This window comes from Micropterus salmoides, unplaced genomic scaffold, assembly GCF_014851395.1.
Source record: "Micropterus salmoides isolate LMB-PRFRI ecotype aquatic unplaced genomic scaffold, ASM1485139v1 Ms_hic_scaffold_3, whole genome shotgun sequence".
Taxonomy (NCBI): Eukaryota; Metazoa; Chordata; class Actinopteri; order Centrarchiformes; family Centrarchidae; genus Micropterus; species Micropterus salmoides.
The window spans coordinates 22,952,495-23,013,442 of NW_024042261.1; the positions used below are offsets into that span (position 1 = coordinate 22,952,495).

Consider the following 60,948-nt stretch of genomic DNA (forward strand, 5'->3'; position numbering starts at 1 on the left):
AGAAAAGCGTAATTGCGATGTAACTCAATTCCCCTCTGTATAGTTCTCTGGGTCTTGTTCCGCGCCTCCCTCTACCGCTGGGCAGATAAAAATGCGTTACCGATAAGATCAACAGCAGTCCAGTTAAATGTGATCTTTAGGTGACCAAATCAGTCCTCGTTTCGTGGGGGGCATTAGCGCGCCCGGTAAATAAAAAACATCCACATCCCAAATAGTTGGAAAAATATTCCACAAGAAAGGCAGCCCCGTTTTCCACACCGGCGAGAGTTTTATTTTCCCTATTTAGTCTTCACCACTTACGTTGCCTTGAAATCTGATAGGCCTACTGAACTGGAATCTATTTGGCTTATTCTAACGGTGCCGGTGATGCTGCGTCTCCTGCATCCCGCTTACCAGTAAGGTGAAGAGCGCAAAGGGAAAAAAAGCCAGGCAGTGATTTCGCTTTGTGCTGTGCTCCTTCAAACAAACGGACCCGTGAAACACGCTCTGTGCCAAATCACCTCCTTCACATCTTGTGCTGTGGATGTAGTCCCGCACAGTCACTCGGCTGTATCCAATGCGGTCCGGTGGAAAGATGCAGAGCAGACGGAGGGTGCAGGCGAAGTCTCGTCCCTGCCTCTTGCGCGCAAACACTCACTCACAGTAAAGAGGGGATTTGTTTTTTTTTTTTGGTGATGCTTTCCTCTCACCGCGGCTGACTAGACGTGAAAGGCAAGACGCTCCGGACTCTTGATGCATTTATAGGAACGTTGAGAACTCCGAAGCTTGTCAGAGATGCGTTTGTTAAACACGAGAAAGCAGCCTGCAGCGACGGAAAGCTCATCTGACGCGAAATCAAACGGACATATTAGCGGGGATAAGTCCATCTTTTTAAATGTGGCTGTGTACTGGAAGGTTCAGTAGTGGTTAAAATATATAATTTATCATGAGGCAATAAAACCACCCAAACAACAAACAAAAAAATGCACAATAGGTGCAGAGAGGACTTGTGACATTGAGGCAAATGTAAAAACATCATTTTGATGCAACTTGCTATAAATAAATGTATTCCTACCAGGTTTACTGCACCCTGGGGCACATTAAAATGTAAACACATTTTTCACTATCTTTAACCAAATCCACTGGGAATGCAGCAGCAACATTTGGAGGGCACAGACAGAGTAGCAACAAGGTGTTCTCCCTTCTGAACAAAAGTACAATATAACCCCTACAGAAGACTTCCTACTGACCTTATTGCAACAAACAGCCTTGGCTTGCACTTTTACATCTGTCATGGCCTGTGGAGATTAAGTGGGTGAGAAATAAGGTCATGCTGCTGCTCCATCTTGCCCTTTGACTGGCTGTCGGTTAAGTATTTTCTTCATACAATCTTCTGCACTCATCAAGACTCCAGAGTGGTCACCAGCTCATTGTCCAGTGGGAGAAATGGTGAGCTGCAGCTACAGAGGGTTGTCCATTCTGTGCAACATGCAGATGATTCGCACACTCAGTAGCAGTGGACTTAAAAGTCTGCTTTAGCACCAAACACTTTCGTTGATGAAGGTTGATGGAACTGCTTCTGAGAGCTGTGAGGGAACATCTGAGAATAATGTCTTCTAATATTTTCACCAAAGCCCACCACCCCACCCTCAATGTACCCGCTGGTCATAGCATATGTGTCGTTGCAGTGGAGGGGCCTATAGAGAGATACTGAAGAGCAGCCTGTCCACATGCAAACGTATTTCTCAAAAAAGAATTGCTTGGAGAATCGAAGAATCGTGTCACGTACAAGCCGACTGGGGATGCTTTCTTGTTGCATTGCTCTTTATAACTAGGGGCTTTATTCTTTAGAAATCACCTACAGTTGCAACATATCAACAGGCCTGTTTAGATATAATAATAATAATAATAATAATTTTTATTTGTAGAGCACTTTTCAAAAACAAGTTACAAAGTGCTTTAACAAGTGTAAAGACAATAATACACAAAAGACAATAATACAAAAACAATACAAGATAAAAGCATGAAAATATTGAAAAGACTAAAATACACGTTTAAGATAAATATAAACTTAGTAAAATAGAATTTAAAAAAAGGGATAAAATAAGTCAAATACGATCAGTAAAGGCTCTCCTATAAAAGTATGTTTTAAGAAGGGACTTAAAAGAGTTCACTGACTCAGCTGACCTGATTTCCTCAGGCAGGCTGTTCCAGAGCCTCGGGGCCCTGACTGCAAACGCTCTGTCCCCTTTAGTTTTCAGTCGAGACTCTGGAACAGACAACAGACCTCTGCCCGAGGACCTCAAGGTACGTGCTGGTGTGTATGGGACTAAAAGTTCAGAAATATAACAAGGCGAGAGGCCATGAAGAGCTTTAAAAGTGATCAATAAAATTTTAAAGTCAATTCTAAAACATACTGGGAGCCAGTGTAGTGAAGCTAAAATAGGAGTAATGTGGTCATATTTCTTTGTTCTGGTTAAAAGCCTGGCAGCTGAGTTCTGGACGGTCTGGAGTCGATCAATAGATTTTTGGGTTAAACAGGTGAAAAGGCTGTTGCAATAATCCAGGCGTGATGAGATGAAGGCGTGTAAAATGGTCTCGGTGTCCTTAAAAGTTAACATAGATCGAATTTTTGCTATATTTCTAAGTTGATAAAAACATGATTCAACAAGCTTTGTGGTGTGCTGCTCGAAATTTAAATTACTATCAAACCAAACACCAAGGTTCTTTGCCACAGGCTTAATGTGATTTACTAGGGAACCAGCAGATGGCAGTATTTGATTTGCCATCTGCTGGGACCCAATGACCAGGATTTCTGTTTTGTCTGAGTTCAGCTGGAGGAAATTATTTGACATCCATTTTTTAACTTCACAAAGGCAGTTGTTAAGTGAACTCAGCATTCCAGGGTCTGTGGATCTGACGGGCAAGTATATTTGTGTGTCATCAGCATAAATATGAAAAGAAATGCCATGTTTAAGGATAATATGTCCAAGGGGAAGCAGATGGGAATGACAGTATAGCACTGGGAATGAATTATACTGTAATATGCACAAACACGGTAGCAGATTTGCTATTTCCTGAAGTGCATTATTACTAATTCCATTTACATACCATACAGTCACCTACGTGTCAGTATTTTATGATCTGTTATTGATAAAAAAAATAAATAATCAGCCTGCATCAAGAAGGACTCAATGAAGCGGTACAGCATCAGTATTCTATGTGACCAGAATGGAAATGTATTGCGATATCGGTGTCTAGTAATGCAGGCTGAGAATTTATATTAATTTTTCAGAAGCCCCCCGGGACAAACACCAAACTATGCCGAATATGTATTTGGCTATTTGCTATTCTCCAAACTTATTGGCTAAATCACTATTACTATGTTGCATAATAAGGAGTTTGTCCCTGTTGACCACAAAATGAAATCATAACAGGTTGATTTGACATGCTGTCACTCAATAACAAGGCAGAGGAGTCACTAAATGCTTTAGAGATGTAACCTGTGGATTAAACAGAAACAGATATCTTCTTCCAAGCATTTTTTCTGCCTTGTCAAAACCTGGTGCCTTCAACAAAGGTTCAGTCAGTAGCGTGTGTTAGTAGCGGCTAATGTAGCCTCGGGCTGCTAGCCTCCAATGAGGCTCTAATGAACAACAAAAACAAAGGAATTTGCCTTACCGTTCCAATACTTTTGGAGGGGACTGTAATTCTTCCCCTTTTCTAAACTAGGGCTGCCCCGACTAAAGCTTTTCCTAGTCAACTAGTCTTGACACATTTATGGCATTAATTTAATTTTCAAAATCGGGGTGGTGATGGCGCAATGGATAAGACACATGCCTTTGGTGTGAGAGACCCAGGTTCAATTCCCCACTGTGACCCATCTACCATTGTGTCCCTGAGCAAGACACTTAACCCCTAGTTGCTCCAGAGGTGTGTGACATGTATAGCAATTGTAAGTCACTTTGGATAAAAGCGTCAGCTCAATGTAATGTAAAAATATATTTTTGGGGGCATCAGAAAATGGTTTGCCATCCAGGGCTGACAAATAATGTTATAACATTGTTAACACTGTGTTACATTACAGAGAACATTTTACTAGGAGCACGAAGCCAGCCACCCACTAAAGCAGCAGTCAGTAACAACTGAACATTTGCAAAACCTTCCACATCTCTCTCTGCTGCTCACAGCACTCCACTAAGTCCCACCCACCAAAGTCACAAGAAGAAGCCGTTGGCCCTTTGAAACCTCATCTCACATAAGGCTCGCTCTCCACAACGAGGGCCTCGCCAAAACCCTGGCCCTTCTTGCATCGACTCGTCTTCTCAAAGACACCCTTCCGATGCTTCGCGGCCCAGGCCACATCACCCCAGGCTTCAGAGGCAGCTGGATGAGAGCCTGGCTAGTCCACCACTGTCAAGTTATCCGTCAGTTTGGCATCATACCTCTTTGGCACTTGTCGATGCAAGCGCCATGGCGTCAAACATAATGAGTCCAAACACTGTTGTTGGCAAATGAGGGAGGGGCAGTTCTTTCATTGCTGGTGATTGACTCCTCCTGGCTCTGATTGGTTGTTTTCACTCAGGGGCGGGGGATTCAAATATGTCAAAAAGTCAATGATTCGGAATGTGTCCGAGCTACCAGCAAGAAGACTGAACATTTTTTTAAAGTATTTCAACACAGACTCGTTCAAAAACAGGAATTAATAACATCCAACTACACAAGAACAAATACTTGCGGACTTATCAACACGATGAATGATGTATAATGGTACTTACAAATGAACTCTGTAGAAGTTACGTTACTCATGAATTAAGATGGACAGCGTTATCTCTCATGTCGGACGTTTATTGAACAGCCTCTTCACACAAAACTGGTACTTGTACAGTCACTTGACAGACTGATTACTGGCATGCCACCTTACTACCAGCTAGTACATTCACCAGCAGTGCGCCGCTAAGTGACATCCACGATACAAGCAAAAAGGTCTGTGTTGCAACAATCCCCTGATCCTTTTGTCATGGTGACAAGGCGCAGCAAACAAAAGAAATTAGTCGATGAGAAGGACAGTTTAATTGACTTGGGGGCAGCCCAATTTAGAACCCCCATCCGCCTAATCATTTTTTAAGTAAATTTAAAAAGCAAAGCTGAAAACCAAGTTGTTATTAGTTATAAGTACTGAGATATAGTATATTTTACAGAAAAAAGACAAAATAATTAGAAGACATGAATCCAATAATTTGCCAAACAAAAATATGCATAAAACACAAAGCATGAATTATTACAATTATTTTGTGCATTATAGAAACATAATAATACATATGTGCAATAATGCAATACAAAGTATATAAATGATAAAAGTAACTGTTTTACTGACATTGGAGTTCATATTCTGTCTATCATTAATACATTACTGACCAGTAGCTGGTTTTTAACGCGCACAAGTCTACCCCCTCCTGATAACTCCCCCCCCTACACACACACACACACACCCTATGATCTTTAATAACTGGAGGCCCATTCCAAAGCTGCCCATCAAATCAAAAGCGTTTGAAAAAAAGTAGCTGAAAATGAGCAGATGTACATTTTGAACCATAACATTTTGGAGCATGTTTCAATCATAACATCCCCATGCTGTCGGAACTGCTTTCATTACTTTATTGATCACTTAAAATGTATGGCTAGCTCAGGTTCCCTTATGTATTAGACCTTGAAGGCAGCCTGTCATATTTGGGCTGAATTTCCTCCGGCTGCGCTGAAAACAAAAGGCAAACAGGAATGTTTTTGATCTTCTATTACTGCCTTTTACTTTTATATTGTTTTTGTATTGTGTTTTTCTTTTTCTTCCATGGTCTCTATTAATTACAAAAAACTGTCTGTTTGAAAGAAAATCTACGTAAATCAAATGTATTAGTGTTAATAACAGTTGGCCGGTTGTTGGAAGTTGTGCCTATGAAGTTGTGCCTTATACAGAATTCAATTTAAATTGTAACAAACATAAGTTTAAATAAGAGATTCATTGTTTATACTTCAAAAATGTAATAAGCATGCCTAAAGTACAAATATTCTCTTCCCTTATGCTACTTATATAGAAATTGCAATATTGGAGATCGATCACCTCCCTCCCGGCGTTGTGAACTAATATTACCAAATGTTTATTTTAACTTAAGAAAGTACATTTTAAAAGATTCTTTCATATTTTTTAGAGGAAGAGTTTAATTTCTACCAGAGGTTTGTCCTTTTATCGCGTGTTTACTTGAATGAAGCAATGAAACATTCACTCTCAGGGGTGCAGAATATTCCTTAACACCATGGGTGTGGTTTCTATACACACTAGCAACACATTCACACCATCACACGTACTCCCTATCAGCAGATATGAGAAGAAATAATTCCTACATTATTGACACAGTCAATGAAGATATAAATGCACTGTCAAATGTTTCAAAGCTCAGTGCAGTGGTAGATAGGCTGTCCAAAAAAACACTGAACAGTACTGATTTGCTGCGCTTATGAGTGCCTAGAATATGGACGGGCGTATTTGATGTTCCATTTCAGTCACAGTCATAGAAGTGTGCATCTCCTGCTGTGAAATAGGTTGTTAATGGAGCTTGGGAAAAAAAAAATCTTAACTGTGGCTGAAAATCTGACTTGTGGAACTGGCACATTGACAGCTGCATAGCACTCGCTGGGGCACAGCACAGCACACTATATGCTTTAATGAGTGCCTGTGCCATTTAGTACTGAGTTGCGGTAGAACTGTGGAACAAGTCAAGGAGGCAATATGGAAAATCAGCCATATAAAAATAGATGTGTTCATAAATATGTTGCATTCAAGCCATGTCACCCGAGAGCCTGACACTGTCTCTCAGCCATCTGCCATTGGTAAGAGTGAACTCTGTGTGCCTTGATTTATGTTTGTACGACCCTGTCTAACTTGAAACAAACCATATTTGAGCGAGAGCCAATTTGTAATTAGGCAGCACACTGACACTGCAATAGGCACTATTGACAAAGTCTTAAATCCCCAATGAGCTACAGCGATGTGTGGGTGGGATGGATGTGAATAAGGCTGCTGATGCTGAAATGGCAGGGCAAGGGTACAGTCACCTCACTATGATGCAAACAAGGGTGCGTGGTGCAACTCACAATGGATGACACATTTATGCTGAAGTGAGAGAGAAGTACTCCCTACTGGCTTATTGATTGAAAGAAGCTGGCAAGGTGCTCTAACAGGGAATAAAATCCACTGACAAATCAGAACATGGATTGTCAGCAATTTCCCTCATTATCATTCAAAGCATTATTCTATTGACAGCTGTTCTGGCATTCACTCCCTTATTCACTCGTCAACCTGAGAGGTTCCTTTGCTACAAGAGGACTGGTGTGAACTCTGCACTGAACTTTGCAAACCAATACAAAGATCACTCATCGCCGTGAGTAAATCTGATCTCCAATTATTCTGTCAATCTCATTTATTTTTCCAATTAGCCTTTTGCTATCACGAGTGATGGGGTCATAATATGAACAAGCATAATCCTGAGAAAGTTCGAAGAGTTTTGGTTCTCACTTTTCTGAAGTGGGCGTGGTCACACCTTTCTGTGCACCAGTCAGAATTTCGAATTGTTTGAATCAATATTGTGATGACAGGTGTAGCGTTGTTTGCTTATGGTGCCAGGCCATTGTCAGGAATGGGCAGTATTTATGATACATGCATTTACGAAATGGCTTCATATTTTGTATCAAATACTAGTATTTTACAGTTTCAAAATACTGTCAAATATTTTGTGAGAAGTCTGTGTGATGACATAAAAAAATGCTACCTCTGATTGGTAAGTCAGTGATTTGCCCAGACTTGTTGAGATCAGAACAGAAAATGGATCCACACCCAAAGAAGAAAGTCAAGGTTGAGAAATGTGTAGGTTTCCAGTTTAGCATAAATTGCTATGATTCTTAACAGTTCCTGTTATGTTTTGGTGTTCGTTTTAGTAGCCTATATGCTAGATCATTTACCAATTTATGTAAGATTCAAGCAAACTACTTGAGTATCAGTATAAGTATCAGCCCTCAGTTAACGTTAGCTTGATACTTTAGCATATGTACATTTTTTATTGGTTGTGCATGAAAAAAAGATAAAGCATTTCAGAGTTGTTGTACAACATTACTTTATACGACTGTGTATCTTGTTACACACACCTGTACCTTGCTGTCATTAAAAGCTTTGTGCTGCAATGCCATTAAACAACAGGTTGTCAGCCCATCCACCATTGTGTGTTTGCTGTAGCTCAGATAATGCAGAGTAGGCCCCTCATTACCAAACACCAAGTAACAAAATCCTAATTTTGGTTGGTTACTTTAAAATTAACCTTTATCCAGGTGATCACAGGGATGTGTGAATATTTTATCCATTAACTGGTTGATCAGATATATTGCATGACTCATTAGGCAGAGAAAAGCTGTTGCCCACAAACAATGTCCACTATTGTATTTTTAGTATTTTTGAAATACAAAAATGTAATTTGATACATGGCGTGGCTGCTGTATATAGTATTTCTTTAATACGCTTAAAATTAAGGTATTTGGTATCTTATTTTACACTACATTTGATGTATCTTTGCCCATCCCTGGCCATATTCTTTCAGATGTCATCACACCAGAGCTACACAATTCTGATGATGCAGATGAGCTGAGTTTTTGACTGGCAAACTATTAATAACTAATCAAGCAGAGCGTTAGTTCAGGCAGGCAACGAAGTCAAGCTCAGCTCACAATCCCAGCACATCAAAGTCAGCCACATCAACTGACAACTCAGTTGATTCCTCTCTTAGCATTAATTGGCAAATTCCATACAAGGGACCTTATTTAAGCTGCTTTAGTATGAGGTGCTCTCCCTGCCTTTCCACTTAGATGTGTGGAGGGACAGGGGGGTTCCAGAACAGAGCCATACACAACTCACCGCAGAGCAAATAAAGTTTCTTTGATAAAGTTGTCCTGACAGAAATAACCAACCGTGTTTTTTCCCCCAAACTTTAACTGTTGCACACTTAGTAATGAATATTTAATGTTATAGAGAAACCGTGTTTTCAGAGGCTTTGATGCACTGTAAAAGTCTCATGCTGCTATACTGTTTGCAGAAATGCATGAACATTGTTGCTTTGATGTTGGATAACTCTGCCACCCTTTTTGGTGCAAATAAATGACAATTCTGAAATGCAAGTGCCATACTTGTAGATTCACAACGACACACACACATTGAGCAACCACTTTTAGGGGATTACATTCCAGCTGCAGGAAAATGTGGGGGGCCTGTAAGTGAAATGGCACACAAGTAAAGCATATTTGTCACATTTAATTTATTATATTATATAAACCTAATTATCTCTTGGTGTATGATCAAACGATAATGTAGATTGAAGCCAAACAGCAATGTACAGTGCAGCTAAATCATACTGCAGCTAGTGAGTGCCCATTGGGGGATAAAAGAACACATATCTGATGCCACATACATATGGACACACACATAAATATATGTACATATACTGTGTGTAAAGCCCTCAATACGCATGTTAACATAGAGTAAATGCTTCACCTCGACAGCTGCTTGTGTTAGAGATTGATTTACAACTTTTAACCAATAGTTGTTCAACACCTCAGTTTCCCCTGTGAGCGGGAGCAGTTTGAGACACAGCATGGCCGGATGGTAAATATTCATTAGCTATGAATCAGGCCACTGCTGCACTGGTGCAGCATTGCTGTGTGTCGATGTGTCAGATTGTGTGGCACGGCTGTGTGTGCACACAGGCACACTCTCTTTCTCTGCTTGTACCGCGTCACCTTCCATCTCCAAAGGTCCTCCAGTATTGTGCATTGTGTGACCAAGTGGTGCTGTTTATTTTGCATCAGCTAACAGGATAGATCCCCGTCTTCCCTCAGACCGGCAGCATGCTAATGGCTGTGGCTTTCTTCCAGTGGCCAGAGAGAGATGGGAAGACATAATATGAGGGATGAGAGAAAAAGATGAGGGTGGGCGATAAGGAATAAAGCACTGAAGAAGAGTAGAGTGACATGAATTTGGAGCTGCAAACCAAGAACTCTTTTCCAATGTTGTTGTCACAGGTAGGCCAACCCAAACACTAACTGTATGTGGTCATTTTGAAAGCAACTCACACAATTAGATGCTGCCGGGATCTGAATTGCATGTGTTACAGTGGATATGCCCGTTTGTAGAAAAGCTGCTGTTAAGCATGATGAAGAAACCCAGTGTTACGTGTTTTTATTCGACAATTTAGTCACTCGTGGCAAACCATTATCCAAGCACAGAAGAGCTATATTGCACTCAGCTAAAGAGAATGGGCAGTTAAGTGTTTCTCTTTCTCATTCCAAGGCAGGAGAAATGAGCAATGAGGACAGGTGGGAGCGTTTAAGTGACAGTTACAGTTTGAGGAAGGACTCAAATCACCGTGCACGAGGCATCTGGCTGGCAAGTCGGAGGCTGTACTTGAGCTGGTACAAAAAACACACAAACTCTCAGAATTCTTCTTGTGAATAAGCAAGATCAAATACTGATCTCTGGGGAAATAGTGCAGTCACTGAAGCGTGCACATTCCTGTTCACCTTCTATCACTACGACGTAGCATGCATTGCCATGGCTGCCCTTTCAGAAACAGATCATCCGTCAGACTATGACTCAAGTACGTGCATCTTTGACCCCAAATGAAGAAAGTCAGTTTCAATTTGAGAAGATTCACCTGCAGGCTAACACACACACACACACACACACCGTCCTCTCTGATCTTCATTTCCCTCAGCTCAGGAATATTAGGTCCGAGTGTCAGTTATCGGTATTGACTTTATTAGGGGTTAAATAGCACAGATCACAATTTCTCCTCCCTCTAGAATTGACTATACATTGGTTATGTGTATTTTCATAATCAGTTCACTACATCATAGCCGCTGGCACACTGGGACTGTCAGTGCGTGACCTCTATAAACAGGGGGAAATGAAAAGACCATCCGGATCAGCTATTACCTAAATAAGCTGTCTCTCAAGAACAGGGGCTCCTGCTCGGAAAGAGAAGAATGAAGCGAAGGGCATTATTTAAATAGGTCAAAATACCGCAACACTTGACAAACGCCCATATGCTGTAAAAGCAGCTCTTATGCTGTTTTGCGAGGCGGCAGCACCTTTTATCCAATTCTCAAGATGAAGAGGTTAATGTAGGGGAGTAGAAGCCCATCTGTGGGGCACTACTTAATAGGTGCCCTTCCCTTACTTCCCCTCTTTGCCAAATAGTGCCCTTGTGAACCAGTTTAGTGGGATTATCAGGGTGACTGGAGTCATTCTCTGCAGTACCCCTGGGTGGACGTGTGCTCCACTAGGTCTTGGGAGACAGCTCACCTTCGGGCCTTACCAGGGATTATTAGCGTCCAACGAATTCGTGCCCTTTTCAAAAGTCAGCAGGATGCTGTCAGATGAGTTGAAGTGGACGGCAAGAGACGCTCTTGTTCCAAATGACTAGTTTCGGGCCTCCAGCCTGTGGAGAGAAAAGCAACAGACGACCAAACAAAAGAGTCATTTTCAATTCCAGTCAGGTTTTGTTGTTACTCTCTTCCTGTCTTTGCTCACTCTTGGCGTTTTTTTTTTTTCTCCAAGTGGATTCATTCCTTCCTAATGTTGACATTAGCATTGGAGCATTATTGATCAGCACTCTGCAGGAGCATGTCAGGTAGATTAAATCACCTGACCCCAGTTTGGTCTCTTAGCATCCATCCAGGACTTTCAGACAGGCGTGCATTACCACTCATTATCTAATAGTGGGATGCAACTGGAGCTGTGAAAGCTAAGCGAGTTGACACTCGCCCTCCCTCCCGACACCTCACTGGACACCAGACATAGTGCTGCAACAGCTCAATTGCACCAGTAACTTAGATATTGCCCTAAAATGCACTAGGATTAATATATCACACTGAGAGTGAGCAGCATCCATGATCACTATTTATTTATTATTTTGAAAGCTGAAATACAATCACAGTAAGAGAGAATAAGAAAAAAGTGGGATTAGATTGTGGTCAGATAAAGCTCTCTGGACACACAACATTTCTTAAAATGTTGCCTTAGAAATCACCTATGCCTGGAAAATATTGCTCCCTTACAGTTCAAGATTGAAGCCCTTTTTTTAAAATCCACTGTTTACAAACACCGTCAATGTAAAACAAACCTGTTCGGCTTCAAAGCTCATGTAAAATTCATACTCATGCTTAAAACATAAGCCAAACCGGTGGTGGGGCATCAGCGACTCGTAAGTGGACAGCATGATAGTAATTATAGATGTGGGCTTAAATGCCAAAGCCTGTTTATACCGTACATGCTCACCAAGAATGATCACACATTTAAGGATGCTCTGTACGCTCCACGCAAGAAAGGAAGACTCATGATTTCTCGATGACTCACGCTTAGTGACTCAGGATGTTGTACTAGGGGGAATTAAAAAAGGGAGGATACCACACACTGCTGTTAATACTGTCAGATTTATGCAACAATTATATAATCTTTCAGCCGTAGGTCTTCATCAGGTTTGTTTTTTAATCCAATGTGAGCTGTTATCTACTAGCAGCTGCTTAAAACTGTAATGGGATGTGTGTATGTCTCATTCTTGTACAAGGTGCCAGTGGCAACTAAGTGAGATCAGACTCTCCAAAGTCCCAAATGCAGCTCCTCATAGTATACAGTAGGGTATATGTTCTATACGCTCTTCTATTTCTCCAGCAGCTAAGCTAAGACAGATTAATTAGGTTTTTTTAATACTAAAATTTTAAAGGAATAGTTTGACATTTTTCCTATTCTTTAACTGCTGAGAGTTAGACAAAAATACTGATACCACTCTCACATTAGTAACAGTAAATATGTAGCTGAAGCCAGCATTATAGTGTTTAAATAGTCTCAAAACCCAAGCACATAAAAACACAGGTGCTTGCATGAGCGCACACAACAGTATTGTGAGCATCCTCAAGAGGGAGCGTTTCTACCACGCGTGCACAAATGTGGTCTCACGAGCAGGGCCTGCAATGAGCGCGAGCTCAGCCCTCGCCAACTCACAACTGCTCAGCACTCACTGGCTAGTCAAGTTGACTTTTGAGACTTTGGAGGTGGGGATGGATTAGACAGTGGCTGATGTGTCCCCTCCTTTGACTGGTCACTTTCATAAATAATTAAACGCCATACAGCAGCTGCTTAGCTTAGCTTAGCACAAAGACCGGAAACAGGGGGAAACAGCTAGCCTGGCTCTTTACGGAGGCAAGCTGTTTCTCCCTGCTCCCAGTCTTTAAGCTAAGCTAAGCTAACTTGCTACTCACTCCAGCTACCCATTTATTGTACAGACACAAGAGTAGCATCGATCTTCCTAACCAAGTCTCGGCAAGAAATCAAATACATTTCAAAGTATCCCTTTATTGGTTCAATAGAGAAAAGTGCTTTACAAGTACAATGTATTCTACTGTGTTGTGTTGAGTGTTTAAATGACTCTTTTCCTTGTGTCTCGATCATGGCAGTCATATATTAAGGATGATAAATAACCAAATCCAGAATCAGGAGGAGTAAGGCAGTCTGCATTTATCGCTGTCACATTGTTTAAATGAGGACCCATCACATGCCCAGAGGACAAGACAGAGCAGCTGACTCCAACCATATGTCTATCAACCCACATAATCCTAAAACATCTCGCTCTGTTTTCCTTTGTGATTTCATTTCCCCTTTTTTTCTCAGTTTGCATGGCACTGGACACAAAACCAGACACCCACTCTTTGCCCACCCAACCTGGCAGGACAGAAGCAGCACCTGTGTACCTTGCCAGCACTGGTCACCAAAATCAGCAGGAGAATGCCTGCCAAAACTGCCATCGATTTCTGCTGTGGCTCTGAGCTACGTTAAGCTCGGTCCACGGTCACAGCTCAGCAGCTCAACGCCTATGCGGCGCTCTATCTGGTTTCTCTTTCACAGCAGACTGAACCAGAGAGCCCAATGCCAGCTGGCCTGCCTGGAGCTTTTTACCCACATACTCCATCAAAGTGCAGTGTGGTAATTAGACAGGGTTAATGCCAAGCCAAGCCAAGCCACGCCACAGGTGCCTATTTATTATTGGATGGGTTGATTATCAAGTGTCCCACAGCAACAGCCACTGAATAGGTTCAGGTATCCTTTTTGTTGGTTGTCATATGTGAGTCTGTGCTCTTTCAGCAGCACATATTTTAGCATATTCCTCCCATTTGAAGGAGTCAGTCCATTCATCTCTCACCATCGGCTTAACACATCCTCTCGTCTGGCTCATTGTCGCGTCTGGGACAGTGATTACTCTGGAGACACTATGGATTAATCAGACTGTAGAGAACACATTGATCTTCAGCCCAATCCATCAGATATTGGCTTCTGCTCGATGGAGGGGGGAGAAGTGCAGCGTGAATATCAATCCCACAAGGTCAGGGGTTTCCGTTTGGGAAACAGGTTATAACTGAGGTGACTGTGTTACAAGGAATAATCAAATGTCCTTGATTGAGTGTGACATGCATTCAACAGTACAGCTTGATAATAAACAGACTTTTGATAAAGTCCTTTACAAAAAGCCATATAGTTTTAATTTAAATACTTGACAGGTATAATATTCTTAAATGTAAATATCTACAATAAGAATATTTTAAAGCCTACTGAGGCAAGAGAAAATAAACAAATTTCTCTAGTTTGACAAACACTACCCCCCCCTTCAAAGAAAGAGAATAGCCACAGTCATAAATCACTAAATAGCTGATTTACTTTAATCCAACTTCAACTTTGTAAGAGCCGTCCACTTAATTTTCTTCTTTATTTATTTCCTCCACAGTTTGAAATATAATAGTCTTTGATGAGCACCACACAACTAGACAGTGATTTATTGCATAGGCAAACAACCCCACTGTGACTCTGCTAGAAAAGCAGAAGCACTGGAGGAAGATAACTAATTATTTTCTTGACTGATTTTAAGTTTGACCTCACACAGTCTTGCTGATCACACTAGTGTTTGACCATATATTGTGTACAGCGACGTTCCTGAGCTGCGTGGGTGCACCCCGCTGCAAACACGCGGATGAATAGGGATGAATGGCGCACTCGACTATGCCCGTACAATGAAACTTTCATATTTTTTCATTTTTCATATCATCTGGTTGCTGCTGCTTACATTCATACACCCAGATGCAAATTCAAAAAATGCACTGTGGAATGTTTGGGGTGTATACATTTATGTATATAAATAACTGTTTATTTTATACGTTACCATATTTTAATATAGGCCTACACTTAATTATATGTTGTGTGTGTAGCATGAAGGAACTACAAATTTAGTTTCGTTATGCAGCCTTGTGCTGTATAATGACTAATAAACAACCTTATACCTTGTAAAATGAGGCACGCAGAAGACGATATGAGGCCCATTCTGTGCATGATTTGCAGCGTGGAAATGTCATGTTTTAACACGAGTACTGGCACTGAATATTTCTCTATGTGACAGCGATGGCTGTAGAAGCCAGTCATGCAGCAACAATAGAGTTTGATTCAATTCTATACAGTGATGCAGGATGAACGGTGTCTGCAGCCTGCCCGCAGGCAGACAGGCTGGTGTGTAAATATATATGACCTGAAACATCAGAAAGATAATAAATGTACTTGTAGATGCATTAGCATATTGATGAGAAACTCTTTAAGGACATAAAAATGCACATATATCCTGTATGGGAATGTGTGTGCTGGTTTAGGAACTTCGGTTCACATATATGGACTGCTGTTCAGAGTTAGATGATTTCAAAGCTGTTTAGGGAACAATTCTCCTCGTCTGTTTCCTGTCGCAGGTGAGTTATTTAGTCAAGCATCCTTATCTTGGAATTAAGCTCCATGGCAACAACCAAAATGATGCGCTCCACCATAATAATCTGCAGCAGTTCTTTGTGGTGCAGAGCATCAGGGAAACACATCAAATCCTCAACTTGATTTTCAGCCTTGAATATGTATCCGACATTTATGCAAATCAATACTATCTAGAAACATGTGGGTGAATTTTTTCTGTTCTGTTTTTAAACTATAACTTTAAAAGGATGACATGATGGGAAATAGGCCTGGTGGGTGAAAGTAAATAAAACAATGCAGGTCTTTGCTTTTGGTTGTACACCGGGCCAATTTCGGATTCCTCCGAAACGATAAAGCTTCATTTTCCTGCCCCTGACTCACAGCACTCTTGCATTGCTGGGGGGTGGGGGGGAAGGGGGGGGTGGACGACTCGTCTCATCGGAGCTTGACATGAACTGCCCTCCTGAAAGGCTCTGATGTGACTGACACCTCTCTCCTCTTTGTCTTCGCCACTCCAATTAGTTCGGTGACAGGTGCATGTGGAGAAGCGAGACAATCAATTACTGTCCCCACTTCTTTTTTCATCTTCCCTGTGTCTTTATCACACTCTGTCTCGGCCTCTTCCTTTCTATTACTCTTAATTTATCGCCTTTACTTCCTCTTTACCATTTTCCCATTCATACCTTGTCAGGCTTCTCATTGTCTCCTCATAAAATATCCTCTCTCACACTCTCTCTCTCTCTCCATTTCACTGCAGCATGCCTCAGTCAGGTGACTGAGAGAGAAAAAGAGGGACTGTGAGGCGTCTTCCTGCTTTCCATTCACACACACCAAGCAAAATCACTGCCCGGCGTAACACTGATGTCACTCCACTACTATAGGTAGCAGTAAACCCTGACAAAGTCACAATAAATGCTGCACAGTCCCGTGGGACTGTCTCATTAGGGAGCCAAACTGGGTACATTAGTCCATTTATTTGTCAGACACTAGAGTCAAATGCATCTGTAAAATCACTAGGTATCCTGGGTTATTTAAAACACTGATGTCACTGCAGGTTTCAGGGTGGGTCTTCTTGACTTGATGTTTAATGGTAGAAGTTTGCCACCTACTGGTAATGCTCATCACCTTCTCTTATTGCACATTATTAAAAGCTGGTGTGGTTCCTTCACTTACACCGTAACGTTTTAACTTGTGGATTGGATTCGTGATACCAATGATTCAACAAAAATACATAACTTACCACCCTCCCTTTGCTATATGCTGAAATTGCAATTCCAGGTTACTTTAAGTTATATAATTAAAAAATGAGGAACTAAAAACAAGAGCCGAAGAAAAATTAGCTGTACATGGCACATAGAAAAAGCAAGTTCTTAAACCATATTAAACACTTAAAGGCAAGATAGTAAATATAAAACAGTTAGTCAAGAGGTCAATATTACTAAATATACATTTAGTAACAGAGTTAAATAAATGTATTAGGACTTATAGTATAGTTATAGTAGGATACTTTAAATACTGACTATGATCACATAATCAGTATCTTTTAAACACCTTATTGTTTTCGTCCATAGTAGGCAGCTGTTTTCAGCCAAAAAGCTCTGATAAACCCACTGTACAATAAATAATAACTGTACAGTTACCTGCCAAGAACCAGACAGCAAAGTTAGCAACTAACTTAGCTCGTAACACTTAGCAACTAAAGAGCCAGAGGTGGAAATGAAAAACAGAGCAAAAAAAGATAAAAATAGTGAATGTTGGACTTACATTCGCCAGGTAGCATAAACATGACTCAGTATGAATGATAATGTTGCTCCGTGTCTGCTGGATGTGTATATAACGTTAGGCAACTGTTTGCTAGCATGGTTAGCGTCTGAATTTCAAGATGATAGTTGTAACAAAGCTGAGAAAGCTTGTTTCCCACAGCTCATAAGTGGCTAAAATATCACTAATTGCAGGTTTAAATGTACAAGTATTAAGTTAGGTCGTTATTTAGCTAAATTAATGAATTACGATTAGGATATAACAAACTGTGATTGTGATTATGGTGATTAGGCCTAACGTTATATTAGGAGAGATTAAATTCTCAGAAACATGGAGAATCATGTTACAACAAAATAATGATGCCATGTAAGGACAAGACGTCAGCACATGTGGTACTGCTATATTATGACCAGTGGACATAGTAGTTTTAAATGTACTAATATCGATGATTCTCTTTTAACAGGAACTATATAATCAATGAGGAGAAAAATGTGGTGGGTGACCTACAGTTGTGATCTGATGTCTTCTTGGTTATTTAAAGCTTAAAAATTGATAGCATAACTGAACGTTTTCTTTGTCACTGATAAAAAATAGTAATTTTAACAACAGGGTATGTAAAGATTCAAGGACAGGCTACGTTTTTTGACACTTGGCTGATCCATCATGGCTAATGCTCAGGTGTCCTTGATTTTTCTCATCAGGCTTTAATTGAAAAAATGGTCTTTAATCATTACTCCATTACTGAAACTGTCATTCAGTAAGTACTGTACAAGTAAAATGTTTCACTGACCATCAGTGTAGCAGCAGCAATGTGATCATTTTATATCCTTTAATGAGATGATGAAATATTTGCACAAAATGCATCTTAAAGAAATATAAAAAAACAGGCAAGGTTTTCCATTTTGAATGTGTCGTGGCACCATTTATTTATTAAAGTTATGCATAACCTTCCAACTTGATCATTGTACAGTATATGTTAAACTTCATGACATTATTAGAATATCAGGCAGTCAGATCAGCATCACCGACAGTAGCAGAAAGAAGCAGCATTTCTGTAAGGAGCTGATACAGAAAGAGCTTGTAGAAGTGGGGGAACGGGCCAAGATACCCAAAGGCAGATGAGGAAGCATGACATAAAGAGTGTGGGACGTGATAAATAAGCAGGAAAGGCACCAGGTTGTGAGGAAAAAGAGAAGGACGACACCCGTAAGTGTTCACAGGGAAAAGAAGGGGGAGAATCACACGCAAAGGAGAAGAGGAGCAGACGAGAGGCAAAATACCATTCACAGCAAGGAGGAATAGGAGGAAGGAGGCAGCACAGAAATGCAACAGGACCAGATCAGAGCCTTTGGACTCTTCATTCTAGTTAACACCACACCTAGAATTTTTCTTAAATTCTAGACTTTAAAACACAGTTCAAGAGTTTTTAAGGGGATCTATCCATCACCAGTGCAACTCTGGCCTCTATCAGTCTGAATATATTCCTGCCATTTCACCAGGGTACGCTAGGCTAGCGTGCTTGTTTGCTAGCGTGCACTCAACACTCAACACTAACCCTGTATGACTGAAGCAGGAAAAGCAGCCAAACAGCTAACACCATGGCCAAAAGCATGCAAGCAATGTGGGAAACACTTTTTAAGTTTTTAAGAAAGAAAATAAATACATCTTGGGATAAAAAAAAATCTTAATACATTATCTTAAAATTTTCCTTTTCTTCTTTTGTGTTTCATATATATATATTCTAAACACACATCTTTGTACATTTTGGTATAAGTTCTCTTTCTTGCAGGGAGTTCCGGGGGGAAAATGGGTGTTAGATGATAAAGAGGTGAGGTTATGGGGCAATCCCACTTCCCTGATTGCCTTGTGCTAACGGAGGGGCTGGGGCGTGACATCAGCAAAGATGACTCCTCCCTTCAAACGTTTCTGCTCAGACTTAGTCTCTCATTCTCTGTGGCAACCGTGGGCGACGGCGATGGAAAACAAATGGGGCTCAGCAGTGAGAGGACAAGCTTATAAGATGTCCAGAAAGTCCAGGACACAAGAAGTAGGAACCATACTCAGAGTCGGTACTTCGTCTTTGGGACCAGAGCCAAAAGCTGAGGCACGGACTTCCACTATCTCTTATCTGGGGAAAAGAAATTGAGGTGTAGGATCAGAGAAAAGGCCAGATACAGGAAGCGATTCATATATTAAGATGTAGTGATTCATATGTTGACACTGAGCATAAATTGACATACCTTTGTTTCCATCCGTGTCTTCTGCTGACCTCTCTGGCCTTTGGCATATTAGATTATTGTACTTGGCCTCAACCTCCTGCAAGAGAAACAGATAAGTCACTGTCAGATCAGGCAATAAAAAGACCACACCGTGTCAGTATTGTACTTTCTTCATAGGTTTGTGTTTTGGTGAGCTCAGTTACAGATACCTTCAGATAGTTGAGGTTGGCTTGAAGGTTTCTAAGGTGAGACAAGACCTGTCTGCTAAAAGAGGAGAGGCTGCCAGCTTGTGACGCTGTAGAAAACCTCAAGTTGATGCCGGAGTCGGCGGCGCAGCCTTGTGAGGTGCGCAGCTGCTTCCCTGTGCTTGATGCCAAGATGTCATCGTCAGTGCTGCTCTCCCCTGGACCACCGTAACCCTCCAGGACTAAATATCCTGCTGAGAGAATCAAAAAGGAGCCATTTGACTACTTAAAGAAACATCTATCTGGTTAAGTACAAATCTATTTAAACCTCCAGTGTAATGTATAATGACAAATCAATTGTCCAGGCTCACCATAATCTTCAGGAGAATCAAAGAAGCCCGTGTCCCCAGAGCCCAGGTCCTGAGTCGGGTCCTCTGTCTGGGAGCTGTTCTTCTGTGAGCCATTGTGCACCATCACCCGTGCGCGGTTGTCTACGGGGGTCCGCAGAGAGGTGGTCCTGAGGAGACGCGCCCCTGTGGAGCGTTTGTTTTGTTCGGCAGCCTCCTGGGACATCAGCTGGGTCACCAATACCTGCTTTAATGCTGCCACTGAGAGACAGGTGAGGGGTTAAGGGCTTTGAAAGATGTACCTACAATATCTGCGTACAGCCGATTCATTCCCTGCACATGCAGGACTTGGTTTTGACTTATTTGTGCTGTGTGCTTACATGTTTTCAGTGCTTCGTCTGCTCTGGAAGGGAACATGTTAAACGAGTCTCCTTCTTTGCCATCGTCTGCCACTTGGTAAGGAAGCTCTGGGTCCACAAAACATTCCTCCTCCTCATCCCCCTCTTCCTCCTCCTCCTCTGCCTTTACTCCCTCAAACGGATTGTTACCTGGTAGAGAACTCTGTATTACACTTCTAGAGGCTGGACAGCTCTCTTTGTCTGTAGGGGTGTAATTACAGACAGTTTATCTACACAGTTGAGTAGAATAAGAAAAAACTATACGGAAAAAAAGCTGTTTCCAGGAATAACTCAGAAAGAAAGAAATTAGTGGCGCCTGTTACCTGTGGACTGGGTGCTGCCGGTGGATGTGCGGTCGGAGTCTCTACTTAGCCTGGAAACACCTGCTGTAATGATCTCCACACCGTCTCTCTCCCCACTGGCGCACAAGCAACATCTTATGTTAGTATCTTATGTTAGTTAGTACCATCTGATCAAATTATGAAGATAGAATAGCCACATACTCAGTCTGAGGTAATGGTATGACGCTGTGAGGTTTGACTTTCATGGCCTCGGCTCTCTGGGTGATTAGACCCTGCCACCTTGTATAAGGGGGAAAAAAAACAAGTTATTAGCTGGTTTAACAACTGGAGGAATAAAAATGTTATTAATCAGTCAAAAGTGATTTGGACTTACGTTCTTTGATCTGACACTGTGGGCGCCATCAGCTCATAGATCTGGGCTCCGTTGTCTGACATGGATAGGACGAAGAAGGACTTGTTGTCTGGCAGAAGAGAGTGTGGACAGAAGGGTTAGGGTGATATTAATCACATGCATTAAACCTGATACCTTATTCTGGGTTGTATGTCTGGATGTTGTTATCATGAGGGGTTCTTTTGTTAGTTTGTTTTGATCAGATCCTCCTTCATCCAGTTATTGTCCTGCCATTTTTTTGTAAAATGCAGAAAAACAGACAAGAGACTGGGTGTTAACTGACCCGTGGCCACAGAGCGCACTAGAACAGTGTTGAGTTTGATGATGGGGCTGAAGATATGTTTGGTATCTGCGGTGCCTGCCAGGTTTTTACTGTGACACTTCAGGATCAGACGCTCATCCTGTTTCTGCAGCAGAACCAGGATGTCCTCCAGGAGGAGTGTGTACAACTCTGAAAAGGAGACAGATAGGAGATTTGTTTTACTTGTCAAACATGAGTGCTGGTCTGCTGGAGTTTTTAGAAGAATCAAACTCTTTGAATGTGCTCAATACAAACCAATAGTCTTGTCCTTGTTCACTTTCCATGACAGCGGCCCCTCATGCACCATCGTTCTCTTAGTTAGATCCAAGTTCTAATGGAGGGAAAATACATTTAAGCTTTAAGTTCATGATACTGGTCCAGTTTTACATAGTACTACATTTTTACCTAACAGCACATGTGGGTGTACAACAAGAGTGTGCTTAAACTGAAGCTAAAAGGGTGGCGCAGATAATTCACCTTTAGCTCCAGGATCATGGGGTTGTCTGTCTGCTTTAGAGAAGAGAGGTCCAATCTTCTCTGATAGTCCTCCAACCTCTAGAGGAAGGATGGAGAGAAATAGAGACAGAGGGAAAGGGATAAGTAAGCGCTCTTTAAAAGGAAGCTACTGCCTGGGGAGCAAACGAGGTAGTGGAAAAATAAATTGTGGTAGAGCAGTAAAAAAAAAAAGAAAGAAAGAAAGGGCTTAGGATGAGACTGAAAGGGAGGAAGAGAAAAGTCTAGGGGATGGCATAAAATGGAAAGGAGATTTAAAAAAACATCACACCTGCTTGTCCTCAGATTCCTTCACAGCCTGGTTGACGTGATTGAGGATCTTTCTACAGCAGTCCGCTGCCTGCTTGACTTTGTCCTTCTCCACTGTGTTGTCTGAAACATATTATAACATCAAATAAGAAGAAAGGCCTCCTTAGTTCTGCAGGAGGGCTGTCCGGCAAATTGATATTTCCTCTGTCCATTAACGCGCCATTATTCTTTAAAATTATGATAAAGCAGGAAGGGCATTATTATCCCATAATAGCTGGTTATACGTTATCGTTAGTGCGTTCTCTCTGTGTGAGACCAAAACCCCAGCCAAGACTAAAATGATGGACCAAATAATGGGCGAGACATTTCCCAAAATGTGCACTACCGCTCCAGGACCATTAAAATGATAATCTCTCTCTCTGTAATTCACTAATGGTTGGCATGTTGCCACACAGAACCTTGCTAAAGACTTCATTTGGTTCGCTTTTATCGACTTTCTTCTATCCCAGGAGTTGATTTTTCATTTATCTATTGCATTACATTACATTCAGATTATAAAATACAAACTATGTATTATTCCTCTATTACATGTTTCTATGGATAGTCAAAACATTAGTAAATTAATTTCCATACTGAATTAATTACCTCATAGGATCTAAGTGATTTGAGGATCACTGGAGAGAAAAGCTGCATACAATAATTGAGCTCTAATCATGGAGGTCACATGCAAAGGTGGAGGGCAGGGCAGCCAGACTCTGAGCAAGAATTCGATACTTGTTAAGCTGACAACGACAACCATCAGACCAAATATGTTGTACTGGTGCAGCAAGCTATCCAGCTATCCAGCCAGTGTGGTTAAAACTGGACTGTAGACAGAAAAAAGAAAAAACACTATTCAGGTCAGGAGAGTCTAAAACTGTATGCAATAGTGAAGAGAATTCAGGATAATATGATAACTGTCATTTTTAAAAGTAGATCATCATTTCTCTTGCTTTGACAGAGTCAGTGATTGACTAAGTATTCGTGACTGAGTGGAACAGACTTGTCTAAATAAGACTGCAGCAGAGGGGTCCGTTTTTGTTTCTGCATGAACTGTAAGCGGTTTGTATGAATGCACAAAGCTGTTCTGTGGCTCTTCCTGCAGGCATGTTGACATCTTGACAGCTTTATGTGTGTCCAACGCCAGAACAAGTGGCCGGCGGGTGCTTCACTGTATGCTTTAATCACATCAAGTGTCATGCCAACTATGTTCTAATATAGAGCTGCAGCTATTAGTCCAACTCCAGAAAATGTGTGTGCTACAATTTAGATAATGGACGCTTATAAGCTTTTCAGATGTGAAGATTTGCTGGTTTCCCCACTTTGGACTTGGAAACTTATGATGGGAATCTTCTGACATTTTATATAATCAACAAATAATCAATTAACCATGAAAATAATCATCAGCTACAGCTATTCTATTATCATTCAATACAACTACTATCTACATGCTTATTTAAACATTTTGTTTTGGATCATTATTACATTCAAGACTATGCAACCAGTCAGCATTTGTGCACTAAAAGAACCTGATTACATCATGGACAAATCACTGCCAACTGTTGTGAAGAAACTCTAATTGGTAAGGCAACGCTACAGCACCTGTGTACTTGGCGATATTCTCTAGTAGCAGGGGGTACTTGGTGAGCCGCTGCATCTCTACGGGTATGATGTCCTTAAGCTGCAGACGGCGACACAGTCTATTACTCTCTGCCTCCTGCAAAGCAATAAAAAAAAAAATAAAAAAAAGATACAGTTTGGGTGAACTTAAGCGGTCACCAAACAGCCGAAATACATGTTGAAACAAGTATAAACAGTGACTGAGCAGCACTAAATGCAGCTTAGGTTCTTACTCAGAGAGGTCACATTTCAGCTGAATTCCCTGAATCAAACAGATTTAACTCCCCTGTTTGACACGTTTTGAGCTTCATCTAGTAATTTTCACTAAAATATTATTCATGTTGAGAGTAACAATTTTCTGCAACATGTGAGCATAATGTCAGTACCTGGATGAACGAAGTAAACCGCGAGTCCTTCTTCTGCTTGGTCTTGATGATCTCCAGAGCAAAAGGCTGGTTACTGCAGAACGTCCCCACCGCCTGCTTAATCTTCTCCTCCTCTCCACTGCTGAACTGTAACCGCGACACGACACCAAGACAGGACAGAGACGGCAATCAGCCACAGTTGAACTGGGTCAGGGGCAGTTGCCATGGAAATGCCTAGTATTTAACCACTACAATGAGCAGCAACTCTCAGAAGGGGGCCAGGCTTAAGTACTTGTAGCAGGGACTGCTTTAAGTTTGAATGTAGACTAGATCATTGCTTGGACCCTTAGGGGACCGTTTACCCTACTTATCCCCCATTGATACATTTAAGACAAGGCTGCCAGCTGATATGTGGCTACCTCACATTTAATCTATCACAAATGATATTGAGATGTGAAGACGTCAGCAAAATCTAGGGCACTGTCTGACATAACCCTTTCCTGAGAAACAGGCTTCCATTTCACTTCCACTCTGATTACATTTCTTGCTACTGAGGAGGTCAGAGCTGTTCTTTTGTCCAAAAGAATTATCCAAGGCTTTATCTTTCAGGATTTTGGTGTTTATGGTGATATAAGGAACGTTAAGTGTTAAATAAATGCTGATAACACCTTCTCTATTATATATATATAAGCTGTAACCATTTATATGTACATACGAAAAGTCAAAATAAACAGAACTGTGGGCTGAGGAAAGCAATCGCATGCCAACGTCAACATTTTTTACTTGCTATTAAGCTATTTCGGGCAACAGTGGTGCACAATACCCTTTTTTCCCTCCCTACCACATCAGTCATCTTGAAATGTATTCAATACCAGAAAATGTTTGAAAGAGGAAATACAATTTCAGCCTGAGAATTGTACTCACCCAGGAGAGCAAGTCGTCTCCTATCTGATCAATTACCGAAGACTCATTTCTCTTCCGAACGGCCACCATTTGCTCCAGTATTGAAACTGAAATTCAAAGCACCAATGGACAGTGAGTGTGTGTGTGTGTGTGTGTGTGTGTGTGTTCGTGTGTTCGTAAGATAACAAAGATGAAGAATACAACATGACAATATGAGGGTGCTGAGTTTGCACAGTTTAAGTTCTATATTTTAATCCTTCTGTTGTAGTTTAGTTTCACTTTAAACTCAACCTAATTCTCACTGCCTTATTTCTGAGGGTTTTTTCCCCTGCACTGTGTCTAGTGGCTTGAAGAGCAGTCATGCATAGATAACAATAGTTGTTTGGATTTCAGGATGTGAGTGTTTGTGTGTCTTGATAGTGTGTGTGTGTGTGTGTGTGTGTGTACCATGCAGCTGTACAATCTCCTCCAAGTTGGTGAAGATGTTCTTGATGTCAGCAGTAGGCAGGATGGCCTCTTTGGAGAGCTTCTGGTAGAAAACGTGGTCCAACACTTTCAGCATCCGCACATGTGCGCGCTCTGTGTAAAACAGCTCTGCAGACACAATGCAAGATGTTAATTCAAGATGGCAGATCATTTGTGCGGCTCAACATGATGTACATTTGACAGCAACTTGGGTTGGATCCCAAAAAAATGCTCTGCTGCTGCATATTCTCTCTCTTCTCCCTTCTACTCATTATATTCTGCAACTCAATTGCATATTTAAGCACCTCTTCTATTCTTTGAAAACAGATCTGACTTGAATGAATTGTTATTATTATGTGAAGTGGTAAGCTTTGTCCTCACCATTAATGACTTCCTGTCTCTTGATTTCCTGAGGCCTGAGACCCGCTAGGACCTCTCGCCCCACCAGCTGTTGCCAGTTTGGGGGGTCATGCTCAGAGTCTGTTCCCTGGTCGTCCTCACTCTGGACATCAGCCGCACCCAGTCCCTCAAGCCTAGGGAAAGACACAAAGTTAGCTTTTTACCTGGCTATTAAAAAAATCACCATTGCGTATCACCCGTACTTATTTTTCTTTTAGATGGATTTAAAGTTAGAAAAGTCACTATGATCTGGTATCATCACCTTCTTATGGCCTTTGGTGTTCCCTCATGGGCTCTAAAGAAATATCAATGTTAAAAATAAAAACACAGTAAGGAATCAAAAGTGGTACTGCAAATGTGACTGTAAATGCACCTGTCGCTTTCTCTGTCATCCTCTTGGAGTTGGTCCAGGCTGTCAAAGTGCGAAGAAGGATACAGCAGCCCGTCCAAAGGGTCGGACTGAAGGCCGTCACTTAACCTGGAGGGGCCCGAAGTCGGAGTTCCACCTGAGAGACAACTAACAAGTTAGAAACCATCGCTTCCGCCGTCTTTTTCTACTACTGATGTGTTCAATTCAAGTCGTTCAGAAGTTTACCCATATCAGTGTCTCGGCTGGTGTCTGAGTTAAAGGTGCCGCTGTTTGGGGATGAGGTGCTGACAGACGTGGAGTGTATGAGTTCAGAGCCCTCGCTGGACTGGCTGCCTCTTAGGCGGCCAGCTTCCATGTGATCACTTGACCCCAGTGTGGGCTGAGACAACTGTTTCTGAGGCCGGGGGCGACCATCCAAGGCCTTACCCACTGAATACAGAGAAAGGTTGCGTCAAAATTAGACAAAGCTGTATAAGTAGTGTCGTAATTTTGTCTCCTTCAAAAGTCCTAACTCACCTGATGCTGCTTCAATGCGGCTGGGCCGACGCTGAGGTCCAAGGATACTGGGAAATCTGGGTTTCTTCACCTTCTCTTCCCCTTCCTTTTCTGTCTTGATGCTTTTCTGTATTTTATTAAAAACAAGGTAAGTGTCAGGTAGATGATAACGGGAGAGGGGAGAAGGGCCAAGGCGCAAAGAGTAATGTTAAGTACCTTGATCTTGGGAAGAAAGTTGATCCTGACCCGTTTGGACTCCAGGCTGCGAGGTTCCTTGACCCTCACACCAAGGTGCTTCATGTATGTATAAATGACATACTGCATTGTAGTGCTAAATGAAAACAAGTGTGACAACGCTTGAGAATGGTTTCTGAATTCCAACCAACAACAAAACAGTGCTAAAATTTGAAGAGAACAAGTGTCCATATTGTGACTTGTACCATATGTCACACCAGTCCTCCTGGTACAATTTCTACACAAACCATCTGGGGTGTGCTGCTACCATATGGCATTTCAAACAAGACAGTTTAATCAGTCACACGTTTGAATTATTTAATATAAACATACTGCATAAATTACATGTTATCTTTAAGAGACTGCCCGGGTGCTTCATTTTTACAGTAGAATGGCGCTTGGATGACACCAATATGTTATGTCTGCTTAATGGAAACATCAAAGACTATACTTCAAAGATGAAAAATTACTACCTCTGACAGATTGGATTGGCTATCGACGATTGAAAGGATGATCAGCAATTGTTTCTTCATGCGCAGATATTAAGGCGATTTTAACTAACTCACTATCAGAACTAAGATGACATAAAAAGTCTCTAGAATCTGCACCACACTGCAGTGTTTCCCATTCACTGATTTATTTGTGGCAACACGACACACCTCAATTATCAACGCTGACCGCCACAAAAACTAATAAATAGGAGTAAAATTCATTGTGATAATAATTCATTGTGGAGCTGCCCGCAGCGCATAGATTCACTCATCACCTCCGCTTGCTCTCTCTCTCCCTCTCTCTCTCACAAATGGAAACAGAGCTGTGTTTTTACAGAAAAACTAAAGCATTCAAGTAAACTCTATGAATTTAGTAAACTCTATCAATTTAGTAAGCAAGCTAGTAAGGAGCCTAGCTAATAAGTAACATTAAAGCTATGTAAACATTAGAATACAGCTGGGTTGTCGAGGTTAGCACGCTGTAGCCTACACAGCTGCTGTTCAGTATCGATTGTAGCGTCCACCCGTGCGCGGTGCCAGAGTTACATGGTAATTCTGTGGGAAACACTGTACTGTGGATTTACAGATGTTTCTGGCATGCAGTCTATGGTTTCTGGTGGTTTCTCGTAAAGCTAATAAGCCCTTTGATTCCATGCTGGCTTTTCACTGGGATCCTGCATTAGACGATATGAAAATAGAGAAGAACACCCAAACCTAATTTAAATGAGTCAAACGTCACAAAAAATAAGCTGTGACAATTCATTTAGATTATTTTGAGACGCATTACAGACAGTAAATGCAATTATGGCTGGAGAGGCTATGAGAGTCCATCCATCGTCAACCGCTTATCCTGCATATAGGGTTGCGGGGGGGCTAGAACCAATCCCAGCTGATATCGGGCGAAAGGCGGGGTACACCCTGGACAGGTCGCCAGTCCATCGCAGGGCCACACATAGACAAACAACCAGTCCGTCTATAAGCACCCGGAGAGAACCCACGCAGACACAGGGAGAACACGCAAACTCCACACAGGAAGGCCGGGGCAAAAATTATTATTTATATCAATCAACCAACCAAATGCTCTGCAAAAGGTTTTCTTACCATTTCTCTTCCTCTGTGGTCTGAGTAGTTAACCTATAAACAATACAAAGAAGAAATTCTGTCTGAGTGGCTAATTTTTGCATTTGTAAGTATGTGTGCATCCAACCAGCGTATGTCCGTATACATGGCTTATTCTACTTACAAGATATCCTCTATTTTGGTGACAATGTTTTCAGCATACGAGCGCTCTCGCTCCAGAGTGACACGGTCTCTGACTCTCTCTTGGTCCAGTCTGGCCAACTCTACTTCAGCCACTGTTAGGCCCATGCTGCGCTTCTGCCTACATGTACCAACACATTAAGTCATATACAGTGGTTAGGTTGATAATGCCCCAGCCAAAAATGGCTAAACAGAAGGGCGTGCACTTAACCTGATACTATGTTTTTGTTTTGTTTTTGTTATTTGCTTTATGTGAGAACTGACCAAATTGTTAAGTTGGCTCAGTTACCTGAAATCCTCAAGGTTCTTCTGGATGTCGGGGAGCAGAGAGTCTTGCAGTGTTTGAACATGTTGTCTGTTTATTTCCTCTGGGATTAGTTCTGTCCGCCGCCGGTCTGCAAACACATGCACACACTCACGTATACTGTAAGCCAAGTCACTCAAGGGATTATGGCAAATGCAGGCTAAATATGCACTGGTCAGATGATACTTTCCAAATCATTGGAGCATTTGATTTCTTAACACCTTAGTCGGTAGTGTGCATGGCTGAGCAAAGTGATCAACTTGCAGGGACTGTATAATGACACTGGGCAGACAACCGAATGAAGCAAAAAGGACAGCATGAAATACTTACCGAGATCAGCAGAGATGGAATCAGGAACAGCAACCTTTAAATTCTGTTAAAAAAACAAACAAAACTGTTTCATACTTACAAACTGGCACAACAAAGAAATGAGGGACTATACTAAAGTCCAGTAAACACTTTTTTCAAATGATATTAAATGTCAATGTATAGATCATAAACTACCTATGAATGATGTAATTGCCAATCTGTATATTGTATCACCTTATTCTAACCAATAAATATGACTTGGGAAATTTGGTGTTAACTGTGCAGGAATGAGATGTTGTGTAAAAAGAAGTCTCATCATTGGTGTTTCAGATTGGAGATTGTACAGGATTATGTCTGACCTGTAGTGTTTCCCATATTTTACTGTGGCGAACAAAAAATGTACTTACTGCTCCCCGGTCAATGAAAAAGTTGTGGAGGTCCATGAACACCCGTCTGGTCTCTTTGGAGTTTGTATGCTTGTAGAGGTCAGCATAGAGGTAGCACAGCTGAGGAAATAAGATTAGGATTAATTAAAAAAACCCATTGAGATGTTGTGTCTGCCAGGCTGCATAATTTAAGTAAATTAATACATGTAAGATTTACACAAGATGTGAAGGAAGAGGGTCTTACCACAGGAGCAGGGTCGAACTGAGAGATGACATGGTGAAGGAAGGCTGCGAGGTGGGCTGGGCGAGACTTGAGCTGCTCAATACTGTTAAAACTGTTAGACTGGCCATTTGTCTGAAAGCAAAAATCACACTTTGCAGTCTTGTCAACTGTATGGACATGTGACATGAGTTTAATAATATTATTGAAACCTTGCTTACAATGAAAAGCTTATAATTACAGCACAGTCACACCTTTTAAAAATATATTGAATATACCAGCTGTGTTGAGTGAGACTAAGATTGCCCTGTGGTAAAATACCTGCTCCTGGTCTGAATCAAAATAATCGTCCTCAGCTCCAATGATTTGCGAGACGAGGCGGGAGGAGGATGGACTGCTGACACTGGTAGGGGACAGAGTGTCCTGGGGGAAAAAAAGCGGTACATTGTGGAATTCTCATTTATAACCCAACTGATCTGGAGTATACCTTCACAGACAGGATTATTCATCAATACATAAAAAAACATGCAATATTTATTAATGAAACACACTTCAAAAATGCATGTCCTTCCCAAGTTAACACCGGGAAAGGAATAAGTACATTTTTTAAGCAGAATTATCACATGTCAAAAGAGTATAGCTACCAGGTCAGTGGCATCCTCTGCCTCTGGAGAGTGGCAGGAGTTTAGGCTGTTCCTGGGTGTGCTCTTTGGGCTTGGGTAGGATGACTCTCTTGGCCACAGGCTGTCAGGAGATCCAGGCCCAAATACACGAGATATCTGTTGGTGGCATGGAACAAAACATTACGTTCTGAATCAATCTTAATTTAAAAAAAGAAATCCCCAAAAACCTCAATACCTGTTCCCAAATAATGTATGTTTTTAGTTCTCAAACGTGACCATACAGTAATTTGAATGCAGAATCAATATATATACTTTTCATGTCTGCACTGGTATTGTCTAGATCTAAAGAAGCCAAAGCTGAGCATGATGCCATGAATCTATTGTCCTAAAGCTTCCCTAGTCTTGGAATCCAGGAAGAATCATATGAAGTTCAGAGGGAAATATTTATTATGTTGGTTAGCAGTGCTGATAGGTGATGACTTACAGGAGTGCTGCTCCAGGACAGGTCTGTACTGTTGTCTCCCTTTGAGGTGGGAGTGTGCTCTGTTTCAAACATGCCACCATCATCTGCATCACCACCTGGAACAGCCTCCTACGAATTCATGTAAACACAAGATTAGTTACTAATTATGAACAACCTTATCACATAACAACAAGAAAGTCCATAACTAAACAACATAAGCAAAAAAAGGCTAACGCTAACAGGCTACATTGGTTTTATTTTAATAAATGTATTGAATTCATGACTCTTTTAAAAGTGTGTTCTCATAAAATATAACTTTTAAAATTGAGAGAGCAGACCAATATGTTGACACACATAACACAGTGTTCCGCCAGTGAGGTATATAAAATAAGCTGTCACACAGACACAAAAGAGTGGCTTCCCGCAGACAAAGCCTAATCCTCTGATAAGATTAGGATTATTGTTTGTCTGAAGCAATCCCTAAACGCACGACACAAAATTATACAAAGGCTGCTTGGATGTGGCTGGTAGATCAGTGTCCCTAGATACCCTATTCTGTATGCAAGTAAACGGGGGTAGTTAGTTAGATCGTTAAAGGGGGTTATTTGCTTTACCTGTGTTGCCCCAGTGGCCCTAAAGAGCTGACCCTGCAGCTGAGGAATGTGTTTCGTAGCTTCCTGGATGTCTTTCAGTAGTTTGGGGGAGGGGTTCCTGCTGTACTCCTCCTTCATAGCCTATACAGCAAGAGGGGGTGAAATCACAACAAGCAATCAGGACCAGTAGTATCCTATTGTTTGTATACAATCACGTAAGTAAAATATGTCATACGTGGACTGGAATGAAGCACATAGTGTTTAGGAAAAGATCAGAAAAGATCAGTGCATAAAAAACAGCAGCCTCATCAAGTGTACACACTACCTGCCACTACCAAAAAGTGATCTATTTAAAGATGGATGAGAGCTGATCCTCAACACAGATAATAACTTCGCTATTGCCAACATCTACCACCGAAAAAAAAGAGAGAAGACAGTAAGTGGAAGTGATTGTTCTGCTAACCTGCAGATCCTGCTGCTCTCTTGAGAGCATCTTTTGCAAGAGGTCAACCTTCTGGTTGCACATGCTGCTATTGTCATCCTGTGGGGAAAAAACAAAAACGGAAGTTAAAAAGCATCTGGAACTGTGCTTTAGACTACAGGTATGATGCATTTAAACAAATATTAGGTGTATGTAATTCAGTTTCATTTATTTAAGCAAATTTAAGCACACATTTGTAAGAAAGACATAGAAAAGCCACCACAAAAATGTGCATATTTAGAAGAGAAAGATCTAAATAACCCAGGTGAAAATGTTCATTATGATGAGGAAGGAGGATGAAAAAAGACAACAAGTTTGTGAAGGTAAAAAATAGAAAGAGGACATCAGAAGTAGTTGATGTCTATAGTACCCATGGTGATTGAGTGTTGGAGAGGCAGTGCTGAGGACTGTAGGGGCGTTCTATTGCTGGGGAGTTTGGGGAGGAAATGCTAACGCCCAACATTTCAGACTCTGCTTCAGACAAAGGGATCTGGGCGAGCCCTGGGGGACGCCCCAACACTGTGAGGGCCACATAGGACCCCGCTAGAATGGGGGAAAAAATCAATGCAAAATGTCAGTTTTAATTTAAGGTTCATCTTTAAAAAATGTGGCTTTTCCTTGAACACAGACAGAGGAACTTACATTTGATAAGCTTCACCACCTCAATGTGATTAGAATGTGTAACAAGGGTCCCGTTAACCTGGAAGACAGCAATGGTGCTATGATGAGAATTTAAAAAAACAGATGCAAAGTCCAACACCTCCCATTCTAGGCCCGGTTTTACAATTTGACATCTCATTCCCCAGACACAACATGAAGAGAGCTGAAATACTGACTGACCAGCAGGTGGCAGCCTACAGCCTCTGTATTGGCCTTGGACAAGAAAACAGCGTTCTTAGCAGTTTAAAGTTAGGGAGGCAGATGAACACAATACCTTGATGATCCTGTCTCCTGTCTGAACACCTGCCCGCATAGCAGCCCCATCTGGCAAACACAGAGGAAAAAAAGGGCATTAAAACAACAGAAGACTTGGGAAAAGAAACTGAACAAATGGAAGAATGAAATGGAAAGGGGGAATGCACAAAGGACCTATGGGTTCATGGTGTAATTGTTGATATTTCTGCACAATGAATACACCATACGGCGTTGACAGACCCGGTGTTGCAAAGTGACTATTTGAGTGCTATTTTGAAAGACCATAACAGTGGTTATATTACGAGATGGACCTGTTTCGCAGCTCCACCCCAAACAAAGGGATTTAGGCATGAGACAGGTAATTATGAGATCCACGTCTGACTCTATAGTCAGCAGCATACAGCTTAAGTAAACCAAATACAGTTTTACTAATACACTACTTATGATGTGCATTTTCAGTCTCCAGCTTTGTAATAGTATGGATATTTTAAGTACTATAACTGAACTTAACACTTGTCTGATCAGTTAGTCTAAAAGTAGAAGGACAGGCGTGACTAAATAATTTTGTCAATATGTAATAAGATATTTGGATTCATTTATTTCAGATTAACATAACATCCGAGTTTTACCACAAGCACTTTAGTTAGACTTCATCTTACAAGTATGAATGGGAAAAGCAGCAGCATGATACTACAGATACATTTTGCTTGCCTCTCAGTTCACAATAAAATGAAAAATAAGTCATATAAATTATTCAGATGAAATTAAGTAGATTGCATTTCCTGTTGAGTTAGTAACAAAAGCACAAATGGGGAGCCATACAGGGATAGTTAAACACTGACAAGCTCTGATGACAGTGCAACAAAAGTCCTCCAATTAGTTCCTTCCTTTTCTGTCTTTCTTCACTACTGTACAGACCATGTAATGTTTTCTGTGAGGTGATAACAGCTCACACTTCATGCAGACAGTGAAAGATTGCCTGGGTACACATAAGTATCCTAAGTCAAAGTCCCTTCTTTAAAAGACAACATGATAAAGCAGAAGCTGCAGCTACTGTGAAACTACTGAGGGTGAAATATACAGTCAGTGGATTCACTGCTCTAAGTAAATGCCAGAGTGGTGGTTGTCGAGTCCCAATTACCCCTCATATGTGTGAGTTCAGAGCAAACTACCGTGACAGTCTGATGTCAGTGAATGGAAAAGGAGCCCTATCTCTAACTCTATTAGAATTGCTTAGACCTTAGAAGTAGCCATTGTAAAAACATCTTCCTTTCAAGTTTGAGACTCGTCCTTACCTTCTTTGACAAGCTGCACAAACACTGGGTTGTCACCACTGACAGTGAGCCCAAAGCCATTTTCATCTTTCTGGATTATTACACATCGCTGGACCAGACCTGCAAGTGAAACAGACAGGATAAAAATACATAACAGTTTCTTTAAAAGGACTAGGAAGTCACTAAAGGAAATGTACTTCACTCACTTGAACTTGAAACCTTCTGAAAAGTAAAACTTATGCAACTTAAACTTTAGCATTTAGTACAAGGGTGAGGCCCTTGTACTAAAAGCTAAACAAGTATTTTGCACATTATAAACATTCCTTTTTACACTTAATTGTTTTCCTGATACTGAATTTGTTGGGCAAAAACATTCGCCAAAGGATAAGGGAACACACTCCAGATTTAAGGGACAAGTTCATATTTTGTCCACATTCAAAATAATGATTGATCTCTGTATTTGTTCCCTCTGTCCATACTGACTATGAAGAGACTTTGCCTCCCCATCACAAACACTGAAAATGAAACAAAAGAAGGGCCCTCTTTGCTGTCAGTATGGACAAGAGAAAAATTACAGCTAGTAATAATGCTCTCAATGTACAGTACATATGGACATGTGAGTTTGGTTTTAAGACACACAGAAACTATCCTCTAACATAGCTCCAGTAGTCTAAGACTCTGTTGTCAGGATAACATGACAACATCCCATAATCTGAGCGTGTACAGTTAAGAAAGCTTGTGCTCAGCTAATAAACATTCAAAGAACAAAAAGTATTAAAGGGGGATTTTATGAAGTTTTGACATTTTTTCATTTTAAGTGTTACACTGTCAATAACCTCATTTGGTGACTAGACAACAAAAGAAGAAGAATCCTCTTTGAATGTTCAACTTTTTATGTTACTTCCGTGTGAGATGAAGTTTAAAACAGATCTGACACCCAGACATTTCTGGTTGTAGTCTCAAAGACCAGAAGAAGGAATGTTACTTTTCAGGTTTTTTTACGCAGTGTTTCGTTAGGAAGAAGAGATCAGAGCTTATCTTATGTCTGGCCGACACTGACGAGACTGACAGGACAGTTCAAACAAAGGTAAACATAATGCAAAGAATGCAAAATGCTCAAATAGAAATAATCTCATATCACGAACAAGAAGTTAGCTATCTAACATTGCTATAGAGCATATTACGACGGCATATTGGGGCCGCTGTTGGTCAAAAAAAATTATGTATTACTCTGAAAAAAAAAACCCTTAAATTTATGAGAAAAACACTTGGCTAATCTCTGGGACTAAAGTGGTAAATTTATAAGAAAAGAACTAGTCATTACTAGTACAAGACGAGTCACTGCAGACATGGGAGAAGAGGTGGAGCTTTCAGACAGGCTACAATGGCCCTAATACGCCGTCCTTGTGCTGTGAACCTTAAACAGTTTTCTTGTTGTTATTTCCTGGTCAGTGCAGCATCAACAAGAGAGGTAAGTCGATCGATAAGGGCAGTGGTGGGGTGGGGGTTGGAGAGTGGAAGGAGCAGGAGTTTGGACATGGAGAGCGGTTAGAGGAGGCAAAAGCCCCAGGCTGGGGGGTGGGGGGTGGAGAGAGGGTCAGGTTGAGCTGAGGGAGCAGGGGGAAGGGAAAAAGGGAGAGGGCAGGGGTGTCTACGAAACAGATGAAGCCATATGGTTTAAAGAGCTGGTGCGAATTTGCCTCTAGATGTTGATCTTTTGCCTGTGTTCTATGCTTAACAGTATTTCAGAGATCTTTGGTGGGTGTTAAACCGTGAGGAGTGGGAGTGCTGACATGATCACTCATCAGGTTAATCCATCTAAGCTAATGTTTTATTCAGAGGTTTAACTGATCCGTAAACGGCACCCTTTGCTGAAACACAAGCAAATGTACTCCAGAGAATAAACTGACCTTTAAAACTGACGGCGTACTTTTAGCCCCACAGTCACAAAAAGACGGAACCCAAGTCATTAAAACACTACATACAAAAGGTCAGACGACGTTTCGACTATCTAAATGTTTGACCAATCGGAAATTCAAATGCTGTTCTGTGATAAAGGTGTTTCCTCTGTGGATTTCTACCGTGAAATTGGTGCACGACCAGATACAACGGTGGCGGAACTGATTCAAACAGAAAGGACGCACCTATGATTTCTTGACTTTGATAGCAGAGGATTATCTTGACTAGACATCTGCAGAATCTGGCATTTCTGACAGCTGCCTTGAGAGTTTGTTTTGCCAGCCTGCTGCACCTGAGTCCACTAGAAGTCCTTTTGTTGGAAATCTCAACTTACTCAATATTTTCTGTCTCCGTCTAAAGAGAGAATTTGATAAACGGTCTCCCAGATGATGTAAGAGAGAGCATCTGAACAGGGTTATGACAACACTCTCATACCATCAGTCTAAGTTTTAGGAGCGGCAACTATGGAGGAAAGGACATGCAAGCTGAAAGAACAGAAAGGCCCTGCCCCAGCAGGATCTTCTTGGTGTGAGGCTAATCACTTAGCCATCATGCTGCTAACCCTGCTAACATGTGGATTCAGAAATATGTCACTAAACCCTTGTAAGTCTGTGTAGGCCTGTAAATAATATGTTCTGCGTGCGCTTTGTTTTAATCACATTTAGATTATCACAACTGAAAATTTACATCAATATTAGGACCTGACTCAAGAGTGGGATTATGGCTTAAAGTGAACTGTGCAACTGCATCCTAGTAATCTTAAATCGTTTAAGTAGTACTGAGCAGATCTGCTAAGGCCTTCTACAAGTGATTCCAATACTGCCCATTTTTCATGATGGAAAAAGTTACTCAAATGTCCATGTATCCATGGAAGTGGTGTATTTAGCTATTTAGAATTTACCGAGTATTCAAATGGACAGCGGAAAAGAAATTGTGTCTTCTGAAAGTATTAAAAGCCAAATATCTCACAACCTGGCAAAGTTATCACGGCTGTACTGATCAACAAGGGCACAGAGCCAACATTTGGTGATTGGAAAGAGGAAGACCGATTACACATAATCATGAGAAATATGCTTTACGCTGTCATCCTATCTAGAGAATGATGATAACAAACTTGGCAACAGCGCTACTTTGAGCACTATGCACTGCTCAGACACTTTGCTGCTGCAGAGATAGAATTATATGAAACATAATCCCATTTACCACTGACATTTCAAAGTAGAGCTGAAATTATTTACATTTTTCAAGGTCCCAAGGTCAAAGGTCCCACTTTGCTTGAACACAGCTTTGGATTTCGCATTCATCAGTTTTGTGTGTGATGGCCCTTATAAACTATTTTCTGATCTTTAGACCAAATAATCTGCATTAAATCGACAATATTAGTCACAGCCCTATGTTGCATAAAGAAAATGTCTCTCAGTTTTCAGAAATAGTTTGATCATTTATTTAAATCAAGTGCAATCCTTTTTCTTCAGTGTGAATTTAACTGTTACGTTTACAAAGCAGGTAAAATCATGCGTTGATATGCGCTGCTTAAAACAAACATCCAGTGGCAATTTCACACCAGGTATCTGCAGCATGTTTAGATGCAGCTGTCACACCAGCCATTCCACCAAGAGCATCTTACCACAGGACTCAGGCTTCCCCTCTGTTAGCACACTGCTGCTGCCACTCTTCTGCACCAACAGAGCTTCTGCTCACAGCCCCCACCACGCAGACAGCACAGCAGCAAACACATACACACACACACGCACGCACAAAAAAGAACCAACACAGGGAAAGGAAACACAAAACAGGAAAGAGAAAATCATGAGGGAGAAACAATTATGGGCGAAGAGAAATTAAATGAACAAATAGCTAGTTTAATAAAACACAATGGTTTGGATAGGCAGGAGAGCAGTCACTGAAAATTAACTAGCTTGTTGTTTTGTTGTTGTTAAAAGTACTCTTTTTAAAATAGGTGTCACTCTACCAATTTATTGTGACTTCAATGACATGGGTCCCATTTTTCCAAACTTTACTGCATTAAAATCATAATCTTAAGTGATTTAAATGCATATTAGATTTTAAAATGCAGCAGAACCTAAATGAAATAAACCCTATTTGTGGGCCATAATGCTTCAATAGCCTTACCAAACTGGAACTTAGCTCCCATATAAGGAATCCAGTATACAGCTGGTGACAGCTGGTATACGGTGGTTTTATAAGTTGTGGCAAAAAAGCTGCTGACATAAATAAATCCAAAACAAAGTAAGTAGTTTTTTTAAAATTAATCATTTAATAATTAAAAGATAATAAATAACTTAATTACTGCAAACACTGACAACATGTGAATGTCATGAGCCAGTGTTGACATCCATTTCCAGAGTCTCTCACTACTCCTGCCCATCCCTAATAAACCCAAACCACTTTGAAATTATAACAGAAAAGATGCAACTAGAAGAAAAATCTGGGGAAAGATTGTTAAAGAGTCCATACAACTTGCAGATAACTAAAAGGCATAGACAGAAACATAGACTAATAACATGCAGGCATGCAAAAGGTCATGACATAAATTCAAATTTGAATCATGTCCAGAAACAATAATCTAAGGAGGACCTAAAGGTGTAGCTTTTCAATTAAATATAGAATAATTTGCTTCTCTATGGCTTTTTTAATCATTGCATCCAACCATGGACCAAACCATGAGAGAAATACGTGGAAAAAGATTAGTGTGCTGCTACACACAGGCAGGCAACAAAGTGCACCGTCTTGTGTAACCTCTGAGAGGACACATTGGGTCTATATTTTGTTGCATCATACAGAGATAAGCTCCACCATGTGGTGCAGAGGATTCTGTTTTGTTTTGAATACAGAGGCTTCAATCATATTTCAATCCTGCCCTGATTGCTGACAATCACCACAGGGAATGTCAACATCTTACACCAGTATGTTTCTGAACCCTTAACAACCTCACCCTGCAATAAACTTGAAACTGTAGTGCAAAACAGGCTTAGTAGCTTTTGTGTCCTTCAAGTTATGCATTGAGACCACCCAACCACTTAGAGCACACAAAATCCACAGTGCACTGATTTATGTAAAACTACAAGAACCAAATGGACATTATAAATGCAGCTGCGGATTTTAAGGTCCTATAATCAAACCTTTCCGTGCTTATCGGCTTAAAGCGTGCAACATGTAATGCAACATACGCTTCTGCCAACAGTTGGTATTTGTCAGGGTAACGCAGGCTTAGCCAATAAAGACATATTATACCGTCCATTAGTTGAATTAACTCAAAAAGAAAGAAACATCCTGCTCAAAATAGGCTCCGATGATGACACCCAAAAATTTTTCTCAGATCAGTTCGCACAAGCAAAATGAATGAAGAATATTCAAAGAGAGTAAAGAATGGAGCGAGATACCCTCACCACCTTTCACCATCCCAGCATGCCTTGTGCATCGAGAAAACCATCATCAGAACAACTGTTATGAGACTGTGTTTGTGTGTGTGTTAGAGGGAGAGAGAAAGAAATGCATGAGATGGACAGACAGAAACATGTGAGGCAGTCGGATAAAGTGAAGCAGATAGAGACAGAGGGAAAAGATGGAATAAGGATGTGGCAGAGAATAAAAAAAGACTGAATAAGAGAAACAGAACAGGGGCCGTATTACAGAAATTTACTATTTAGGGATCCAAGCAGCGAAACTATTGGAGCCCTATTGGTTTTGTTCTCATTATTCTTCTTCTTTCTTCTTTTTCTCTGCTAAAAGTGTTTGGGCAGCAAAAACCGCTGGACGGAAACTCACCAAAATTTGCACGTAGGTTGTAAATAGCCCTCATAGACGTCATGGTGGCGCTTTAACAATCAACTTTGCGTTTTTGCAATTATCTAGAAAAAGCCTTTGTTTACAGTCGAACTTTTTTCATTATTTTAATCTCTGGATTCATCTGCATCTTTGCTCCAATGGTCTTCTTCTCTAAAAATGTCAAATTAAACGACTTTTTATCACTTCTCTAAAACCTATTTTTGCAAACTCGTCCCAGACGGTTTCGCCAATCGACCTGAAACTTTGGCAGGATCATCTATGGATGTCGCTGATCAAAAGAATTTTGATACGTCAATCTGTTTTTTTTCCATGATTTTTTACTTTTGTGTATTTACGTACAATTTCACATAAATTCCCGTAAATCAAAATTGGCTTAAGCTATTGTCACCAAACTTGACGCGTCTGCTCAGATGCTCGGCCCAAGCTTCACTGAGCAGTCCTGGGATATTCTTCCACTAGGAGGTGCTAGCTACACTTGCAAAAAGTTTATACCTTGTAATTCACTGGATGGATTCGTACGAAATTCGGTTTGTACGATCTTGGCTCACTACTCAGTTGATGTATAAAATTAGGTAATGATTGTGCAAAGTGGGCGTGGCTTATTACAAGAAATGTACATTTCTCAACTTCAAAAAATCTAAGAAAATCATCCGTACGTCCTAGAGAGCTGAGATTTTTTCAGCTCATCCACTGATATACTGTATGACTAACATCTGCCTCACTGCAACCTATGGTCAATTCAGAAGTCAGTCACTCTATATTTTTCAGAATATGCTAAATCAATTAACATCTATATCTCCACAAGTCTTTCTTCAAACGCTACCAAACTTGACAGAGTCGTTCTCCAGATGGCCGATATCAAGTGTATCAAAGGGTTTTCAGATCGGTCAAACGGTGAGTCTGCAGTGGTATTCAGTATCTTGTCATAACTTGTACAGTATGAACAACATTTTCTGTTTAAATCAGTTTTGGATCAAATGCCAACAAAATAATTAACAACATACCCAAAACTGGCAGAATGATAAGTGATTTTTTTCAGAATTTTCTCACCAACATCTTGACAGTTGTAAGCGTTTGAAGTTTTAACTGACAAAACTATCAGGGGCTGGCACATGTGACGTCACTACCTCCACTTGTGAGAAGGTGTGTGGAAGCAGCCTCTCACCAGTAGCTCAGTCAGTAAGTCACCTACTCTGGAGATCTGAAGGTCCAGGTGGCCGAGGCAGACTTGCTGACAATGGGGGAGTTCAGATCATTGTAGTTCTCTATTATATTTCGATCCTGTGACACTTTAGTCTTATTTTTCTCCGCTTAAAAGTGTGCAGCTTAAACTTTAAATCTTGGAAACACAAAAAGTCGCAGGTGGGTTGCACATTTCACCCAGTAGTCAACATATAATGACCCTCTCTGATTTTAAGGTGATGCTGAAAAAAATCAAGTTTGTTTCCACAATTATATCAAAGTCCAAACTCTTTCATCACTTTAATTTCTTAAGTTGTCTGAGTCTGTTCTTCTCCTCTGAAAATTTCAAATGTTGCGTTTTTTCAAGACTTGCTTGGATCCCAATCATTGCCGCTCGCGGCTATATTTTAAGTTTTAAGATAGGAAGAGTCTAAGGAAATCCTAGGAAATCCTAAATACTCAATCCAACATCGCTTATCAACTTTTATGTCTGTTACCTAGTAAGCAATGCTACTTTTCTCATCTGGCTGAGCTAAACAGCACTGCAACCATTTTGTTTAAATTTAATATTAAAACATACTGAAACATACATTGAAAAATGAAAAACGGTTATTGATCTTCAAGACAGACGAGTCAGAGGTGTTGGTAACCTCTGTCGAGAAATCAAAATTTACATCAATGCTAACTTGGGGCTAACTCGGGAGATAAAGAAAGAGAGTGGACTAAAGCTGCATCTCCACCAAAGGTACATCTCTTTTCAAGGAATTAAAAAGTTCCTTCAGCCCATGACTGATGCGTAACTCCATCAGCTGTTTGCTGTAAACACACCACTGCGCGCTGGCTGCTGTTTCCGAGCAAAACATTTAATGCCGACGATCTCATGCGACATCGGCGAGACTTGTATGTGCTATCTGAATGTTGATTGTGATTTATTGGTTTGCAAACGCTGGAAAAGAGAGGAGCAGCCAACATGCTCGATTTATAGCCACTGGCCTCTACTCGCCCCTTCCAGAAATTCACTGCAAGGCAAGCCCCACCTCCCCAAGGTACTGGTACTTCCCTGAGCGGGGACTTTTTGGGGGTAAAATAAAGGCCCTAGAACTAAATTTAGATCCTGGTCCCTTCGGTGGAAACGCAGTGAATTCCTCCAAAGGTTCCTAGTTCTGGGGTAGAGTTCCTTTGGTCGAAACACGGCTAAAGATAGCAGACATAGTCTCTGCTATCTTTGCTCTGATACATTTTGTAGCGTTACATAGCATACAGCTTCAGTCATTAAATCTAAGCCCATACCGTTTGGATCTGCCATAAGCCTCTCAATGAATAAGTTAAGCCTGCTGACATTTTTTCGATTTTGTAAAAGCAATAAAAGGAGCAGCTATATATATTAAAGAATTAAGTGGACATTACCTGGTGAAAAAGTGAAAGTTAGGACAGCTTAAGCGTTATCCTAAAGTTAGGAAGTTATGATGCTTGTGTAATACACGTTTCCTATCTTAAGTTAAAATAGAAACATTGACTTAGGAACTGTTCATCTGTAATGAATTTCTTTCCTAAAACAGGCCCTAACCCTAATTACCATGGTTACAAAACAGTCAAGATAGGATCTGTAAGTGAGGAAGTTTCTGTAATAGGGCCCCAGGAGAATCCGCCTGAAAACGAAAGTGGGAAGTTACCTGTAGGGTCAAACTCATTGGAGGGAAAGGAGGTTTTGTCACTTTTGGTTTTCTTGTCTGGGGGGTGGTCTTTACTGAGAATGCTGCTGGTTCTAGAGAAAGAGGAAAACCCGTGAGAAATAGATTATCCCACCACAAACAAGTGGTTAAATAGTGCAAAACATTAACATTTATCCAGTATGTGCTGACACATACAACACTGTGGTCTTTTATACGTAGCATTTTTTACAGGCACTGTCATTGTGTCTTTCTGTACTACTACTTAGGGCTGGGTATCGTTCAAAGATTTTTGATATCAATAAGATACCTCGACTTTGATACCGGTTCCTGAACGATACTTTTCAATACCAATTTTATTCTCAACAAACGGAGAACCATTGTTGTTTGTATAAAGTAACTTAATTATCACATTATTATCATTAATACTTTATTTTAATAATTGTTCCTTTGAAAAATGCTACTGCTTGTCAAAACCAAGACATATTTTCAATTTAACATAGGCCTATATTGTGTTTTTGTTGTTTTTATTCCGCTTTCTTTTGTTTTTATAATGCCATTTCATTGTTTATTAATTATATATTTTTAATTGTTTATATGTGAATTTGTGCTCTGGCAACATTGCAACCTAAACATTCATGGCAATAGGCCTGAGAGAAAGAGAGAGAAATCTCTCATCTCATGGAAACAAGTTTCTGCCACTACATATCAAAGTTTCCTCCTCACTAGAGGAAGAGGTGGCCAGGCAACAACTATCACAATAGAAAGTAAACTCAGCCGCACGTGTCTTTAATCCACAGACATCAGCCCAAGGCTTGGTACTTGATGTCACTATCACACGGAAGCGCTTCCGCCGGCTGCACATACAGGACCGTGTGTGGCAGTGGCGTCACTTACTGATCCTTCAGAAATACTTACTACTAATTCGGTCGGTGCCTAAAAAGTATTGAACACGATACCCAGCCCTACTACTACTACCACCCTGTATATGCACAAGTGGATGGCAAGTGAAGGCTCAGGAGAAATTACAACAACAGACAGAACCAACGATTGTTCAGCATTGAGAGTAATGTGGCAAGAGGACCTCCTACTGTATGAATCATGCTGAGTGTGTCTACTGTATAATGTGACAGCCAGAGAGGATGTGGAGCCGCTCTGCTGAGCGCCCAGGGAGCAAGGCCAGAGAAAGGACGCTCCTTAGAGGAGGTGCTACAAGGCCAGACTCTGGCTTGAACCTCGGGAGGCTATGTATGGCTGCCTCTGCCTATACTGGCCCCAACTGTGAAAGGCCACTGTTCTGTTCACAGTGAAAGGCAGTGATGGGCCGCCCTCAGAAGAGAGGGAACCCTTTGTCCCTCACTCTGTGTGTGTTTGTGTGTGTGTACATGAGTGTGTGTGTGTGTGTGTGTGTGTGTGTGGGGGGGGGATGTTTGGTCCAAACTCTGAAGACTTCTGTGTTGCAGCATATGAAGCTTAGTAAAACCTGCCTCATTTCCCTCGTCTGGAGCTCTTTGTATGTAAACCACTGGTGTGTGTTTATGTGGCCACAGGATAAGCATGCACATATATCTTTGCAAGAAGAACAGAGATATTCTTACCTGTTTGCTTTCTTGGGAAACCTGCAAGATAAAAGAGAATGACCGTCAGTCTCTCCCAGAAATGTCCTAAAAAGGTAAACAAAAGCTCAGCTGTTTATGCCTATTTGGAGACAAAAACAAGACGCCAAGCCGACTGCTTCTCCGGAGACCCATATAGCGGGTAAACATGATAATCCCGATCAAACATCAGAGTTCTTCAGCTGCAGATTAAACCCTTTTTCAGGTCAAATGTCAGCCGGCTCTCCAATCTCAGCTGTGTGTGCGTGTGTTGCGATTAAGCCCATGCAGACATCACGACTTGTAATTATCATATCCGAATCACATCCATGGCCCGTTTCCGTCGAGGCAGCCTGGCCTGAGACTGATTACTGCAACAGAGTGACGTTGCGATGAAGTAATTTAGGGATACTATTACTGTCAGCTTCATGTTGGAAAAGGTGATGTTTTCCAGGAAGTTAGAGATTTGTCTACTGACTTGCAGCTTGGCAGACGCAACCATGAATGAAAACTGAAAGATTTAAGGAGATACTACACAGCCTTATGGACACAAAAGCTAGCTCAGAGTCAACTTTCTATACACAAAACGTTCTAATAAGGTCTACATTTAAGACTAAGGGTTTTCTTCCTCACTTTAATACTGCACCGGACTGAAAAAAGGGCATATTAGCATCTGTGGGAATGAGCTTCTAGCAAAACCTGACCAGCTGGATGTGGCAATTCTTACCGAAGAACCAATTTTAACTCCAGTATTCCATGAAGGATAAATAAACACATAAGCCACTTTAAAAAAATCCCTTTAATGATATAGGTCTAAGTCATTGAGGGCCCCAAAATAAAAAACTCTCATGAAGTTTGTGCCAATTATCATTGTGTTTCTACAGACAGAGGGAGCCACGTTCTGCCATTCTTCTTCAGCCTAAATTTAGATTTGGTTTTATATCTTTTTTTTTATTGTGATGAAGTGAAAAGCATGGCAAAGAGACTCATGTCTCCACCAGAAAATAACCTAATAAAAACTAATACCTTTTTATACTTTATTGTCACGCCCACATCTCTTTATTCAGGGCATCTTTGCTAGGCAAGACAACAGTTCATTTTAAGTAAGGTCTGACATGGTAACATTTTCAAAAAAGCCTACATGCATTATGCTTTGTATAATGCTTAAAAAAAACGTAAAATAGACAAAGACAATAATAAACAGGATGTAACTCCATCACTAAAATCTAAATGCACACAGTATTATACTACAAAACAGTAGTATGAATAGCTAAACATTTCAGTTATCCTTAATAGAGAGGTCTCACGTCTAACTAGCCCACATTAACTCTCGTTCTCCTGGCGACAGTGTCCCATTCAGAGCCATGCCGGGGCAGCTGAATGGCCCGTTTATGAAAATGCCTCAGACTGTAATAAGTTCCAGAGCCTCCAGCAGAAAAAAAAAAGCTTTAAGTAGCCCACTCCCTAAGAAACCTCTGAATTGGAGAGACGGAAAAGTCAGCACATAAACACACACACACACATACACTGAACTGGGACATGCGTACACACACAGGGGAAAATGAGTAGGCAGATGTTGTTCTTGGTTGATCATACAGGAACAAATGAAAATGTGACCAACCAATTTCTAAGGGGCTGGATGATGCATCAGACAGGCTATAATGTCTATGCTGAACCACACTTATGAATCATGCTTAGAGAAAAAATGCTCTACTGTTTTGTACATGTTAAAGCAGGTTAGACAGAACTGAAAATAAATTATGTTTCCAAGTATATCACGCAGTATCTACATCACAAATAACCATGGAACCATGAAATGAGCTGCCTGAGACACGTATAAAGGCTAAGGAGAGGTCATGAAGAAAGATGGCAGCACTGGACAGAAACAAAGAGAAATACAAGTGAAATAGAAAAAGCATGTCTACAATACAAAGCTATACAAAAGTCAAAAGCCCAAACAGTTATATTAGTTTAACCGAAAAGGAGGTAATCATGCAACAGAAGGTTGCAGGTCAGGACGAAGAAATTATTTTGCATATAGGGTTTGCTGTTGTGTTGACTTCCAAGGATATCAAGCACAGCATGACTTTCATCATTATAATAAATATACTGTGACATTTCTTAAAATATAGGTTGCATTTCTAAATGGCAATCCAAAAATATCCTGCTGCACAGAATCCTGAAAGGGCCAGGCCTCTGGTTGGTGAAAACACACAAACATACCACTCTGGGGCTTGACAGCAAAAGTTCTCTAGCTGCCCCAGGCAACCAGATCTGGATCACTGTAAACCGTTTTTTAAGGTCTGCATGACCTTATTGACAACGACGTTTCCAAAGTTAATACAAAAATAAAAGGTAGGCTCAAATGAAATAAAATAAAAACTCTGTGCCTGGGTGGACAAGAGTGCTGCTGTCGCATTGATTTCTACACTAAACCAGCAAAACTACTACTACGAAAATAAAATTGATAGATTAATTGAAAAATGAAAAACAATGACTCACTAGCATGACAGCCTAACTACACAACACAACAGTAATGACAGGGAGGCAGTCTAACCTTTCTGAAAAAGTGATGCAACGACTTCATCAGAACTCATATTGCCGCCTGGTTTGGCATGTTCTTGACAGCGCTTGACAGTGTGTTTTTGCGTTTTCATGTAGACTGAGATGGGGTTTTTTTATATGAAGAAGGAAAAACTGCAGTAATAAACATACCCGTGTCCGTGTGGATTAGGCCTTAAAAAATATACTAAAAACTGCTAAGTAATCACAGACAAATGAAGCAAACAAACAGGGAGTTCAACTGCTGCTATAATCCATCTTTATAGCAAAGGTCATGTATACCTATACACAGTATAGTGTCCTCATAATTACCAACAAATTATTACTATGAGTTATTTAACAATAATCACTGACAAACTCTGCTCTCGATTGTGCTTTTTTATAGCTAATCAGATTGAATAGCTTCTCAGAGCTACTGTGAGAGTTGTCTGAGACAGAAATGATATCAACTATTCTTAAATTATATGGTGAAATCAAAAAACAAATACACAGATTAACCATATTTTAAGGCACTGACAAACACCACAAATTGAGTCCCTACTCCAATACTCTGCAGCACCAAGCCTGTATGCCAGCAGAGCAGCTAAATGACAATGATAGACAACTGATTTATGTAGTGGCAATACAAATTAACAGAAAGGCTTACAAGCCTCATGAACTGCTGTTCTGTTTTGCTTTCTCCTAGGTTACATGTGCGTAGAGGGCTCATGAATACACACTAAGCCTATACTAAGTTTGTTAGAGCTGACGTGTTAAGTCATGCTGAAAATTAAAAAAAGAATAGAGCACAAATATCACATCAATTGCATTTCCCTGTTTACACTTCTATGCACTGTCCTGCCCTTTAGATTTCCACAGCAACCACAGAGATTGGAAAGCTAAGGCATGCTGATTCAAAATAAATTTCTTACTTTGCCACATAGTTTCCAAGAAGAATTATAAATTTTTATTGTCATAAAAACAAAAATACAAAAGAATGTTCTAAATAGAAAAGAGTATTAGTGATAGGCCAGTAAATATAGCTTACAATAGGCGCAAGTAAAAGACCTGTAGGCCTCGTCCCGATGGATGTATTTAACTTAGTGACCTGAGCAATGCGTTCTTAACCCTAACCCCAGACTGTCCAAAATAAGTAATTGTCATAGTTGTAAATAGCTTATCAGGCTCCATTGTGAGGATTTTACTTAGCTCAGGCTTGTAGCTGAGCTAAATTCTGAGGAGATAGCTCTGTATCTTGGTGGATACAGACTCCAGTCACTGCAATGATGAATGATCATTTAGAAGGGCCTCACTACCGGGTTAACGTTTTTCTTGGGCTTTCACTGAAAGGTATCACTGAAACACAGTCATAGCTCACATAACGTTACAGCATATCTAGTGAACTATCACAATGGCTCCACATGAGCAGTGAATTCTCTGTCCAGTAGACAACAGTAGTTTTTTGTGTCATGTCCCAATGATAATTTAAACACTCTGTTATGAGAAAAATAACCAACTTATATGGCAACTGAGAACAGCACGGACAGAACAGCTGAAATGATTAATCGACAAGAGGACTGACAGACAATTAATCAGCATCTCATTTGATAACTGATTAATAATTCGTGTCATTTTTAAGCAAAAGTCTTATAGACAGTAAACTTAATATTTTGGGGGTTTGGACAGTTGATCAACAAACACACAGTTTGAATAGCTCGTCTTGGGCTTTGCAATGGGCATTTTTCAGTATTTTCTGACATTTATTAGACTAAATGATTAATCACTTTAAAAATCATTATTCGCAGCCCTAGAAAATACACACTTATATTGTGAGATACATTGTGAACAGCAATGATAATACAATTTAACCTCTGCAATCATGTGATTAGATCATTAATATCTGTAAGATAGTATTTATAAGCCTAAATAACTGAGTAAAGCTAGATTAATAAACAGCCTATAGAAGCTTTGCTCTGCTGCAGAATTTGCAAATGTTTTCTTGGTGATATATATATATGTATAGCTTAACACTAACAATTGCAGCTGTTCTACTTGTGTAGTTGTATGTAAACTTGTGTAGGTTTAAATGTTTTATACTAGAGATCATATATAGATCTATGAGAAACTAGACTCTGAAAACCTACAGCCAGTTTTCAAGAATCAATTCTCTCATTTAAATTCTTCAGATCCTGCTAAAAAAAAGTCTTCATGTCAGAGCTGGGACCTCTTCCTGGACAGGGCCATTAGATTTCCACAGAGTAAAAAAGGGAGAAAGAAGGCAGAGTCAGAACAGGGTGGGATAGGAGGGAGGGGCAGCACTGGAGCGGGCCTGGGCTTGAATGCTCCATTGAGGTTTGGTGTTTTGATGGAAAACTGTGGCAGAGCTAGGCCAACTGCAGCAGCAGTGGCAGCACGAGAGGCCGAGACCAGACCAGACCACGGAGAGAGAAAAAGTAGTGAAGGAGGGAGGGACGAACAGCCCTGAGGGAGCTGGACTATGACACAATGGCCATTTCTGCGAAAGGATCTCCCAAACTGAAGAGGAAGGAAAACAGTGCACAATAAGGAACTACAACACCTCATGCAAGATTCAGAGGAAGCACTTCAAGTTATTCTCAGTTCCTCTTAGAATCAGTTAAAAGCAGATACCAACAGTTTAACTGGGAGTTGAATTATCTAAGCATCTAATTCAATATTTAAACAGAAGCTTCAAACTGATCATGGGGAGTTGGCAGGATACATCTGAGGTAGCCAAGATTTAGACCAAAGTAGGTGGACACTTGATAAAGTAAGCTTGACCCTGACCCTTTCAGACAATGCTGCCGTTGTAACTTGTGCTATATGGAGTTGTTGCAGTAATCTGGAGTCTCCTACCAGAAGCAGAGCAACGCAGCTCACAGCATAGATGTTGTTGGGGCTGGGAGAGGTGGGGCCTGTCTAAAACTGGGAGAGGGCAGCTTTGGGAGTTGCCTGTAGGCTGCGGAGCTCCGAGGTGTGTGCCATTCCAGGAGGTGAAATACAACGTAACGTTGCACACAGTGAAACATCCTCAGAGGGTAGATTACACTAAAAAACTATCTTTGTTTTTTTGCTACGTCATGCCATTGGCCTACAAAGTACCGTATGGAACTAGCAATATCTCCTTCAGCCAGCCATTCATATGCCACCTCTTTAAAACTGCTGTGATTCTATCTCAACGGTGTAATGATACAGTGTCTTGAACAACCTGATTCATGTCTGCAGCCTGCCAATGATAGAGAACACACACACACACACACACACACACTGCTTGTTATCTAATCTATATACCTGAGTCACACAATGTGGGTGCACACACAAATACACAGTATGACGTTGCTTTCCACTCCCTGTCACTGAGAAAGAAGTAGTCTACACCCACACAGTGATACTCGTCTTTAAACCACTTCTGCGTTACAGCTTTGTCTAATAACAAACACACTGATGTCATGGTCAACATGTGACCCAAGATGTATGCAGTGTTTCCATGTTCCTCTGTGTATACTGAGATATTGATTTCAAGAGAGACAGCATTAAGTGAGTGTATGAGCCAGCCAGCCAGCCAGACAGACAGACAGACACACACACACCTTTGAGAGTGAGTGTGTGTGTGTGTGTGTGTGTGTTAGAGAGGCAAGCGCAATAGTTCTGGAGCTCAGGCTACAGCCTCAGGGGGAAAACAGCGCCCTTTCTGCCCCAATAAACCTCATCAGGATTCCTGACATGAGGGCCGGGGGATAGACATTTCTTCACGCTATGCTGTCTGCTGTCCTCTAGCACTGGGAAAGGAAAAGACGTGGTTCAACGCGCCACGGCGTCCACACAACTGCTGGTCATGAGTCCTGCAACAAAACCTAAGAACTTTTCTAACCTGTGATTAATTTCTTTGACCTGAGTAAATCTTGCTAATGCATTATTTTCCTTTTTAGTTCAGGTTGGTTTTGGGTAAGGTTGTCCTGTTGATCAAATTAACTATTTACATCAGATGTACAGTGTAGGGTATGGGGTTTAGGGATACATGGACACCTGGAACGCCAGACTTGGTGTATGATTTGGTATCTTGCAGTGATCGCAAAGATGTATTAATGGCTGTTAGAAGCAGAACTATGATGGAGATGATGCAACCTTAAGTAAAAGCACATTACTGACACATCATTCTCTCCAAAGCTATACAATGTTCCATCTATAACACTATTACTCATTACCAAAATCTAGCTTGAATGCAAGATGATGAAGCTTGGTGAATGCAAAATGATACATAATAATGAGTGATTCATCATTATGGGAACACATTCAGACATTCTTGGAACAACACGAATATCTAAATCAAAGATTCTTACAGCAAGGGTGTAATAATTTACACATCCCTGCACCTTGTCTTGCTAAACTTTGCTTTTCCTATCCTGGCTTGCTGCTATCAAAGCGTTTTGAAGAACCTGTGTTCTGTAGAGAAACAGTAGTGGTGTGCTAGTCTGTCTAGTCACCCCTGAATCAGCAGAAAAAAGCAGCGTAAGATTAATCACAGTGCAGCTGCAGGCTGCTGGTCTCTCTCCATGCAACAGCCTCTCCTAGCACACAGAGACAACATTTAGAGCATCCCCATCCCGTGACCTAGGGAAGGGTAGTCTCAACATGCCACATAAATCACATCCAATCAACTACAGCAGAGGTGCTGCTATTTAACGTCAGCCATCTATTTCCTAGAATACGTCTACAAAAAGAAAAAAATATGTATTGTTTGTATATTTACAGAATCAACATAGTGTGAAATAAGGAGTTTAACAGCAATAAATCTAAGATAGATACAATCACTAGCATCACATCTTGGGCCACTGTGCTATCTGCAGAATATCATGGCTTCACAAGTGCCCCACTTAGCTTGAAGGCACAAGCCTTGTTCACTGCAACAAAACCCTTACATGGACATGTGAGGACATGACACTTGGGCAAGACAGCTCTCTACCCTTGTCCCCCTTTTTTCTCTATTGTAGTGATCGTGTCTTTTGTGAAGTGAAAGTAATGTTTGGGCCCTGAAGCTCTCTTGGCTAACAGGGCAGGATTGTAGAGGGTGTCCACAAGCATCAGCATCACAGCGGCGGGTGATAGACCCCCCAACTCCCCCAGCACTCACAGCCCCAGCTAATGCCCACACTTCACGCTCTCTCCAGCATCATTACCCCAGGGGCATCACCCATTTCTTTTGCTCTCTGCTATCTCCCTCTCTTTTTCATTGTCCCTGCCATTCATTTTAGCCAGGCTTGACTTGATTAAGATCAATAAAGAACTATTAAAAAAAAAAGAGAGACCCAGGCTGAACCACAGAACGGGCTAACCATTCACACCTGTCCACTTTTAATTTGTACTAATTGGGGAAGTCAGGTCAGATGCAACAGTAAATACCCCTGACCTAGGGGCATAATAAAAATGTGGTGATGATGGGATGAAGGGACTGATTGGACCACAAACAATAAAAAAAAAATTGATGTGATTGAGAGAGTGAGTGGAAAAGAGTGAAATGGGACCTGGCAAGAATGAATGAGAATGGTGAGAGTTGGTGTGTGTCTGCCAAAGTGACATGTGACCAGGTGTCAACATGCTCATTTACATTCTATAAATAAACAAAACAAAGAATCGGGCCAGTCGTTCAGTGCCGATGTTCACGAGTTCTTAGGTTTGAAAACAGACAATTCCATATCTGGGGGCATTTCGCTTTATTAACAGCAACAGCAGAGAGAGAGAGACAGGAAAGGCACTGGACAGAGAGGGGGTGACATGCAGTAAAGGGCCTGAGTCGGACTCAAACCTGAGCTGCTGCGTTAAGGACTTAGCCTTGATATGTGGTACACGCGCTCCAACGTGAGCTACCAGTGCTCCCTGAAAACAGACAATTCAGAGCCAAGCTTTATTCACAAAGGAAAACTCTAACAATATTGCAGCGGTTTTACTGCACAGACAATATAAAGTTGCCCACCTTAACCAAAATGTGACCATGTCATCAATAACAAAAACCTATTTCCTGGGCTGTCTGTGGAGATTCTCAGCCATCCAGGTCATAGCTATCCAAGGAGGGGTTAAAAGGGCAACTATTTCCAGAGCGTTGTGTTAAATGCATCACTGACAACTTTGATCGCAAAAGTACATTTACTCAATTAGCTGAGGGCTTTTATCCAAGCAACTTACAACTGCTATATATGTCAGAGGTTGTATGCCTCTGGAGCAACTAGAGGTTAAGTGTCTTGCTCAGGGACCCAGTGGTGAACGTTTGATTGCATAGGACTATACAAGGCTTCCTGTTTCTTCCTGTTTTGACGGAGACGTTCTGTAAAAGTTGTGTCTCTAAATGTATTGTTAGACTACTACTTGTAAAAAGAAGCCCTTGATTACTTAAATTAAAACATATTTAACAGCAAATATATTTAATTATATTGTTTGTAGTCTAATTTGTTTGCTAATTTAAAAAAAAAACATGTAGGTCATGGGTGAGATACTTGCAATGGCATATTAGGGCCACTCTAGCAAAAAAATTTATAAATAAATAAATAATTACTGAGCCAGGAGAGAGGGGTAGTATTCTGAGGGAGATTAAAGTAACTAAGAAATGACTGTTTTTCAGATGCTTGCGTTATTTAAGGCTCTGTACTCTATTAAGCCGGTTATGAAGATGTTAAAAACAATAGCTGTCACAAATAAGTTACTTTCACCAGCCAGCATTATGAAAGACTTCCTTCTGTTCAAAGACCCAAAGCATACAATTTGAGGAAGAACTGCAGATGACTAATCTGTGACACACTTTCTTGCTTTGTTGCACTCACTCCACTTCTTCTCTTATGTCTGCACAGATACTTGGCTTGTATTATTAATGATTTGAAAAAGAAAAAATCTAAGTTTTTCTTTTATATTACTCTAATAACAATAATAATAATATTACTCCTCTATCCCGGCTCAGGAATTTATTTTAGTAAAGGCCCTAATATGCTGTCGTAGATACCATCTTTGTCAAATTTTGAAACAATCAAAATACATCAGCTTGCAATGACCCAGTGACATTTAGGTTGACAAGATCTTGTTGTGTCCTAAAAAGGCTGTGACACATATTTTAATGGAAAAGAAAGGCCTATAGTAGGGGTGTGGAAAATAATAGATTTTTAGATTAAATCAATCCGCAACTATGGTTAACGACTTTCACCCGCACACTGTGCAGCACGGTTAGGTAGCGTCCTCTCCCCATTCTTCATAGGACAGAGGAGCAGAGGAAAACATGAGTGCTAGGTTTCAGTCTGTCAGTACAGTGCAGGTCACAGTGTGTCCGTTAATTCAAATCTGTCTGTTGCTTTCCAACTACTGGAAAAGTGAAGGCAGTCAGCGCTAGCTAACATCTCCTCTTCAGACTGTGTTCTGGAAGCTGAGCAGGACGTTGTTTAGCTGCTAGTTCAAGTTTGTTTATTGTCATTCATCCACATATCGAGTACACAAATGAACGAAATGCCGTTTCTCAAGGCCCATGGTGCTCAATACAAGATTACAATATTCAACCTACAAGACAGGACACAAACATGTAACTACACGACAAGACAAGAAAAAAGAACAGATTTATATGAAGTAACATTAAATATCTGCATTTTATTTCTACCTACTTGTTTGGATTATTAGAAATACTTTACTACCAAGTAGTCATACGGTGAGAAAAATACATCTTTATCCTGTCCGTTTTACAAATCGCATTGTAGCACTCATAATCGTAATGGGGTGTCTAAAAATTCCCACCCTTGAGGTGATGCATCGTGATGCGTCGATATATCGAACTGAATCGAACTGTTGACCTGATAATCGTAATCGAATCGAATCGTGAGACCAGTGAAGATGCACACCTCTCGACTACAGGCTATCATAACGGAGGTTAAGGCTGTGATTAGAAATTATTCAGAGAATTTTGTCTCTGCTCTTGACATTAATTTAAGGGAGAAAGTGAATTCCTTCACAATCTTTAAACGTAACAGCTTTTGGGGAAATCACACTCTTTCCATAGCCGTGGGATCCGGCTGAAATTATCGATTATTTTCATTCTCGAGGAATCTCATTATTTTCTCACTTAATCGTGTAGTTGTTTGGTATTTGAAATAACATACATTAATCAAGAACAAACATTATTATTTCCCCAAAACCAAAGTGATGTCTTCTTCAAATAGCTTTTTTATTGACCTGCTAATTGATTAATCTACTAACTGCTGCAGTTGTACAAAGAACATTAGCCTACATCATCAATCCTGCAGTTATCTCTTACTCAGCAACTGGCTTTTTCCACAATTGTGCAGCTGTCTAAATCCTACCTGAACGTGACATATTATAGCCGCTATGCCTAAAGGTTAATATGTAAAATATATGTCAGTCAATTCATTCAAGTTTGTTTTAACTTGAACTTGAGTTTTTCCCCCACAACTTTTAAAACCATAGTTTTATCTTAATCCTATGTTGCGGAAAACATGTTGACTGTATAAAAACAAATTGCAGTAAAGATGGTATTACACCACTGTATCCTGAGTCGGAGCGTTTGCACTTCTGATTGAATGACTTCTGGATACTCATGTTAATGCACAGTTCAGAGCAGCTGACACAGACTCCTGTATCAATGCTGACTAGATGGAGTAGAAGCATGCTGCATTATCAGGGAGGGATGCCAAATACAGCAGACGCATACGAGCAGACTGATCTGACAGAGGTACTCGTGAAAACATTTATCATGAGGAAACAAATTCCACTGCAGTAAGGCTTTATATTGAGGAGTTATTATCATTTGGTGTTCACGCAATTACTTTATTAGTCAATTTATATACTATTAGTTCATCATTTTGAATCAATGAACCCTCTGAGTTATTTATCCGGTTCAAATACCAAGCATTTGTTGTTTGCAGAATCTCACCTCTCTTCACTTTAATTGTAAATTTAATGCTCTTAGGTTTTTGGGCTGTTGGCCGAACAAAACAAACAATCTGAAGCTATCGCCTTGGTTGTCAATATAATGACTAAATGAGTAATCGCCCAATTATTCACACAATCAACAATTACATTAGAATCCGTGGTAACAAATCAATCAATGACAAACTTATTAGTTGCACCTCTATTACCATTATCTAGCTACAGACACAACTTAACACGTTTCCTCCAACAGGGTAACAATGAAGACGTTCTCTGACCAGCTTCCCTGAATGTACCTGACCTACACTGACAGACCTGGGCAGGAGCACGCAGCAGACAGCCAGTTTGCTCCCACTGAAGCTATTGTTTACTATTAGTGATGTCACCAGCACCACTTCCCGGGAGGGCCTCAGAGGGGGGGTGGGAAAAACGTGGAGATCAGCAGAACTCTGTGACAAAGAGCTAAACACTAAACTGACCCATCGGCTGGCGGCCCATCCCCAATAGATATTGGGTGCACACTCCCACCACAGTCAACAGAGCGAAAACAAAATGCACAACATTGCACACAGTGGGAGAAAAAGCAAGGACAGGGAAATACAGACATGCTTAAGGACAGAGGGAGAGACAGGCAACAGCATTAAATCAATAAAGTCATTATCATCAACCACTGTAGAAAACATCCTCGAAAACAACTGCGGTCCAAACAATAATTCAGATCACAGGCGAACTCTAATTTTTGTGCAACAGAAGTACAGAGCTAGTTGCCTGCGCAGCAACGGTCTAGACTACTGTCACACTGTTTTGCATTTTCTTTTGCATTAACAGAAGGGCCTGCATCATGTTCTACATGTAGAGTAACAATTGTGACCTTTAGGACACAGAGCTTGTGAAACCAAAACAAACAAATGAACATGTAACAAATTTGTGTAGCCATGTCTCAGGCCTTCACGTGCAGCAGCAAATCTGAGATGAACCAATGATCAAATAATGCTGTATGATATTCTAAAGACATACTGCACTGTCTAATGGCAATAGCAACCTAACATTAGGTGCTAAGGAGTATCTCTGATTTATTTACCAACTGCAGATTAAATTGTAATCCAGGTTTGCTTAACTGATTGAAAAGTACTGATTTGTTCTTTTTATTTGTATAAGCAACCAGAGATGTGATAATATATACACCAGTTCAGTCAACAATGCTATGCCCAGTGTTATGGTACAACTTTTAACAAAAAAAACCACTCATAATAAACAGCACTACAATAGCAGTTGGTGCCAGCCACTGTTGCCATCATTTCAGTGGGGGAGGGGGTCATGTAAAAATTAAGTTGGGCTCTGGCCTCTAGCTTGTGCCCTAGCCACAAGGATATTTCAGATCCCTAACTGTGCAATAAACCGTCCTCCTGCTTTTGAATCTACCGACCAAATTCCACTGTATTGCCATGCTTTCCCTGAAGGTAGTGGGATTCAGGTGGGGAAGTTCTTGACGCAACGCATCAGCTTCACTTCTCTGTTTCACCAGAGTCCATCAAATTCAGAAGAGAAACTTCTTTATTCTCAAGGTACAAAAACACAGGGGGATTTCATTCTTGTAATGACGCAACAACAGAATATTAACAGCTTACATCACTATGTATTAGGCACAGACCAGTCCTTCTCTACCATGTACTGTCTTCTTCCGGCAACCACACATTATTCAGCCAGCCGCTTTTAACAACACTGTCCAATCTTTTGGAAGGTAGCAGATGCCTTAGATAAGGTGATTACTTGACGGAGCTAAGGTTTAGTCTAAATCCAGAGATTGTTTTAATAGGTGTTGGAGAAGGTCAGCTTTAAAGGATTAGAGGTAATAATGATGTTGAAAGGTGTACAGGGATCACAGAGGAACAGTGGCACTCCTTGGATAAATAGTCCACTACCCATGCTGAGATCAGCAGAGTTTCCATCAAGGGCTGATGTCCATCGTTAACAATTAGATTGTATAACACAGTTATTATTGAGCCCATCACCACAACAAAGTACTTTACTTAGACCATTTAAAAACACATCTTCATCAGGCTGTGGTTTGTGTTTCAGATGATCAAGGAACTTTGTTATGTTTTATTACTTTGAAGACACGACCTGTGCATGTGGAGTGCAGACATTGCATTCACAGAATATATAAAAGGTGGCTGTATTACTGTACCTGTCAGTGAAGCTGGACTGTGTGTCACTCATTGGGCTTCCGGTTCTAGATTTGCAGCAAATTATATCCGATTAACATTTTCCAGAGTGTGATGAGGCGATTTCCTGGCGCGTCCTTCTCTGGCATTCGTCTCAAGTATGCAAGGATTTTGAGAATGGTGTTGAGAATAAATTAACTGTAGGGTACCAGACGCTGGAGGAAACAAAAATACTACCTATAGGCTACTTCTTTAGCAATACTCCTTGTCAAAATGCAATAGCAGAAGGGAACCTAATGTGCAGACCTTAAAAATTAATCGGGGCCTCTGTCGTCTTAGCTGTACAGTCAGATGATATCCTACCCGGGCAGTAAAGAATATTTTGGCAACAACAACAATAAATACACTGCGCCAGCTGGCAAAAGTTGTCGTGCATGTATGACCTCCTTGTACGAATCCTTTGCATTCACATCCCAGTTTTCCGCCGATATGAAATGTATGAACAATCTGTATTCCAATGTAACAGACACCTTGGCCCAGCGATGTAGTCCGTCCGCCACCACCCCTGCTCGGCTGAATGGCCTCGGTTCCTAAATGATCTTTGAAGATGCTGGAAATTCCTACAGTCCCATTTGGTAATCCCTGCTCCCAGAAATGCCTGTCTGTGACTGTAGGGAAAACTGTCCCGTGACCACGAGAATCGCTCACTGCCGAGTTTCAACAACCTGTGTTACACACTAGCCAAACAACCGCAGCTAATGTTATACCGGTGTTAAGACGTTGGATTAAAAAACAAAAGTGGTTAGATGGTCGATTAAAATAACATCGCACGCTGTTTTCTGAAAATCCTTTCTCACTGCGAGCTGGCTGTTGAATTTCGCCAGCTACCACCAGCTAACAAAACAGATGAGCTCTTTCAGCAAAAAAAAAACTTTGCTTCGTATGCTCTGTTTCGAGTGCAAACTAAGCAAACTCCCCTTCACAACAATGAGCCGGTCAAAGACTGAAAAATATATCTATACAGCACAGCATGAATGTTGACTATCTGGCGATATGTCTCCGTGTTATGTCCTTCACAAAGTATCCTCGGGGAAAGAAAACCCAGTGAAGTCGGTTAGCACAGCGCGACGTTCCTTGACTCCATGTTTCCAGAATTCAGTCGTTTCTCGGCAGAATTCCCGTGGATGAGAGCAGCCTAGCTGTGTGGTCAGCTAACGGGACAGAAAGTGACACAACTCCTCTGTAAACAACGACAAAAAAAACAACTGGGCGATTAAAACTTTTAGCGAACATCAAACGCCGTTTTTTTCCAACGCAAGACGTTATTTGTACAATAATATAACTTGCGGAAAGGTACCAAAAATCCCACTTTCTGCCGCTAGCAACGCCCTAGCCAGCTAGCTGAGTCCACTAGCTTCCACTAACCACTTCCGCCGCCGGGAGATGGGAAAACTCATTTTGTTTCATGTGAGGAAGAACAGCTGCAAAATAACACGAACATACTTTCAGTGACACTACTAATGTGCTACTACGACAAGTAACATTAGTACAATATTTCTTTTTATAGTGTTTAATTAGCTCATATATGTATAACCTACTAGGTTCTGAATAAAGAGTCTGACACCTAATGTGGTTGAATGTCATATCAGACCTGCAACGATTAACTGAATCGATTAATCAGTCAATTCATCGTCAAATAAAGATTCTAGACCAGTTTTGATAATCGAATAGTGGTTTAAGCATCTTAAGCAAAGAAAAAACACTAACCTATCACTCCTTCCAGCTTCTCAAATGTGACTATTTGATTGTTTTGTTTGTCTTCTATGACAGTTAACTGAATATCTTTGGGTTTTGGACTGTTGTCAGACAAAATAAAGCTTCTGAAGACATCAACTTGGACCCTGGGAATTGGACATTAGCTGTTTGTTGACATTTATAGACCAAATTATTAGTCTAGAAAGTAATAGGCAGATTAATTGAGGATGATAGTTAGTTGCAACCCAATAGCATAGAGTTGTTATATGTTAGACTATTTGTGAATTAGTTGATCAACTAATTGATTATTTGACTATTAAACATAGACAGCATCTCTGACTTTATTATTGTTATATTTTAATCTCTTATTGTCAATTTTATATTTCTGATTCTTGACCTGTACTTGCTTTATCTTTCTTATATTTTCTACATATGTTTATTGTTATGCACCAAAATATCAAAGCAAATTCCCTGTATGTGTAAACATTTTTGGCCATAAAGCTGATTCTGATTCTGAAAGAGAGAGACGGGGAGACAGGAAGAACGAGATTTGATGTTAATTAGTCGACTGACAGAATATTAAACTGCAACGTTAAGTCAGTCAAGCACAAAGACCAG

General features: G+C 40.7%; 1 protein-coding gene across 5 annotated transcripts; it reads right to left on the reverse strand.

Moving 5' to 3' along the window:
• Positions 1-18,501: 18,501 nt before the first annotated feature.
• arhgef12a (Rho guanine nucleotide exchange factor (GEF) 12a) lies at positions 18,502-60,010 on the reverse strand. Of its 5 annotated transcripts, none has more exons than XM_038692959.1 (41): positions 58,599-60,010; positions 44,942-44,962; positions 43,347-43,438; positions 38,309-38,374; positions 34,744-34,842; positions 33,468-33,517; positions 33,176-33,233; positions 32,904-33,076; positions 32,516-32,593; positions 32,074-32,193; positions 31,481-31,588; positions 31,018-31,152; positions 30,695-30,796; positions 30,398-30,508; positions 30,175-30,273; positions 29,789-29,831; positions 29,444-29,549; positions 29,138-29,275; positions 28,996-29,028; positions 27,386-27,500; positions 27,191-27,296; positions 26,900-27,103; positions 26,678-26,810; positions 26,567-26,599; positions 26,287-26,438; positions 25,888-26,034; positions 25,462-25,547; positions 24,559-24,684; positions 24,155-24,269; positions 22,536-22,636; positions 22,229-22,306; positions 22,007-22,082; positions 21,734-21,901; positions 21,433-21,520; positions 21,261-21,338; positions 21,081-21,175; positions 20,740-20,958; positions 20,384-20,620; positions 20,037-20,263; positions 19,849-19,924; positions 18,502-19,736 (listed from the first exon to the last, which is right to left on the reverse strand). In XM_038692959.1, the coding sequence occupies exons 1-41, from the start codon at positions 58,628-58,630 to the stop codon at positions 19,726-19,728; spliced, it is 4,335 nt and encodes a 1,444-aa protein (XP_038548887.1). In that variant the 5' UTR covers positions 58,631-60,010; the 3' UTR covers positions 18,502-19,725. The 5 variants fall into 5 exon arrangements, with proteins under 5 accessions (XP_038548887.1, XP_038548886.1, XP_038548889.1 ...); XM_038692958.1 differs by having other exon boundaries at positions 20,037-20,266; XM_038692961.1 differs by lacking the exon at positions 38,309-38,374 and having other exon boundaries at positions 20,037-20,266.
• Between the last annotated feature and the right edge of the window lie 938 nt (positions 60,011-60,948).

Coding starts and splice junctions, on each gene's coding strand:
- arhgef12a (XM_038692958.1), bottom strand. CDS start 58,630: ATGAGTGACACACAGTCCAGCTTCACTGACAG. Junction 43,439..44,941: donor TTTCCCAAGAAAGCAAACAG/GTAAGAATATCT, acceptor CTCTTTCTCTAG/AACCAGCAGCATTCTCAGTA. Junction 29,832..30,174: donor TTTTCATTGACCGGGGAGCA/GTAAGTACATTT, acceptor TTTTTTTAACAG/AATTTAAAGGTTGCTGTTCC.